At 41.9% G+C, this 71,862-nt stretch overlaps 2 protein-coding genes and 1 non-coding gene across 4 annotated transcripts; 1 reads left to right on the top strand and 2 right to left on the bottom strand.

Annotated features, from left to right (window-relative positions):
* Positions 1-13,407: 13,407 nt before the first annotated feature.
* Positions 13,408-13,567, bottom strand: LOC126024954 (U1 spliceosomal RNA). The gene has a single exon (XR_007501022.1). It is a non-coding gene; the product is annotated as a U1 spliceosomal RNA (small nuclear RNA).
* An 8,129-nt stretch (positions 13,568-21,696) lies between these two features.
* Positions 21,697-59,359, bottom strand: SH3YL1 (SH3 and SYLF domain containing 1). The gene is made up of 10 exons (XM_049784268.1): positions 59,252-59,359; positions 52,372-52,482; positions 48,652-48,765; positions 45,811-45,875; positions 34,735-34,847; positions 32,545-32,673; positions 31,031-31,199; positions 30,312-30,390; positions 25,819-25,875; positions 21,697-22,114 (listed from the first exon to the last, which is right to left on the bottom strand). Exons 1-10 carry the CDS (start codon positions 59,265-59,267, stop codon positions 21,924-21,926), a joined length of 1,044 nt encoding a protein of 347 aa, XP_049640225.1. The 5' UTR covers positions 59,268-59,359; the 3' UTR covers positions 21,697-21,923.
* Positions 59,360-60,757: 1,398 nt separating this feature from the next.
* On the top strand, positions 60,758-69,547 carry ACP1 (acid phosphatase 1). Of its 2 annotated transcripts, none has more exons than XM_049784276.1 (6): positions 60,758-60,817; positions 66,068-66,141; positions 66,385-66,498; positions 68,351-68,412; positions 69,051-69,156; positions 69,301-69,547. In XM_049784276.1, the coding sequence occupies exons 1-6, from the start codon at positions 60,775-60,777 to the stop codon at positions 69,376-69,378; spliced, it is 477 nt and encodes a 158-aa protein (XP_049640233.1). In that variant the 5' UTR covers positions 60,758-60,774; the 3' UTR covers positions 69,379-69,547. The 2 variants fall into 2 exon arrangements, with proteins under 2 accessions (XP_049640233.1, XP_049640234.1); XM_049784277.1 differs by lacking the exon at positions 66,385-66,498 and adding an exon at positions 66,226-66,339.
* Positions 69,548-71,862: the final 2,315 nt, after the last annotated feature.

Below are 71,862 nucleotides of genomic sequence, written 5' to 3'. Positions count from 1 at the left end.
GCAAAGGACCACGTGGCTTTCTTTGTTCATTCTTATATACCATAAGAAGGGGAGAGGGAGAGAGGGGGTAGGGATGATTTCCTTATAAAGGCATAACATCCGCTGAGGTAATACAAGTTATCACATGAGCTTAGGGTTGGTATAAACTTCCTTTTTAGGACAAAAAGGGTTAGATACAAAAAGCAGGTATAAGCATAGAAAATTACAGAATTCTGGTTACAAAACCTGACCTTTAAGTTCCATGAGCTACAGCAGTGGGGGTTGGTGTAACTAGTTGTTGACTTCCCTTTTCAGTAGAAGAGAGGCTGTGGGTCTTGGCCTCTGGAGGACTGCTCTAAGTTTTTAGCTCTGTCCCCTTCACTGCCTGCTTCTGTCCCGCATGAAGGGGTCTCCATCATTTTTCAGAACAGGCACCACGTGTGTCAACGTTCTGGGCTCTACATTATCAGTCCAGTTCAAGAAACCATGATTAGCCACCAGAGGGTCAAGGCACTCACCATCATTGAGGGTCTTCTCAGGTTCTCGAGTCCTGTGTCCGTGTTCAAGTGCCAGTTGAAGATTAAAATATCAAATATAAAGATCCATATGTTGGGTGAGACATCCCCAGGTACAGTGCTTCAAATCCCTCAGGTGGATGGGTCTGATGAAGTAGGGTAGTGGTGGAGAAATAATACATAGTAGTCAGTTAAGATATTCAGCTTGCTTTATTTCTCACACATTTTTTTTCTGCCATGAGTCTCTCTGCTATATGCTCATTTTTTGCCGAGTTCTCCTTGTGCTGCCTATTCTATCTCTCTTTTCCTGATGAGCTCTGTTCCTCCCATGTACTTCTCTGCTAAATTTTTGCTGCCCCTCTCTCTGTCTTTTGCTACTTCTCCTCTTGCCTCCCCCAGCCAGACTTTTTTTTATTTTTTTGGGGGGGGGGGCACACCTGGCGGTGCTCAGAAGTTACTCATGGCTATCTGCTCAGAAATAGCTCCTGGCAGGCACGGGGGACCATATGGGACACCGGGATTCGAACCAACGATCTTGGGTCCTGGATTGGCTGCTTGCAAGGCAAAACCGCTGTGCTATCTCTCCGGCTCCCAGACTTTTTTTTTATTCGTTATTTAAAACAGCCTGCCCATCCCAGGTGTGGGTGGATCTGATCATTCAGGTGGGATTAACATCTCAAAAGAAAGCTGAGGTAAAGGGCATTGGGGGAAGGGTTACACTGGAGAGAGGAAAGGCCAAAGATGGGGTACTCAAAGGGGTGGGGTCACCCCAAGAGAGGGGATTGTGGGATCTCCTAGAAGTACCACAAAGTGAGCCATGCACTGACCCATGTCTTCCTCCACTCCTCAGCTCTTGTTTCAGCCAGCATTTCAGCAACCTCGGGATGATGAGGCTATAGGAGATGGAATGGGCATCAGCAGCTCACTGCCCTTCATGGTGCCCCACTACCCCACTGTACTCCCGCCAAGGCCTGGAGCCCAGAAATCTTCACAGGGTGGGGTACACCTACTCTTCCCCATGCACACATGGCAATAGTGGGGGTCCCCTCTGAGGGTCAGTCTTTTGAGCAAAGGTTACAGGCCTGGGCTCAGATTTCTCATTCCTGCAAACTTTCATCTCGCCGGTAATCAGTTTTAGAGCTGTGAGCAACTTAGGTCAACTGACAATACAGATGCCCAAGAAAAGCCATTGGCTCCAGGAGTAAAAGGACATGGCATGGGCACTTGGGTGGTATGTAATATTAGGCAGTATGCATGTGATGTCACCCTACTGCAAAGTGACCGGGTTTGCAGATGAGAGACAGCACCTGAACAAGAGGGGTCAAGCAGCTTCCAGCTTGTGCAGTCACCCCAAAGTTCCAATGGTCTCTCCTTTATGTGACAAATGTGTTTGAATTTTATAGGCGTTTTTGCTTGACTTTATTATGTAAGCTTTATGTTCTCAACGGTCCTAATTAAAGATCTTTAAATGTTGAGTAAAGCATTCACCAGCTTAGTTTGTAATATATATAATAAACCTGTCACAGAATTGAGTTTCTTTAAAAACAGGCTTTTTATACAAATTGCCCCTGGAACTTTTATTTGGAATTTAAGGTCATTTGGGGCTTAGTGTCATGCAAACAAAATTCTCCAAATGGCTAGGGCCCTTTTTTGGGGTGTTGCATTCCTACAAGCCACCGTCAAAGACTTTGTCAGCTTTTGGAAAAACAAATCAATCCTTCTTGGGCCTGGAAGCCTAGTGCCTCGGGCTGGCCAGACCCAGTTCTCACACTGAGTCATAAATTCCTGAATGCAGGGCACTATAGAAAAACAGACACACCTTAACATCAACATTTTGAGCTGACAAAGGCCTCGAATATTTCTTTTGCAATAAAAACTGCCAAGGACAATCTTGCTGCTCAGAAGGAAGCTGGGGAGAGGGGTTCTGGGGGGATGTTGGTGGTCCTCATCCCATCAAGCAGCCTTCCAGTGGCCTCCAAGTGGCCTGGGCAGGAGGAGACAAAGTCAGTCAAGGAGACACTGGATTTGAACTGGCATCGACCGTAGACACCTGGCTACCCACTCACCAGGTGTCAGAGCCTGGAGATGTTTTTCCAGTATCTATTTCTCAGTGTATGGGCTGAGTCCTGCTGGTGCATGGCAAAAACAAAGTCTAGCCCCAAAAGAAGACACAGATGACTGGACTCTGGGGGCTTTGGGGGGGGGGGTAAAGGCCCAGGTGTTGGAGCCTCATAACTGGCTAGCAGGTGGCAGCACCTATAGCCCTGAAAGGGCTAACAAATGAGAGGGGTTGGGTCACAAATGTCACTCTTCTTATCCTAACTCCCAACAAAGCTGCTGTCCTCGGTGTGAATTTCCACCAACCATCTAGCCAGAGGTGACACCCTCTGATGTCACCTGCTGGGGGGAGGGCACAGCTGGTAGGCCAGGAACCCAGCACTGACCGCACACAGGGAAGGAGGGGAGAGGGGCAAAGAGTTCCCTGTGATGTTCATAGGGAAGCAAAAAGGATGCCGATGCTTGTAAAAACAAAAAGGGGAAAATTACTACACTATTTCTAAACACTCATTGTTTACAGTAAAGAGGGACATTTATGATACTATTTGCATTCCAACTCCTACAGGAAGCTGAAAGTGAACTATATTCTACTTAAATCAATAGAAATGAGTTTCTATTAAAAAGATTTGAAAAATCTTTGTAGCATACAACCCACACAATCACCTGATTTAGGAAGATGTCTCTTACAGTTCTTCAAATGTACTTGGCTTTTATTGGCAGTTCAGTCAGTGGAAGGCAGTGCCTGAGACCCATTCCCCATCCCTTATATGATCCTCTCCTGCCCAGCCCCTCCTTTTTTTTACTATCTTTCTTTAAACACCTTGATTACAAATATGATTGTAGTTGGGTTTGGTCGTGTAAAGAATACCCCCCTTCACCAGTGCAACATTCCCACCATCAATGTCCCAAGTCTCCCTCCTCCCCACACCACCCCCGCGCTGTACTCTAGACAGGCTTTCTACTTCCCTCATTTTTTCACATTGTTTTGATAGTTCTCAGTGTAGTTATTTCCCCAACTGCACTCATCACTCTTTGTGGTGAGCTTCATGTCGTGAGCTGGACCTTCCAGCCCTTCTCCCCGGTGACAGTCAAAGAAGACCACAGCAGAATCAGCCGGCCCCTCCTTCTGAGGCAAAGGAGAAGAGGATTTCGCCAGCGAGGCCCAGCTTGGTCCCGCTCAAACTTTCTCTGCTGCTCTGACCAGGCATCACCTACCACGTGAGGGCTCGGCAGGGCCTCTCTGGGGCTGCTGATAAATAGAAAGTGGCCAGTGGAACTAGTTAGGGAGAGCTGTGGACAGGACACCAGAGCAGATCTGTCCTTCTGACAACGCACGCCACTGTGGATTTATCTGTGCATATGCTCAGGCAGGCAGATGAATCCTCTCTGGATTCCAAAGGTTTTAATTCACTACTGAGGGTGGTAATTACTCTGTGGCATTTGACAACAAAATTCCTTTACCCTAAATTCATCCTTTTTAAAGAAATATGCACTGAAGTATTTAGGGATAAAGTCTCCAACTTGGTCTCAAATGGTTTAGAAAAAAAACAATATGCACATAGTTAAAACATATACAGATGCCTAAACACTAAGCAAATTGGGCAAAGCACAAACAAATATTTGTAATGGATCCAAGGTAAATGAGGGCTTCTTATTCTAGTCTTACATCATTCTAACTCATATCACAGTAGCCATATACTCAATGAAATAATAATCAGTACAAGAATGTTATTAGATATTAAAATGTGAAGGTGAGCAAAGTTGTGTGAATAAGCACAACAACAGAAGCAAGTGAGCATTTTGTAAAATTAGAGATGAATATGCTGTTACCATATTGAATTCCACAGCCAATATATAAAACATACAGGATTTTAAAAAAAGACTGTTCAGAGTATGGGCAGCTGCTAAGAAATCCAACTGCAAAGATGATTTTAGAAGACAAAGCTATTAATCAGTACCATTTCCTGAATTAGTTTAGTTAGAAAAATCCTCAAAAACCTGACTATGCTATTTTATTCTCTTTGTGTTACAGAAACTTTTTTATAATTAAAAATTTATCCACCCATAAAGTCATAGACTGATAAAATTCTGTAGGCAGCACATTTAAGTTTTTGGAAACAGTTCAACTGGGAGTGTTTACTTCTTCTGACGTTGGATAAAGATGTATGATTCATTGAATAAACAATTTGCTAAAACATTACCCACAATTTTAAAATATATTCTATGACTTTGTGCCTTAGATATGTCTCTGGGTATTTGGGACTCCACAAGGAAACTTAAATGCAAGGTGCACGTGACAGTGTGTACAGAACAGTAAGAACTTGGAAATAATCCACATGTACTATGATAAATATCTTAGCAAATGAAGAAAACTGGAATATTATGTAATAACTAAAATTATACTTGGGGTGATCTTTTAAAGCTAAGGGAAGGCTCGAAGTTAAAATGGTAATAATAGCAGTATCCAAGGTAGCCATAATTATCTAGTGACTTGGAGGAGGCTGCTTGAGCACCACTGGGTACTTCCCCGGTATGAGGCATCCCCGTCAACACTCCATTGTCTTGTGAATGACTCTTATGTTCCTTCAAAATTCAAGAAAATAAAGATGTATCAATTCCTGATATAGGACTGCTGGGAGTCCTTTGCAGCCTCCAGGTGGCCAAATCACAGACCAATACCTGGACTTAACACCCATCCACCCCTGACTATTTCTTTCTTTTTTTTTTTTTGTTTTGGTTTTTTGTTTTGGTTTTTGGGCCACCACCCATCATTGCTCAGGGGTTACTCCTGGCTGTTCTGCTCAAAAAATAACTCCTGGCAGGCACGGGGGACCATGTGGGACACCGGGATTCGAACCAACCACCTTTGGTCCTGGATCGGCTGCTTGCAAGGCAAACACTGCTGTGCTATCTCTCCGGGCCCCACCCCCGACTATTTCTAAAGACATAAAAGGGACATGTATATCTCCTTTTTATATCTTAGATGTATTCTCTTAACATCTATAACTTCTTGAATATCCTCTTATATAGTAACAATTTTGCCCACTGTTTTTTTTTTGTTTGTTTGTTTTTCCCTCATATGGGATCTGTTCAATAAGGAATTCTGGTAGAAGAGTCTCTCTTATAGAATTCATGTTAGAACCAAGTTATAGGGAATGTTGGACTTTTTCCCTCAACCCCCAGATTACCAATAATACCTTGTGGCATTGTTCCTCTTCTGCATGGGCACATTAAAATGGGAAAATATTAGATTATGCAAACAAGTTCTTATCTAATAGAGATGGGAACACAAATTTTGTAATACAGTTAGGCCTTATACCCTGAACATTGGCATAATAACTTGGCTCAGGTCTCAGGAGAATAGGCATTGCCTATACACCCCTGAATCATGGATACCATCTATGGAAACAACCATGATTTTCTATAACATTACTAGGAAGTAAACCTCTACCAGGGAAGACTCTACTGTAACTGCCTCTGCTCCTGTCCTTTACTGGGAGAGAATTCCGGCCAGCAGCTTTCTCTCAACCAGGACAGAAGGCAAAAGGCAACTACAAATAATTCGCGAGTGTTAAGCTCTTTTGTGAACACCTAAAAAATTAAGCTGCAGAAGTTAGTAAAACGCTCAGGGTGACGTGTGTGTGCCAGTCAAGAGGTTTATTGAGGGGAGAACAGGGTTTTTATGCCCTGCTTCAGTGGGAGGAGTAGTAACATAGGATTGAAACATAAACCAATCAGATTTGTACAAGTACAACAATTTTAACCAATGGGAGCATAAACACATTTTGATGGCGGGAAGGATAAAGAGGAACCTGGCAGGATGGGGGGAGGGGAAGCAAATCCTTAAACAAATAGCTAATTGATATTTACGCAAATACAATTTTTTGTTTAGCCTATTTTCCATTTAGATCTTTCTTTTGTGCAAGCAATAAGGATCACAGTTTAAACCTTACAAAAACCTATCGATAACTACATGCTTGAGAGCAGTTACAAAAACAGGTTCCATGGAAAGGTTAAGGAATCTGGTTAAGCCAGATTCTTTGTGCTGAGCTAAATTTATTTGCAGAGTTTTCTGTTGGTTCGGGGCTATGCAAACTTTATGGCTTGAATCAGGCAGGCGGTGGAAAATTCATTCAGAGTTCCTTTGATTTGTGGGGTGCTCGGTCTCCCACACTCTACCACTGCTCTGGCATTGCCTTACTCCAAAGAGTGCTCCTCTCTTATCACCCAGACGACTTAGCAACAGCAACAACCTGCTTTCAGGGTAGGTGTCTCCTCATCTAATGGTGAAGTGAAACTAGAGGATGCTCCACATCAACCTGGCTCGATGAAGGAAATGCGCAGAAACGAATCTTTAACTACAGTAACCTGACACCAACAACAGCTAATGTGCAAAAAAGTTTCACCGGAACCACGGAGAATGACTCTGGGGTTGGGCAGCCTGATATGTCTAGAGCCCAGAGACAGTCTTATGCCAGAAGACTTCAGGGGTGAGGCCTCCTTGCAATTAGCCAAGATGTGTAAAGGCTTTGGGGGCAAATTGTAGACTTTATTTGTTAAAATGAACACCAGAGAAAAATGAAAGCAGAGCTGTTTGTTGTCATTTTTAAAGAACATGTGTGTGCCAAAATTCAAGAAGCAATTACATGAAAACTTACTTTTAAAGAATGTCTAGAACTGATCTAGAAAGAGATGTTTTATTTCAATATTCTTAGACTACAGCGCTCATGTCAAATATAATTAAAATAACATTAAAGAGGGTGAGAGGAAAGCTCAAAGAGCTAGAGCACAGGCTGCATGCTGGAGCCCCAGAGAGAATCCCGAACACCTCAGGGTTTTTCAGTACCACAGGAAGTGACCACTTAGCACCAAACCAGGAGGGGTACCCAAGTGTTACTGAGAACCTCCCAAATAACAAATTGCTTTGCAAACCAATTGAGTCCCCCTAATGGCTTCAAACTATTTGCAGATAAGAATGTTTCAAAGTAAAAGAAAAATTAAATTCCTCTAAAATATCAACATTTTCCCTTAGAATCATTTATTTTCTCAAGTTTAACCAGTCATGAATCTCCCAACATGGAGTTCATGGAGATTCTTCCTTTCACACCTGTTGGCTCTTATGCAGACCTTGTCCCCACAGTGCACAGGGCTTCCTTTGCAAGAAAGAAACAAGAGTAGATTAGTGGGCTCCAAACTTATTGGTCCATAGCTCCCTTTCAGAAGAAAGCCATTTGGCCCCCACTTTGGTACCCACTAATTCTTTAATAAAAGAAACATAAAGCCCCTCCTCCAGTGGTGCAGGAGGCGATTCCCCACCCATCCCCCAAACTCCCAGTATCCCCGAGTACTCTGTCACCCACTCCAGGAGACACTGAGTCATCAGATGACTCCCATAAGGCCCCAGGTGGTGAGTCAAGAGTCTCAGCACCAAGATGGGCCCAGTGGGTATGGAGCAGGGGTGCTGCTAAGCACACAACAGCGTCCCAAAGGAACTGTCCATTCAAAGTCTGAGTGTGCTAGAGACACCCAGATTCAACAAAGCTTCAGGTTCAATGAAGTCTTAAGATGCTGTTTCCCGGGGCCAGAGAGATAGCATGGAGCTAAGGCATTTGCCTTTCAGGCAGAAGGGCATCGGTTCGAATCCAGGCACCCATATGGTCCCCCGAGCCTGCCAGGAGTGATTTCTGAGCATAGAGCCAGGAGTAACCCCTGAGCGCTGCCGGGTGTGACCCTAAAACAAAACAAAAACAAACAAACAAACAAAAAAGATGCTGTTTCCCTACGTTCTAGTTCACTGTATACCCTGCCTAGCAACAGCTGCTCACATCATCTGTATTATTGTGAGAAGACAATCTTCAGTTTTCTTCACTAAATCAAGATGACTCAATTTGAGCCAGGCGGGGAAAAAAAGAAAGCCAAGGCACTCTGTGCATGTACCATGCTATTCAGCTTTAAAAAAGAAGAAAATTGCAAGGCTGGGAAGGGAACTCAAAGGGCTGATTTGTATGCAGAAGCTCCAGATTCTATCCACAGCCTCCAGAGTACCACCAGGAACGACCCCTGAACACTGTATGGAAGGTTCATTTGGAGCTTAGCTGGGTCACAGGCCCCAGAGCTGAAAGAAGCTAGCAGTAAGAGATTCCAGAGTCCACACTGTTCAGGGTGTGGAACCAAGCCTTTCTGATCCTAAACCTGTGCTTCCTCGGGGCCTCTGGCTATACAGACATCCTTAGCAATTCTGCCTTGAGCGGGTGACAGAGGTCTCCCTCACACCCAGGCCCCATTGTCCTAGGAGTGTTGGCAGGTAGAGGCAGATTTGCTGCTTCTTGAAAGTTTCTGTGAACTGCTCTGGCTGGACTACACCGCCCACAGACCTACTCCACATCACTGGTTTTGGGCATGGCTCCTCAGCAGCATCCTAACTCCCTGCTCCAGAAGGCAGCCACCATGGAGTTGAGCCTCTTGCAGAGCAGAAGTCACCTATGGGAGCCTCTGGCTCATGCTGGAAGGTCATTCAGGTTGCCTCCTCTGCCCAAGGTTCTGCAGCCAGAAATGGGCCCCAGAACAGAACTGTTCCTCTCAAGAAGCCTTGGCCCTCCTGGATGGAGCTTGCAGAAGAGTCTTTGCCACTCATCAAGGTCTCTCATTTGGGAGAGGCAAAGACAGAGAGACTCTTTGCAAGTTTCTCTAACTTTCCAATTTGACAGCACCAGGTCCTTCTGTGACCTCTGTAGATATTTTCCCACAACAGGCATGAGTCGAGGACAGGGTTGACTTAGAAAGTCAAAAGTCTTAAGTATATCTTTGATTCCCAGCTCAGAACCTGGGTTTAGAGGATAAGAAAATAAATAGAAATCAATTCTTAACTGGGTCCCTGTGGCTGTTTGGGTTGGCTCTGGGCACAGAGGAGAGGGGCACAAAGAGGCCCAAGCCACCCTGACCTAGGTCTTGGAGTGGAAAATTGCTTTAAGGCAGAAAAGAGGCTCATTCCTGCAGGGACAGAGGCGGAGCCACAGGAGTGAGCTCCTGCCCGGCTTGAGCCTTGGCTGCCTTGGCAAGCCCTGTTGGTGCATGCACTCAGAAGGGCATTTCTGCCTATATCAAGAAGGCAGAGCCACACCTCCTGCTCACTTGCCTGCTTTCTCTTACTGACAGATCAGGCTGCCTGCTCACAAGCTCACAACTTTCTGCTCCTGTGTGCTGTTCACATTGCCTTGATGCATGGGAAAAATGCAGACTGTGGATTCTGTCACATGCACTCAGAGGTATTTTAGTGCACTTTTCAACATAGACCTTTTAATTGGGTCAGTGCCTATGTCCACAAGGCTCAGTGCCAGTGTTGGACATTGTGGGAGACTTAAGATAAGTGTTATCATCTTAGTTTTCCCTTCACACTGTTTCCTGAGACATCTTTTCTTATTCCCATGTATTTAAAAAGTATTGTGGGAAGACTCGCAGTGTAGTCACTAAAGCTTATTTGAAAGGTTTAAATGCATGATTTGTCCCCTTCTCAGGGTCAGAGAAATCAGGAATAAAGGCTATAGAGTGATTCAGACAGAACTAGATATCCAAGCTACAGTCAAAAATAATAGAATCAAGGGACCTAAACATTAACAATATAAACTTAAAGGGACCTGTTATACTGGCAGGCCAAGGGTCAAAGGGTGGTTGTATGGGATGCACTCTGGGGCTATGGGTTGAGGACTGGTGGTGGGAAGGGGCCTGACTCATTGTATATCTCAAATTTAACTATGAAGAATTCTGTTGACCACAATTGTTTCAATAAAATAAATTTAAAAATATATAGAGTGATTTAGACTAGTTTTGCTTCACATATTGTCATTTCAACCCTTAGGAAACCTATGGTGTTTGTGTATGTCAGTGTGTCCCTGGACATGTGTCTCTGTGTCTCTATGTATGTTGGTATGTGTCTATCTGTACATGAGGCTTGTGTATGTGTGCATGCCTGTTTCTTGGTGTGTAAGTCTATTTGTGTAAGTGTCTGTGCATGTATGCTTGTGTCTATGAGTCTATGTATGAATGTCTGTGTGTGCCTACATATTGGCTTGACTTCAGCCCCTCTTTTCTCAGAGTTTCTCTCACTAACATTTAGATTGTTCTCAATCTCTCCATAAATTCACCTCTAAACTGCTTTCAAGCAGAAACTGCAGGGAGAGTCATAGAACTTAGCAAATAATAAATCATAAGATCAGCTACAAACTGAACCAAGCAGGGGGATAACTTTTAAGTAAACAACTGAGCACTTTCCAGTGCCACTGCATAATTATCTAAAAAACTTTTGCTTGACCCTAGGTTGCTACCCATTTTTCTGGCAGCCTGACCCATTTGTGAGCCAGGCATATTCTCTTCATGTTGATGCTGTGCCTGGTCTGTCCACAGGCAGCTTTAAGTGGATGGAGCAATGGTCCTCAAACTACGGCCCGTGGGCCACATATTGTATTTATTCCCATTTTGTTTCTTCACTTCTAAATAAGATATATGCAGTGTGCATAAAAATTTAGGGCCCGGAGAGATAGCACAGCGGCATTTGCCTTGCAAGCAGCCAATCCAGGACCAAAGGTGGTTGGTTCGAATCCCGGTGTCCCATAGGGTCCCCCGTGCCTGCCAGGAGCTATTTCTGAGCAGACAGCCAGGAGTAACCCCTGAGCACCGCCGGGTGTGACCCAAAAAAAAATACAGAACATCTTAGGGCCCAGAGAGATAGCACAGCGGCATTTGCCTTGCAAGCAGCCAGGACCAAAGGTGGTTGGTTCGAATCCCGGTGTCCCATAGGGTCCCCCATGCCTACCAGGAGCTATTTCTGAGCAGACAGCCAGGAGTAACCCCTGAGCACCGCTGGGTGTGACCAAAAAAAATAGAGTTAAAAATAAATTTGTTCATAATTTTTGTTTTTACTATAATCTGGCCCTCCAACCATCTGAAGGACAGTGAACTGGCCCCCTGTTTAAAAAGTTTGAGGACCCCTGACAGGTAGTCCTGAGATCCCAGCACACACTTGTCACCAGACTCCACAATGCTGCCCAGAAATGCACCACATTTTCCTGAAACTGCCTTCAGGCTCTAGTGACTACCATGCCTTTTTTTTTCTCCATCTTCCCATCTCACAGATGTTCCATCTCTCACATGAAAATAAGAGCATGAGACAGGAAAGCTTGAGATCCTCAGCACCAACTCACCAGCCAGTCCTGCCCTGACTGGTGTTGCCTTACCTCCTAGTGTCCATTGAGGGGCCTCCATCATGTCAATACCTCTGGCTCCACAGAAGGAATATAATCTATAGCCCCTAGCCAGCCTCAGATACCAGACCCCTATCTCTCTTTTTCTCTGCTATCCTTCGAAATAACTACCTGATTTCTCTGTATCAGCCCGCATCATTTGTCCATGCTCTACCAACTCTCCACCCTCCATGACCCCCACCTTCCATGAGCCCATTCTCCATGTCCTCCATCCTTCATGACATTTTCTATGACCCCATCCTCCATGACCCTCATCCTCCATGACCCCTGTCCTCCATGACCATGCTAACCACTGCTGCAGCTCCAGGGTCCCTGGTCTGAGTGAAAGATTGGGTAGGATCTGTGATTCTAGTTTCTCTGAGGAGGATCCTCTTCCCTGTTCTGGAGGATGCAGAATTATTTCTGTGAGGATAGATTAAATGCTGAATCTTGGTCCCATTATAGCAGAGCACCTGACCATGGCACCCATAGTCCTCCTGTTGTGTGTGTGTGTGTGTGTGTGTGTGGTGTGTGTGTGTGTGTGTGTTTCTCTCTGGAGAATGAGATCCTCTTTATCTCTGAAGGGATAAGAACTCATCTTCATGGGGTTTTAAGTAAAAACACTGCCTCCCCCACACTGAATGATTTGGGAACCCAGGAAAACCTGGTAATGGTGAGAAAATAATTAGATGTTTAGAACTACTTTGGTTTAAAAACTGAGGAGCCAAAGCAATGTAACAGCAGGTAGGGCGTTTGCCTGAGCATATAGCCACTCAGGTCGATCTCCAACACCCCAGATGGTCCTTCTCAGACACACCATAAGTGATCCAGGAATAAGTCCTGAGCACATCCAGGTGGTGCAACACCCCAATAAAAGCAGTTCATGTTCACATACATGAACTCAATCCTTTTGAACACAAAACATTTCACTGCATTTTAAAGACCTGAGTTTCAGATTTCCTTGAAATATTGCTGAAAAGTAAAAATGAGGTCCATGTGTACCCCCCTTAATTACCAAACTTCCAGGCCCCTCCTGGGCAAAGTGATATTCCCATGAAGGATGACTTCTTTCATTTGTCTTACCCTCATCCCTCAGAACTAGTTCCAGGAAAGTATTTCTCCCAACTTCTCAAGGTTTTAAACAAGGGCCACCCAGGATTGAGCCCGGGAGTACCACTCCTGAGTTCTAGGCCGCTGCCTTTGGCCCAGTCCCAGGCCACTTTGTGGAGGCACTTAGCCTAGCAGGCAATCAGGTGTGATGTGTCTGCAGGTTCTGAGGAAAAGCCCTTTTCAGGATGTACATTATAATTAGAATCTCCTTGGGAGTTCAAGGAGAGTGTTACCTAGCTTGACAAAAATATGCAAGACCAGATCACAGTAAATTACTGTCTACAATAGGTTTATTTTTAACCCCTTGGAAAATAATTTCTACTTGATGTTTTCCACTTGTCATTATTTTATTTGAGGGGTTATTGCTGGTTCTGTGCTCAGAAATTGCGCCTGGCAGGCTCATCAGGGATTGAACCTGGGTCCATCCCAGGTTGGCCACATGCAAGGCAAACCCTCTACAGTTGTTATGTTGCTCCAACCCTCATTATTTTTTTTATTTTCATATAAAAATGGGGAGAGTGCAAAAGCAGCCCCCCACTACCACAAATGTGAGTTTCTCATATTGGGGAAATCACAAGTTTCGGTGGGCACATCCAAAGTACAACGAATGAGCCTCACCCTGGTGAAAACACCTTCTTGATCATGGTATCTCCCCTGCCAGATAAGTATCAGTTGTTATAGAGAAAATAAAATATACTAGAAAATGTTGAATATCTTGTTGCATAAGCAACATCCCAACACATGAAACTATTTTGGGTGGCCGAATCTAAACATGAACAAATTTTATTCAGCTTTGTCTATAGTCAAAATAATAAAGCATGTAAAATACTGTATATTTCATTTCATCTGAATAACATAGCAAAGTACTGCTGTACTAGAAGCATAATTCTAATGTCTGGGTCATCTTCCAATTTTTTCCAGTATTTATACAAAAAAAATGATGACTTTGAAGAACAATTTCTCAGTGGAAGAAATGCAATCTATGCATTAGGCCTTGAGAAAGGTAAATAATATTTATCAATATTTAACCCAACTGAGGCTGGTTTTTCCCAAAAGCTGACATACTTTAAACTTACATTAAGTATATTAGTACCAATCTGGTGGACGTCATTACCAAGCTTTTGCTCAGAGATACTCATCACAGTTTGGGGTCTCCATGGTCAGAACTCAAAACAGGCTCCATCATTCCCATCCTCCAGTTGGGTTCCCTGCATTTCCAGAGACTCAAGTTTATTTTCAGCTCTATCCTTTCCCACATTCTGTTTCTCTGAGATAATGTGCACATAATTATGAAAACAAATGCAAGCAAGGTTGCCTTTTGGAAGGACAGGCACATCGTACGGCAGCCCTGGTTTGTAGAGGGGTATTTCTCCTGTGTACAGTTGGTGTGAATGGAGCAATAGGACTGTATTGGAACAAAAATCAGTAATTGAAAATGGAACATAGAATAAAGCATTGCCTGGCCTATCTGAGGGTCCCTTCTGCTCCTCAATCACAAACCACGGGTGTGCATATCTTTCTCTGTGGACAGCACCTCTTGGCACATGGGAGAGAGCTGCAAGTTTGAGGGAGGCACTGTCACCCCATGCTGGGTGCATGCTGGGCTGTGGGATAAGGTGTCTCGTAGGTGAGTGGTCTGAGGGAGACTTGCTGAAACCCACTTCAGTCTCAGTTTTGTTTCTTGTTATGAGTCACAAGAAAATGCTTCACCAAGTGGTGTCTGCAGGACACTGTGCTGTCTCTGGCTTAACTTGTTCCCAGTTGCAGCAGCCTCTGACCTCAAGTCAAATTGGGCTCCCAAGATTCCTTGATGGCTCCCAAGCTAAGACATACAGGCAGAGAGAAGCAGCTCAATTGAGCTCAAGATGCAGCTCAACTCTTAGCTGTATCTCAGAGCCCAGAGTTGGTGCTGGCAGAGCAGCACATGTGCAACAGGAACAGTGCCCACACAGACTTTCACAACTCTTAGAGGAGGTGTCTCAAATGATGACAAGTGAATGTGAGGCTTCCTCAGCCTCAGGAGTGCAGGTGCCTCCTCAGGGCAGTTAGCAGGGAAGGCCCAGATAGCTCCCTCCATGGTGTTCATTTTCTGTCGTGGGGACAGACAGACATGGCAACAGGAAAACAGAGACCTTGAGAGGAGGAGCCACTTCAGTAGTCTTGAAAACTGAACATGTGGGGAAATTGAGAAATGAGCACAAAAACGATGGTGAGAAGGAGTTCTCCAGAAATATCTGGCACAGTGATCCCTGGGTTAATACACAGTGATCCAGAATTACTCACACAGTGATTCCTGGGTGATTCACCAAGTCAACATGGAGGACAGGCACAGTGATTGCTGGGTGATTCTTGCAGTGAGCACCAGGTGAACACATAGTGATCACTGGTTAACACCATGATCCCTGGACCTTGGGGTGATTCTTGGGTGAGCAGCCCTGTGAAGTTCTGGGCTTCCAGAATACAGGAAGCGAGGAAAGGTGGACAAATTGCCCTTGTTGGTAAGTCAGGGCTGAGCACAGTCATCACTGGGGAATACCACCTCAAGTAGAGACTCATGTGATGATCCCAATCGTAGCAGGACTTCAAGAACACACACAAGCATCCTCTGTGTGCCACACTTGGTGCATTATCCTATTTTATATTTACATTAAAGAGAAGAGACCTGGGCTCAAAGGTGGTTGTAAGGTAAGACTAGCTACAACCCTAAACAAAGGTGTTCCCCCAACTTCCCATGAAGTGTAAAGCAGACTGACTCCAATGACTCCTAACTGTTTGGTGTATTATTCCTCTGCCACTACCCTGCTTCATCAAACTGGCTGCATGGGGTTTGGAAACATGGCATCTGGGGCAGTCTCAGCATCCGTGTATTTTTATTTTACAGGTGGTAAGTTACCAATACAGACCACAGAGCATGGGCAGTGCAACCAGGCTCAAACCCAGACTCTTTGTCACAGTGCTCAACAGTAAAACATCGCAGCACAAGTTGAATATGCTGGTGAACAACTGACTACTTAGCACATCACCTGAAGGTTCTGATTCAGTGTTGCCAGAAGTTGAAGAAGACCAGGGTTGAAGAAGATCACAGCTGCCCTATGCCTCTCAGCTCATAGCTCCCCATGACTTGGAACCCCAGACCTCTTTGTGGGGGACTCTGGCAGCTCCATTTCTTCTCTGCTAACCTTGCACTGTATACTTGCACAAGTATACTACATACTTGTTCAGTACTGAGGTTTTTGAAAGCTCCTGGGAAACCATGAGGCTACTTACCATCTTAACTATTGTAAAATAACTAGGTTTAGTCTTTTGGCTTTATTAGTTTTGGGGGTTTTTTGTTTTTATTTTTAATTTTGATTTTTGGGTCATACCTGGCAGTACTCCAGGGTTATGCCTGGTTCAGAAACTGCTCCTGGCAGGCTCGGGGGACCAAATGGGATGCCAGGATTTGAACCATCATCCTTCTGTATGCAAGGCAAACACCCTACCTCCATGCTATCTTTCTGGCTCCTGGCTTTACTATTTTTTAATGTAATTTTTTCTTAGTCTTTGATATATTTGATATGTATATGTACTATATACATATTCCACTTCCACTTATCCTGTGACCAACATGATTCAGAGACATCTTATGGAGAAATCAGACTACAACTTCTAAATTGGCCTACAACCTGAGTATGGACCCCCAACCAAAGTGGGAAGTAGCTCTCCTGTGTGGAAATCACATGGCATCTGTGGTCCACAACAGTAAGACAGATATGGTTCATATCAACTAGTATCCTGGGAACAGAATGTCTGTCCTGATTCAGAAAAGAGTGTGGACTCACTCAAGACTAATTTATGCTCCAAACTTTGTATCACCATCTGGGTAGCTTTTCCAGTGAGCTCATTTAAAACGTGAGCAGGCAGCTAAGCATCACAGAACCATTTAGGCAACCAAGCTGAACTCAGCTAAAAAGTCTACTTTCTACATCATCAGGACTGAGAGCATCGCACAAGAACTAGTGTCTGCACAGACAGCTCTGTTTTCACTGTTTTGATAATAAAAATACAATTATGAAAGAACATAAACATGCATATTAAAAATACAGAGAAGCCAAACTCAATAGTCACCCTGCTAAGCTCAACAGCCTAGTCAAGAGCTCCAGAGTGCCAGAGACCCAGGCCTTGGAGGCACATCCAAGCAACACTCGAAGCAGCATGTGAATGCTTTTAAATATTTAAAAATATTTTATACCCTTACCACAGTAGCAATCACGTACTGATATATATATACATATGATTTGTTTGGATTTTTTATTTGGGCTCCATATCCAGGAATATGCTTTGTTGTTTTGGGGCCCAATACTGGGTATTACTCCCAGATTGGGGCCAAAGATTAAATTTTTTCTGACCTGTGAGTCATATATTTTAAATTTGCAAAAGTAATGCATAGACTTCTGACATGCCTTTATTTTACTGACCTCCTGGTATTCATTATCTCTGTAACCATGGTACAATAATTACAACCATGAATCAACGTTATTTCATTCTATGGACTGGTCTGGATTGCATGTCTCATTGGTCTAGAACTCCTCCAAGGCTCTGCATTGTTGCTGTTTCCTTGCTTTCCTTTCTTCTCTGGCAGTGACTTGTCCTGCACAAGGGAGCCCTGCAGACCCCTAAAAATGGGGGGATTTTAGCAGCAATCCTGACTGTTATAAAGTGAAGAATTCAGAGGACAAAAGCATGTGAGAGCAGAAATTATGGCAAGCAGTGCTGCCTGAATCAGACTGTACATAGATGAGGTCAGGGAGGCTGAGCTAGACACAAACAGCGGAAGAGCTAAGGCTGGTCCCCAGAGGAAAGGTTGATAGGAGACCCTGAAAGAGCTGGAAACACCACAATGTCAGGCACTGGTGTGAGAACAAGTGAAAGAAGAATCCTGCACATGGAAGGAGGAAGAGAAACACCCATGATCTGTTTTGATGGGGCTCACAAGGGGAGTCAGCACCTGGGTGGTCCTAAGTGGTTGGCTCAGCAGATGGGTTTTAAGCACCTCTGGATGACTAGCAGAATCTAATTTTCTCTGAAGGCTGTAACTCTAAACCAAAACATAAGTATAGTTCCCAGAAAATTGATCAATTTTCTATAAAAAAAAAAGAGAATCAATCTATTATGTGTGAGAAATAGCAGAAATGAGTAGACTACAAGAAATTGACTTACAAGTAATTACTAAACACTAGATATCAGTTATAAAATACTATAATTTCAGAAATCTAAAAAAATTCATAAAAAATAAGCAATGATAAATCAAGAAGCTCATGAAAATAATCAATAACAGAGTAAAAGAAGCACACTTATTAATAAAATGAGAACAACTACTATAAAAGAAAAATGTAGTCAATACATTAGGCATAATAATTATATACATTGTGACATATTAGACACAACTGAAGACAAATCAAAAAACTATATATGTTTAAATAATTCAAAATACAATTTGATGAGACAAAGATATAAATGAGTATAGAAAGTTCATGGTCTGAAGGTTTAACTTACATTTAATTAGTGCTCCAAATAAAAAATGCTATAGTACATCTATACAGTGAAATACTGCTCAGCTGTAAGAAATTATGTCATGCAATTTGCTGATAAATTGATAGGCATGGAGAATATCATGCTGAGTGAAATTAATCAGATGAAATGGATAGACGGAATGATTTCACTCATATGGGGATATAAAGAAACATAGTAGGGTAATAACTAATACACAAAGGCAACAGAAACAAGGATCAGGAGAATTGGTCCTTTTAGGAAGAATACCAGTTGGGAGTGAAGGTAGTTTCTAGGGAAGGGAAGAGATTATTATAACAGTAATAGAGGGAAGAGGTCACTCTGGACCACATCTAGGTGTTTAAAGGAGGTAAAGCAACATGTGTGATACCCTATCAGTATTGTAAACCACAGTGCCTAAAAAGGGGGAAAGGAGAAAAAGAAAAAAGTACCTGTCAGAGGCAGTCTAGGGAGTGGGAAAACTTGGGACATTGGTGGAGGAAAAGGAATACTTTTGGAAGAAGGGATTTGTGTTGAAACACTGATGCCTGCCTGATATTGCATTATGAATAGCTTTGTAAGTTATGGCGATTTAATAACAATATTTTAAATGAGTGTTTTAAGTGGAAAACGAGACAGAATAGGGCAGGGAAGATAGTGCAAGGGTAAGGTACTTGCCTTGCACATGGTTGACCCGGGTTCAATGGTCCTTCAGAATTTCCAGATGTGTGATCCCTGAGTCAGGAGTAAATCCTGAGCAAGTCTGTTACCCAAATCCTCCAACTTCCATAAAAGGATCCAGAATTGGAATATTAAAATATTTTAAGAAAGTTTGTTTAGAATTTTTAAGAGGTGTTGATAAGGCAGCTAGCAATTCCAATAAATTCCTATTATACTAATACATGAATTAACATCTACTCTCCAAACACAAAAAATATTAATTCGGCAAGATCTATGTACATTTGTGCTTATTGTAGCACTAAGTACAATAATCAGAATATGGAAAGAGTCCACAAGTGTCATAACATAAATGGATAAGGAAGTTGTGGCATATACACATGATGAAATATCACTGAGTTATAAGGAAAGATGAACGCTTTTTGTTTGCTGCAACAAGGATGAGCTGGAGGGCTTAGTGTTAAGTGAAATATGTTAGTGGGAGAAGGACAAATACAAGATGATCTCACTCATCTATGATACCTAGAGAAATAAAAACTGGGGACAGACAGTATTAAATAAGACAAACGCTTGGCCTTTGATTATAAAACCAGGAGGAAGGGAGAGGGAACGAAGTGGGGAACTAGAGGTGATGCTAGGACAGCAGTGGGGGTCCCGGGGCACTTTGGTGACTTTCAAGGTGTTGCAATTTTGTATATCAAAACCACAAATGCTGACAATCTTGTACTATGTTACCTAAACTGAAATAAATATCAAACAATAAAAAGAAAAATTTGATCCATCTTTCTAGTCATGTAAAAAATGATGGACTGTGGGACTTAATGTGTAAAATCTAAAGCTAGGAAACTAGAAAAAACTGGAGAAAATTATGACTCGGGGTTTAGTGAAGACTTATTTTTATTTGTTTGTTTGTTTGTTTGTTTTTGGTTTTTGGGTCACACCCGGCAGCACTCAGGAGTTCCTCCTGGCTCTATGCTCAGAAATCGCTCCTGGCAGGCTCAGGGGACCATATGGGATGCCGGGATTCAAACCACCAACCTTCTGCATGAAAGGCAAACACCTTACCTCCATGCTATCTTTCCAGCCCCTTAATGAAATATCAGAAACATAATTCACAAAAAGAAAACTTTATATATACACATCATCAAACTCAATAACAGATGTTATCCTAAATATACTGATGAGAGAATAAAACACAAAATAGGGCCAAATAATGCTTAACTACTTAAGAATCAACTTAGCAAAAGATTAGGAACAAACATGGATGTACACTCACCACTTCTAGCCACTGTGTCTCTGGAAGTCCCAGCCAGAGGAATAAGGCAAGAAAAAGGAATAAAGTTACTCAAATTGAATAGGAATAATCAAAATTATCTGTATTTGCAGGTGACATATTATATTTAGAAAATTTAGTGTATCAATGGCTGAAGAGATAAAGATATTCTATAAAATTAAGGAGATCATTTCTCACCCACACCCCTATATAGACACACACAACAGAGAAATATTTTCAGCCATAACAATGTAAGAAACACCACCATTTCTGACAACATGAATAAATTTTGTGGGCATATGCTAAGCGGGAAAAGTCAGAGAAAGATACTGTATGATCTCACATATATATACAATGTAAGAAATCCAAACTCATGGAAACAGTAAGTTGGTAATTGCCAGATGAGTAAAATTAAGAGATGTTGTCCAACGGTACGAATTTCAAATTACCAACAGGGCTGGAAAGGATAGTACAGTGGATATAGTGATATAGTGGTACAGCTTCCCCTGTGAGTAGTTGAACAAGGTTTGATCCTTGGCCTGGTCCTCCAGCAATGCCAGGCTCAAATACCTTTCTACTCCCAAATATATATGAAATATTTATATGTTATATACAGTACATTTAAATACTAAAATTTTATTAACATTTTACAAATTTATGTTATATAAATTATAGTAATTTATAGAACCATAATATTATGATGTTATATATTATACTATATCATATATAACAATTTGTTATTCATATTATAAAATATAAAATATAGATTAATTATGGCATATATATGTAAGTTCTGGAATCTATGTACAAGCTGATGACTATGTGGAATAGTATTGTTATAAGCTTAAAATTTGCCAAAGTAATATAAAAATATTTTCATCAAAAGACCTACTTGATACAAATTAAAAAAATCAAGACATTAACATCATTTTAAACACATTTATTTTTGGACAACTCAACAATAATGTCAACAGAAGTTGGTTTTACTGCTAGAAATGAGCAAATTTCTCCTTGTTCAAAGAAATAAGTTCATCTTCCATCCAGTGCATGGTGGCTAGCTTTTGTAATGGCATGTTTCTATTGTATACATGCACCCTGAAGACCTAAAGACTATTTTTAAGGGTTCACATACTTATCCAATAGTATTTTACTACCCTACTTAAGGTGATTTCTTCTTCTCAAGTCATATGAAAATAGAAGCCTGACCCCGAGAGATTCCAAGTCACAACAGTTAGCACCTAAATAATCCAATTAAGTTTAGTGAGTATACTTGAAATAGGACAATGACCACGTAAATCCGGAAGCTTGGAACTGTTAAATTGTACATATGATAAAATTAGTACAAAGTATTTAAAGATATCAAGACAGCCACTTATTTATATATAGAGAAAAATCTTATAGGCTGAGTTAAATTTTTGGAATAAGAAGCATTTCTACCCTTACATCAAAATCACATAATGGACAGGAAATACTTCCAGTGTAGAAATAATTCTTATGAAGTTCTCAAAAAATAAAATGTAAATGTGAAAGAAAATAATACAAACATTAATTCATGGTAACATAGTTGGCTGGAAAAATTCCACTTTGACCTCGAAGCTTTCCTTCCCACCAGTCAAAATTGGAATCTGTTTTTGATAGAACAGTGATCTTGTCTCCAGCTTGAAAATTCAAATCCCCTGGCTGTTGTCCTTGAAAAGAATACAGTGCTGTCACTTCTATGGGTTGATTTGAATAGCCTGAAAAAGAGGTAGATAGGTTGTCACTGTTTCGGGAGAAAGGAAGAAACATACCCAGTGAATCATTGGGGAGCAAATGCAAGACTCACTTCTGACACCAAGGGAGCAAAAAAACACCAGTAAAGGACCTGTGACTTCATCACATGCACAAACTTATTTTTCCCTTCTGTGAAAACAGCAAATGTTTGGCAGTAACTTTCATTCCCTAAGTCTACAGAACTCAGACGACCTAGTCTTATATTCTCAATGATGTATTTAGCAAATGTTTATGGTTATAGTGTTTGAATTTTAGGAAATATAAAGATTTTTTTACTTTTTCTCCATTTTTATAGCATGGCCAGGGGCTTCCAAGAATCACAGCTATTGGAGAAAGTCTGTTATTTATGCTCATGATTGTTATAAAATGTTTCATTTAAAAAACAAGTTCTGTAGTCTTGATTGTGCAGATTCCAGCCCAGATACATTCTGCTATTTTAACAGGAATTTCCCCAGAGCCTTTATGGTTATTTCCATTTCTGTGCTTACTTGATCCTTTCTCTCAAAACACAGATTAAATTCACATTAGCACATTAGAAGGTTGTCTACACATGTTTAACCATAATTTTAAAACAATGTCTTGAATTTAATATATTATTGGGAAAATAACTGAGAACTGAGTGATTAGATTAATAAAAGACAGTATAATATAGTCATGATAAATATAAAAATGCACTCAGTGTAGTCAACTACACAGAATTTAATATTTCTGACATTAAATGCTGTGCATAAATTAGACAATTGAGTGCTTGGTAACTTTAAGTACAGAAAATATATTAACAATATAATTAATTGATTTCTATGACCAGTGACTTAGTTGAACTCTTCATGATATAATAAATAAAGAAAACATGTTAATTTAGCTATACAGACTGAGCCACTGAATTTGTAGCTCATTAAAAATGGTGGCACAGCTCCTTCTATAAGCATGTGCTTATTCTCTCAAGGAAATAAGTCTCAATAACTGGTAATTTCATGAAGGATATAACTGGCATAATTCATTTTATGTAATACGGAAGTTCTGCCTATTTCTGCAGTTTGTTGGCTTGTCAATTTTAAGGAACTGGATTAAAATATGGGAATTTTTATATAGTCTGAACGTAAGCAATCAAAGCCTGCTATGTGACTACAGGCACATTTGGAAGTACATGAGCTCCAATCGCAGCATGAGCTGGGAGTTCACACTGAGCCCACAGCAGGCTTCACTGTCAATAGATTGGAATGTGAGCTGATGAAAATTCATCTTATAAGGCTATTATCAATGAGTCTACTTACCAATTTTTATACAAAATTCAATCTTAATAAACCAAAGTCTCTTCCATGTCTCTGATGCACTCTCATAATGATAAGAAGTGAAAGAGGGAACATTAGAGAAAAGTTCTAGAAGCCCAGCCATCTTAGCTGCCTTTCACACTTATGTCTGTGGCTCTATTTACAGAGATACACCAAGTTAAAAGCCACTGTCTATGTGCATCTCCCTTCTTCCCACTCTCAGTGGGGCAGCCACTGCTACCCTATATGTAAGAACCTGAAAGTGCACTGCATGTGGTCTTGATTCCATGTTTGTGGTGAGGGGAGAGCTCTTGATTCCATGTTAGATGAGGAAGGCCTCTTGACCACTCCTGAGAGTACATCCCAGGTGCTGAGCAACTGCTAAGAAGTAAATTGTGTTCAACAGGAATATTTAGATTTGTCTATGTGGTTCACTTTGTCATGTGAATTTTCAAGGAGAGCTAGGATGTTCTCTTCCATCACTGAGATATTTAAAACTTACATCAAATATTGAATGCTTATGATCCTGGGAATCACTGCTAACTGAAATGTTTTGTTTTTGCTACTGTTGTTGTCTTTGCCAATTTGAAGAATCTATTTTATCATGCGTAATTACAAGAAAGATGATGAACTAATAAAGACAATAAAAGAACACAGGCTTCAATTAAGTCTGAGTTGTAGGTTCCAGTTGAAGTTAGGATGAAGTACAGACAAAAAGGTGGGAAGGATGACACCACTGGATTAGGGGCATAGTAAGGAAGTGCTTGTAGGCTTGAGGGTGCTCCTCTTTCCACTCCAAATTCTGAAGAGTTGAATGAGAGGGGAAGTATGTCTGCCTGGTAGGTGTAAGCTATCAGACCCTTTGCAAACTGGTAGCAAAGGTATAAGCCCTCCCTGGAGATTGATGTATTTGGGGTGGCTGCCCATAACCAGGGACAGAGTTGCACCTTATGTTTATAGACTTCCTCTTCACTGTTTCTCTTTCCCCACAAAAACGCCCATTAAATGCCTGGAGAGATAGCTCACTGGGCTAGAATGTATGCTTTGTATACAGGAGGCCTGTTTTAGATTCTAGCAGCAGAAGGTCCTCCAAGCCCTGCCAAGAATGACGACCACACACTAAGTAGGAGTAGTCCCTGAGCACCTTCGGGTGCGACCTCAAAAGAAACAAAATGAGAAAAGCAGACACATAAAATTTTAGAGTAAAATGAATTTCTAAGCCCTTAAGATAAAGCTGGATGAGAGGGGAAAGATGTCTTTGGGTATGCCAATGCACTCAGCCAACGACCACTGCCTCCAGGGAAATATGTATGAGACCCCAAATTCTGCACTTTCTTAGAAACTGTATCCACCTAAGAGCAAAGGCGGAGATAGCCCAGGCTAAGCCACAGGTCAACAGAACATCTGCACACAAGTGCACACACTTGTCCTTCAGTTTTGTTCTCTGAGAGAAGAATCATCTGGAAAAAGAACAGAAACAGAAGTGTACAACAAACCATGAAAGCTAACCTGGAAACCAGAGAAAGCCTGAAACTTAAATCCAACAGAATAGGCTGAGTTCTCTTTAGGGGACTCTACTTAAGAAACATTTAAATATACTTTTATAAATAAAAAACAAAAACAATAAATAGCACCTTCTTTTCCTGATGTCCTATTTACACGAAGGCTAACTTGCTAGTTGTTATTTTCCTGCACTTGATGGGAAACCTAAGTCGCTGTTTTCCAACTGTGTAACCTTTGCCCTCATTTTGGATTCCACTTCCATTTCTAAGAAATCATTAATTCTATCAAAAAGCAGTTTTTAAAGAACACTGAACAGAAAGACTTTTTTCCCATAGGAAATCCTAGTAAGTTTTATGAATTAGGTCCAAAATATTAGAATATGGGAAAAAACTCCTTAAAAATTAAAGTTAAGGGGCCGGTGCGATGTGTTTGCCTTGCATGCAGAAGGACGGTGGTTCGAATCCTGGCATCCCATGTGGTCCCCCCTTCACCTGCCAGGAGCAATTTCTGAGCGTAGAGCCAGAAGTAGTCCCTGAGTGCCGCCACCAGGTGTGACCCAAAAAACAACAACACAACAAATTAAAGTTAATGGAATGAACACCTATAAAGAAAAAATGCTGTAAGTATGAAGTTGTTGGCTACAGTTTCCCTGTAATTAGCAGCAAAGGGTCTGGTAGCTAGCTAGCTAGTCCAGAAAGAGGAGCTTCTCCCAATGAGCAATATCTGGAAGCCCTCACTCCCAGGATCTCAAACAGAGAACAAGAGAGCAGCACAGTACTTGTAAGTAAAAATGGGCTATTGAAGTATTTCCTACTGATTTTTACAACCAATAGTTATAAACTTTGTGATTATGACATAAATAAGAATAACTTTTAACATATATTTTTACTTACTAACTCTTTCACCATAGCCAGAAAGTTCAGGATAGAGCTTATATTCATTTCTGGTATCTGTCCAAAAAAGAAGTAAAATTCAGAAAACTTATTAGCATGTGTATATGAAAAAAACTTATTAGCATGTTTTATATCCAAGAATGCCAAATTTGCCCATGTTATAAAAATATTTTAAATGATAATTTATAAAACATCATTAGTTGATGCATTTAATCAAAATGAATGCCTGCATATAACCAGGCAAGGATCAATATCTGCTCTTGGTATAATCTAAAAGCATACAAACTGGACCAGAGAAATAATTCAGATTCTGAACACATGCTTGCATTTGGGAATCCTAAGTTACTGTAGTTCCCTGTACCATATGGTTCCCTAAAGATTTCAGAGAATCTAGCTCTAGCATTGATGGGTGTATCCCCCAAACAAACAAACAGACAAATATCTCCAAGATATCAAATACCAATGACTTTTTAAATGATTTTACGTGCACATAATGATGACTTCTTATTGCTAGAAGCTCAAATTCCATTTTAGAATTCACTTTTTTTTTAGGATACTGGTGATTTAAAAGAGCTGGTTCTTATAAAAATTTAGAGGGCTCTAGCTGGAGAAATAGCACAGTGGTAGGGTGTTTTCCTTGCATGCAGCCTATCCAGGACACAATGGTTCGAATCCTGGCATCCCATATGGTCCCCCAAGCCTGCCAGGAGCAATTTCTGAGCACAGAACCAGGAGTAACCCCTGAGCACAGCCAATTGTGACCCAAAAACCAAAACAAACAAACAAACAAAAAAACTAGAGGGCTAGATTTTTGCAGCAGATGTAAGTGAAGTCTTTAAATGACTTTTGATATAGAAGTAAAAAAATTAGTTTTCTATTACAAAAATATTTATAAAATAATAAAACATTAGAGTCAACTTTTGGGGGGTGATAATAGCCATGGATATTTAATAATACTTAATGCCAGTATTATCATTGTTATAAATTCAGAGGACAATTTTGTTCCTTTGGTTGTGTTTGAAGAAAGGAAAATCATCTTATTACAAAATAGCTCATCAGAACCATTCCTTAACCATACCATCATTAAAGTCCATACTGAAAATGGGACCACTGCTCTTGTGTATGGTCATTATATCACAGTTGCACAGTGCAATGCAGGATGGTTTGGATTCACTTTCTGTAGTCAAATGAGCATAGCTGTGATAAGGTGATGCAGAATAAATGTTACCAGGTTGGCAATAAAAAAGAATATGTCTGGAGCTAGATATCTAGAACTTACCTCTTAATTCTGACTCTACATATCCTACATTATCCATGTAACCATAAAACCCACATACCTCATGACACTCTTCATGTATCCCCCCTAAGACACTCATACCCTTTGATGCTCTCCATGTATGCCAAAGGCATCCACATATCCTCTAATACTCTCCATGTACCTCCATAGTACCCACTTAACTTTTCTTTTTTGGTTTTTGGGTCACACCCAGCCACACTCAGGGGTTACTCCTGGCTCTATGCTCAGAAATCGCTCCTGGCAGGCTCAGGGGACCATGTATGTCGGGACTTGAACCACCGACCTTCTGCATGCAAGGCAAATGCCTTACCTCCCTGCTATCTATTCGGTCCACCTTCTGATGATCTCAATGTGCCCCCTAAGTTACCTATATACCTTGTTTACAATTTTAGAATATCCATAAGGCAAGATGACCACCACCTTAAAAATATTAGCCTGAGAACTTTTGTATACAAAATAATATTGAGATATAAATTGGCAGGTCAGAGAAGAGAGAACAAAAGATGTTTTCAAAATTGAGCAGAGGAACAATGATGTGGCTAGTCATAAAAGTACATGGCTGGTTTGCAGAAGACCCTTTTTGATCCCAGTAATACAAAACAAAAAACAAAACTCCTGAATATAAATTGTGAAGAAATTAAATTTTAAGTAGAAGACAATACAGAGCATATGTAAACAATGACTTTTTAACTATAAGAAAAAACCGGGGCCGGTGAGGTGGCGCTAGAGGTAAGGTAAGCCTTGCAAGCGCTAGCCAAGGAAGGACCGAGGTTTGATCCCCCCCTCGCCCCCCCTCCCATATGGTCCTCCCAAGCCAGGGGCAATTTCTGAGTGCTTAGCCAGGAGTAACCCCTGAGCATCAAATGAGTGTGGCCCAAAAAACCAAAAAAAAAAAAAAAAAAAAAAAATGAAAAGGAAAGAAAAGAAGAAACCTTTAAATATAAATTATAAAGTATATTATATGTAGTACAGCAAACCAAAATTACCAAGCATCTAGGAATGAATTTAATCAGAAAAGCACAGAAACAATAAAATCTTAAAAAAAAAACAACAATGAAATCTTCTGAAAACATAAAACAATCTCAAATGAGAAAAAATTGAAAAGATTATCCTACAAATGCCAAATTAACTAAAGTATGCATTATGCTATTTAATTAAAATCTAAAAAGCATAGAATTGGGACTGGAGAGATAGTACAGGAGTACTTACTTTGTATGCAAGCCTTGTATGCAACTGACCCAGGTTCAATCTCCAGCAATCAATATGGTCTCCTGAGCATGCCAGTAATAATCTTTGAGCTCAGAGCCAGGAGTAAGCCCTGAGTACAGCAAGGTGTGGTCCAAAACAAATGAAAAAAAAAATGGGGTGGGGGAAAGATAAATAGAAACTTTCTCAAAGAAGCCATACTGATGGTCAAAAGATATATGAAAAAATACTCTGCATCATGTACCATTGTGGAAACATAAAAACAGTAAGATGTAACTTCACTCCAATGACACTGGCACACATTACAAAGAACAAAAATAACCAGTGTTGGGGCCTGAGAGATAGCATGAAGGTAAGGTATTTGCCGTGCATGCAGAAGGATGGTGGTTCGAGTCCTGGCATCCCATATGGTCCTCTGAGCCTGCCAGGAGCAATTTCTGAGTGTAGCGCCAGGAGTAAACCCTGAGCGCTGCCAGGTATCCCCCCCCCAAAAAAAGACCAAAAATAAATAAATAACCAGTGTTGTGGTAGATATGGTAGAAAAGAGGAATCGTTATTCACTGATAGTAGGAATTTGGACTGGTAAAACTTTTTGGAAGACAATATGGACACTTGTCAAAACACTAGGAATTGAATTTCTATATGCTTCAGCAATTTCACTTCTTGGTATATATCCCAGGGGCTCAAAATTTCTATTCAGAAAAAAAATGTGCTCCTATGTTGATTACAGCACTATTTATAAGAGTCAAAATCTAGAAACAACCCAGTGTCCAAGAACAAATGACTAGATAAAGAAACTATGGCACATAAACACATATACATAAATAATGGCATATATACACTACTTGGCTGTAAGAAAAGGTAAAAACATAAAATTTGCTGCTACATAAATGGATCTGGAAAGTATCACTCTGAGTAAAGTCAGTCAGAAAAAGATGGACACATCACCTTTGGTTATGATCAATAGTAGAAGAAGATGGATAGATGTAGAATGATCTAATATGTGGGATATTAAGAAACAGAATAAGGGAATAACAAATGCCCAAAGGCAACAGAAATCAAGAACTGGATTTCAGTAGGAAGTTTACCAAGGCAGAGGGTAAGGTTAGTAGGATGGGGGGCAAGGGACAATGAGATAATGGTAAAGGGAATCAAACACTGGTAGAGGGTATTATTCTGGAATGGTTTATATATGAAACCCTAACAATTATAGTATAGTAAGTGCCTAGAATAAAATTAATTAAAATTCGGGGCCGGAGAGATAGCATGGGAGGTAAGGCGTTTGCCTTTCATGCAGGAGGTCATCGGTTCGAATCCCGGAGTCCCATATGGTTCCCCGTGCCTGCTAGGAGCAATTTCTGAGCCTGGAGCCAGGAATAACCCCTGAGCACTGCCGGGTGTGACTCAAAAAAATGCAAAAAAAATTTTAATAATAAAAATACATTAAATATGCTTATATGTTACTGCATTATAAAATATATTAATATTAGTTTAATTAAATAAATATATAAGGTAACATATTAAAGGGAGCTAAAATTAGTGGTTACTCTTGGGCTGTGCTTAAGGATCATTCCTGGCAGAAGTTGGAGGACCATATGTGGTGCCAAAGATTGAACCCAGATTGGCCACAAGTATTTCTGGCACCAAATTCTTTTTTTTTAATTCTAAAGGATAATAGCCTTGAGATAAATGAAAAAGAAATAAAGTCTCTACATATTTATTTCTATAATTTATAAAACTTAGATCTCTTACAAATTCCTTCTCTAAAAAAGCATCTTCTGAATCACCAGTTTTTTTTACAAACTATGAGACTGTGTCTCATTTAGAAGCGGCTTCTAAATACACAAGACATAATATTTTAAAACACATAGTTTTCTCTCACTTAAATATTAGTTCATCTATTAGATTCTAAAGTTTAACAAAGTGGCTTATTTGGAACAAAATTCATAATTAATTAGAACTGTATTTGAATTACAACAAAAATATTTACTTTGAGTATCAGAGTTTGGCTGGACCTGTGCTGAGGACTGCTGGGGTCTTGACAAAGGTTTTGGAGGTAACTCTTTAGCCTGGCAGGAACAAAAAAGAAAGAGAATTGAAAAGTCCCACGATTTGCTTAGGAGCAGTAAGGCCTTTCTTTCTAATAAATGAATATGACAGATTTAATCTAGCACTTCTTGCCCAAGGGTGACAGGTTAGATGATAAGAGGCATATGTCCAGTCTGCTATTCTGTGCCTGGAAGCTCCCCTCACCCTGGATCTCTGACAACCTATGCAAATACATAAACATGATGACTAGCTCAGTGACCAATGAACAGGGAGAAGTGGTGTTTATTCTGAAGTTTATTCTGAAGCTGAGTGTTTATTCTGTGCAAGGAAAAAGCCTGAAAAGCAATGGTGGAGTGAGTGGACTAATTGCACAAACCTTGCACCAAGCCTCATGACCTTCCAAGCAGCTTCTGTAGCACTACAAATAGCACTAAAGGTCTCTGTGGAGAAACCCAGCTACAGAAAACATTTCTCTTAAAATCTTTGAAAATGAAAGGTCAATGTTATGCAACATTTTCACAAGTACTTTTGTAATTTCACAAGTACTTTTGTAAATGAAATTACAAAAGAAATGTAACAGGGTATTAGGAATGAGACATCAAAGAAGGAATGTTCTAGCTTCCTGTCACTACTGAGGGAAACACAAACATAAAACATTACAGGAGGCTTCCTCTGCTCCTTTGCTGCTTTTCTTGCATTGATTCGCTGTCCTTCAAGTTCATACTTTTCAGTAAAGGAATCAAGAATTTCATAAAGATCTTCTGCTTGGGCAGGCCGTGGTACATCTCCAAATAAAATGTCATAAGCACGAATATCTTGGCAATAAAATCTAATAAAGAATAATAAATTAAGAACATTCTTTTAACAGAGATATGATTTTTCTTTTCTTTTCTTTTCTTTTCTTTTTTTTTTTTTTTTTGGTTTTTGGCTCACACCCGGCAGTGCTCAGGGGTTATTCCTGGCTCCATGCTCAGAAATCACTCCTGGCAGGCTTGGGGGACCATATGGGATGCCGGGATTTGAACCAATGACCTTCAGCATGAAAGGCAAATTCCTTACCTCCATGTATCTCTCCAGCCCCAAATACGGTTTTTCTAAAGTTTGATGTAGAACAAAGATCTATGTTTATGCATTTAAAAGAGAGTAGGATAGGGCTCTACATATAATTACTTTCAAATACCATCTACAAACTATGACCCACCTTATACCTCAGATTCACCCCCTCTCAAAATTCATTTTGAGAAGCAAATATCAGAGAGATATGAATATCCTTTAAATAATTATATAAAAATGTCATATAAATATCCATACAAATATAAACACAAAATATACATATATATACACACATGTAAATCCACACACATATTCATAAATGAGAAAAGCATACACATACTTACACATACATATACATATATACAAGCATCAATACTTATACAAACATACCAAAAATACACTGTCATAGGTTTTAAGTTTATTAGAAAAATGGTGCCAACACTTCTGGCAGTGCTCAGGGGACCACTGTATATGCCAAGGATCAAAACAGGGATGGCTGTATGCAAGGCAAACATCTTACCCTCTTTGGCCATCTTACATCCTATCTCTTTGGCCCTGGTTTTGTAACTTACTAAAATATTCATTTATATCAAAAATACATAATGATTTGCCTTGCATTGAAGCCCTGCACTGATTAAGAAGTATGTTTGTTTTGGCTTATCTAGGATTTAAGCGAACCAACCTTAGTTGAAAAGTCTTCTTAAGATCTAGAAAAAAAAGTTTCTAAAAGTTCCCTTAATTCATAAATTAGTAAGCCCAGAAGTAAAGATTTGGGGGGTTTTTCTGGGGGGGGCCCACACCCAGTGATGCTCAGGGGTTACTCCTGGCTATGCACTCAGAAATCACTCCTGGCTTGGGGGACCATATGGGACACCAGGAATAGGTCCATCCTAGGTCAGCCGCGTGCAAGGCAAACGCCCTACTGCTATGCTATTGCTCCGGCTTCAGAAGTAAGGATTTTTAAAGGTAAAGAGTTCTTCAAATGTATGTGTCCCCATTCCTTCTGTCTTCTAGTGCTTGCAATTGAATCTGCTGTCAGGTATACTAGGGAATGTAGATCTATGAAATGTTATTTTATTATCAGATGCTCTTAAGTCAATTAAAATTACGTTTGTACTTACTTTCGATTAGTTTCTTTCCTTTCAATCAAACAGCTACCTTCCAAAGATATGCCAGCAAAGAGTCCTCTTGATTTGCAATATGTAAAGACAGCTGCAGAGCTTCTCAGAGCAACATTTCCCTCTAAATTCCTGCAAAATCCAAGGCTTTGTATCAGACTCTAGGTGAAACACTGCTCAAAGCCCTGTCTGATCAACCCTCATTTAAAGACTCAGTTAAGGGGCCGGCAAGGTGGCGCTAGAGGTAAGGTGTCTGCCTTGCAAATGCTAGCCAAGGAAGGACCGCGGTTCGATCCCTGGCGTCCCATATGGTCCCCCCAAGCCAGGGCAATTCCTGAGCGCTTAGCCAGGAATAACCCCTGAGCATCAAATGGGTGTGGCCCAAAAAAACAAAAAACCAAAAAAAAAAAAAAAAAAAAAAAAAAAAAAGAAGACTCAGTTAAAAGCTTTCTACATACTTGGTATGTTTCACTTTGTGTAAGCCTCATTTGGGTGGCTAAGAGAAAGGACATATTACAGAAAAGTTTCCAAAAGGGTATGACCTACATAAGGACCAACGGCATCATAGTATACATAAGTGCTGACCATCCAACTTTGTCCTCTCATCCTAAAACAAGAGAATACAACTCAACAGCATTAACCATTTGTTTTACACTGTCTTTCTTCAGAACTTAAAAAACTTTTAATTAATTTATTTAATTTTGGTTTGGGGTCCATACCTAGAGGTACTTGGGGCTTACTCCTGGCTTGTCACACTAAGGAATCACTCTTGGCAGTGCTTAAGGGATCCCATGGGGAGCTGGGATCAAATACAGGTCACTAAATGAAAGGCAAGTGATAGTACCCTGCCCACTGTACTATCACTCCAACCCAAACTCAGAAATTTTTTAGATTCAAATATCTCTAAGTTAGGCTATTAACCAAAGTACTATTCTTCCTGAGCAGAGAAGAACTATTAGTATGCAAACATCAAGTAACACTTCATTTCCAATTTTTTAGTTTTGCTTAATTGAAAAAAAAATTTCCTTCCTGGTCAATGATGCCAATTTATTTATCAATTAATAAAAGTTAATAAAAATAGGGGCTAGAGAGATAGCATGGAGGTAAGGCATTTGCCTTGCATGCAGACGGACGGTGGTTCGAATCCTGGCATCCCATATGGTCCCTCGTGCCTGCCAGGAGTGATTTTCTGAGCAAAACAGGGGTCTCAAACTCAATTTACCTGGGGGCCGCAGGAGGCAAAGTCGGGGTGATCCTTGAGTGCAAAGTCAGTAGTAAGCCTTAAACATTGGGGGGTGTGACCCAAACAACTAAAACAAAGCAAAACAAAACAAAAAAAGATTCCTCTAGGGCAGGGCCACAAAATGTTGTACAGAGGGCCACAAACGGCCGCGGGCCTCGAGTTTGAGACCCCTGGCATAGAGCCAGGAGTAACCCCTGAGCACTGCCGGGTGTGGTCCCAAAAGAAAACAAAACAAAAAATCAAAATATTGATATTTTGAAGCTTAAAGGTGAATATTTGTCAAATTCCAATAGATATGTAGGACAAAGGTTTTTAAATATTGTTTGTTATATGCATACTTTCAAATACTGGTATTTTATCACAAAGGCTGTTTTAAATTTTTCTGATCTGTAAACAACATCAAACCCCCTAAAAAATATAGCATAATTTTTTATTTTAATTCAAGTTTTTGTTTTTCTTTTTTATTAATTATTTATTTATTTTATTTTTTGTTTTTTGTTTTTTGGGTCACACCCGGAAGTGCTGAGGGGCCACTCCTGGCTCTACGCTCAAAAATCGCCCCCGGCAGGCTTGGGGGACCATATGGGATGCTGGGATTCGAACCACTGTCCTTCTGCATGTAAGGCAAACACCTTATCTCCATGCTATCTCTCCAGCCCCTATTTTTTTTTTTATTTCTTTTTGGTTTTGTTTTTGGGCCACACCCGTTGACGTTCAGGGATTACTCCTGGCTAAGCGCTCAGAAATCACTCCTGGCTTGGGGGGACCGTATTAGTTGCTGGGGGATCAAACTGCCATCCATCCTAGGCTAGAGCTTGCAAGGCAGATAGACGCCTTACCTCTAGTGCACTATCACTAGATTCAAGTTTTCTATTAGTAAAAATAATATACCATTTTTAAACCTTTACTGTCCAACTGCTATTCAAAAGGAGCGTTACAATAAGTCTTACCTTCCTAAGGGACCAACAGCTACAGTGAAATTCCCTCCAAGAGTCAGGTTGCCACCTTTTGCAAAAGCTTCTACTGCTCTGTCATAATTCAAAATGATGACCAAATCTGACACCTAAAATATAGAAGCCCACTTATTTTAAAATAAGTATGTATAAATACTGTTTAACTATGTTGACAAAAACTCAGATTTGCTGTCTGCATGACAGCACGCTGATGAAGAAAGAGAGGGCACTCAAGAGGGAGTTTGTGCTCTAAATGAAGACCCTGAACATCCACATTTCACAGCAAATGTCAGCAGCAGCTTCTGGGATCTCTCTTGGCATCTTTTCCTACAGAACTCTCATGCAGGGTTGATATGAGATCCCTTCAGGTGACTAGTTATGGGGGTGTAGGAGAAATGGAAAACAGTCCTTCAAGTTAGACTCTCTAAGAAAGAAAATGAACCTGGAATAGGATCCTTGGGCCAAGCAACAGAGGACTATGCTTCAGGGATACTTTCTCCATTGGCAATTTGGGGAGATCACAGGCCTCTGCATAGGAAAGATGCATAGCAAACTTGGTTAAACTTATGAGGAAGAGGGGCTGGAGCAATAGCATAGTGGTACGGCATTCACCTTGCACACAGCTGACCCAGAACAGAACTGGGTTCAATCCCCGCTGTCCCATATGATCCCCTGAGTCAGGAGCGATTTCTGAGCACATAGCCAGGAGTAACCCGTGAGCATCACGGGTGTGGCCCAAAAAACAAACAAACCAAAAAGAAAACTTATCAGGAAAAAAATTAGTTGCCATTAGTGAAGGCTTAGAATGAACCATATGTTAACTTTCCAAGTAAAAGCAAAATAGGAAAGGCTGGCTGAGGGATGTCCAGCCCTATGCTAGTGACCTGGGAAGTAGCAGCCTGAGAAGCTGTGCACATGGGTTCAGTTCCTCTCCTCCTCTGGCTCCTGTGACATCTGGGGGAAATCACATCCTGGGAAGCAATACATGTGGGCTCAGTCCCTCTCCTCCTCTAACCCCTCCCCCAACGTCCTTGTCTATCTTACTGGATGGGTGGGGTCTGTTGTTGGTAACAATGGGGTTGCCTCACAAGGAAAAGGAGTAGGAAGAAGACACAGCATGGAGAGAAGAGAGACAGTTTGGGTTCACAGAGGCTGCTTAGCTTAAAAGCCATGTGAGATATGCACATGGCGGTTAGGGCCTTATTAAAACTTCATGTCTCCTGAAATCTGTCTCCTGCTGTGGATCATTTCTTCGCCATCACCCTGATACCTACAGACCCACCAGGCTAAAAGGGGCTGCAGGCGCCGAGTTGGGCTGAGAAAGGCTGCATCCTTCTATCCTCCATCCACCACTAGGACTCTATAACTAATATTTAATACAACACTCCTTTCCGACTCTGTGTCCCCAAGGATCATGTGACCAGCCTTGGCTCTCACATTTTCCAATGTCTGAAATCTACAGGATAGGACACACCTCCCATACTACTGCAAAGGCCAAGTGTATGTTCAATAGATCTGGAAAATGAAAACCAAGCTGCCATCCTGTCACAAGCAAGAAACCATTTTTGCATGGAAGTGCTTAAAGCTTTCAAGTCCAACATCAGTGTAAGAGAATAAGGCTCCCTTCTTCAGTTCAGCCCACTTATCCCTGCCCCACATCAAAGCTCAAAGAGGTCTCCATTCACATTCTGTCAGCCTTTCCGGGTTCTGCTTGAGAATCTCTTCCACTCTCCTCAGAAAGCCTCACTACAGAAAGAATCATCTTTTCAACCTCTATCCCACCTCATATCAATAGGTCCAACCTTTGCACATCAACTTAGAAGCTCAGAACTGAACTGTAATCCTGAGAATCGTCTCAACAGACGCCCTGATATCTTCCTTGTTAAGGTAAAATAGTTCATCCATAACTCCCTGAAAATATTAATCATTTTTCTCAATACCAAAATAAATAAAAAGTAAATGTGAGTCAGAATTTCCAGTTCAAGCCTTGTAATAATTTTTCTAAAATAAAAATACTATCAGTTTTAAGTGGTCTTTGTAGTATCTTTCCTTAGACCTGTGACTTCCAAATTTCACAATAATACCTCAATAGTAACTGTGGGAAGGGTACACTGCCTCCTTACAACTTGTTGTAGCCTGACCCTTATTCTGGATGTAAATGATTCACCCCAACCCCCACCCATGATTTTGAGAGTGATCATTCACATTTAAGCTATGAGGCAGCCAGGGCTGTGGCTCACAATTAGCAGATGGAGGGTAAAGATGGAGAATGACTGACATCCATCACCCTCAAACAGCCTAATGGCTATTGGGGGGTGGGACAATTGTACCCGAGGAAGGAGGAGTCTGACATTTCCTCTTTAGTGAATCCATGCCTAATGCAACAAGCCACTGGAACAGTCTCCAGAAGCTCTCAATGCAGTACACTCTCCTCCCCAATCAGGTCTCAGCAGAGAAGAAAGCAGATATCCTGTACAGAATGTGAGCTATCCATTCTCAGCAAGGAGGATAGCAGACATCCTATACTGAATGTGAATGACCCAGAGTTCAGGCTGCACACTCCCCACGAGTTTCTAAGAGAGTGACTCCCCTAGGCCTCTATGCCATCTATGCAAATAACAAATGAAAAACTCCCCTGACAGTCTAGGATAATAGAATAACTGAGTAACTAGTACTTCCGTGCTTTACATTCTGTTGATCAGGTGAGACCTACAAGTTTAGGGTTTTCACTGATTAGATACAATTACCTGGAGAACTGTTTGAAGGAAAACAGGAAGCTTGACCCAGCACTGAAAAGTAATCACAAAAAAAAAAAAAGAAAAGAAAAGTAATCACAAATAAGCCCAAAAGAAATAGGCACTCCAGTCATAAACACAGAGTATAGAGGAATACATTCAAATTATCCTGTGCAATATTTGTTTTTAGGGGCCAGAGATAGTATAGTAGGTAAGGGACTTGCCTTGTATACAGCTGCCCTAGGTTCAATGGCAGGCATCCCATATGGTTCCCAGAGCCCGCCAGGAATGATTCCTGAGTGCAGAGCCAGGAGTAAACCCTAAGCACTGTTAGTTGTGGACCAAAAGACAAAACAAAAAAATCATTTTTATAGACATGATTCAGGAAGACAACTGCTTTTTCCCCACTGTTACATGACTAATAAAAGAAGAGATAAATTTTCAAATTTAAAGTTGAATATTCATCCTCTGATCTATATATCTACAAATCGAAGTGTTGTTTTTGTTTTTGTTTTTTTTGGTTTTTGGGTCACACCTGGCAGTGCTCAGGGGTTACTCCTGGCTCTATGCTCAGAAATCGCTCCTGGCAGGCTCTGGGGACCATATGGAATGCCAGGATTCGAACCACCGTCCTTCTGCATCTAAGGCAAACACCTTACCGCTGTGCTATCTCTCTGGCCCCCAAATCGAAATTTTAATAATGTTGAAAACTCACATAAAGCTCATGTGGGGGAAAGTGGCTTATGCAAAAGCGGTATGAGAAGCTCTGGAGACCCTCTCCCATGCCAAATAATCCTAAGCATGGAAAATTATTTTCAACATTAAAAGCACTGAGCATGTCTGGAAACTGCCCTCTGAGCACACTGTCAGTGAAGAAACACTGACTCTGTGACAACTAACTTCTGACCATTACTGGTGAACCCCTCAGGTTATCTACATGGAAACTCCACTTTGGGGAGGGAGAGTGAGTACATGGGGCTTCCAGCTTAGGATGTCAGCTGCAGAGTGCCCTGCTGTCAGCTACTCTGAGCTGGAGCCCTGTCTGGCAGAGTCAGGGAGCAGTCTGAACATCCTCTATCCGTAAGCCTGTGTGTGAAAGCTCAACTTGAGGTAGGACAGTCCCAGAATGCTGGGTTCCCAACTCACGTCAAGACAAAAGTTCTACACTGGGAAAGACAAATTCAGAAGATTACTGACTAGGTCTCCACCAAACACTGTAGCTGAAATGCATACCTGTCTCAGTCTCTCTAGCTCTCTAGAAAAGGCAATGAGAAAAAATTTTAAGAGAGGGGAACTACTAGAATAGAGAGATTCAAGATTCTCCCCCAAGGGAAGGGACTTCATTTGGAACAGAGTTTGGAAGTTCAATCTTAAGTGTGCTGTTTAAAAAAAAAAGAAAAGAAAAGAAAAAAGAAGATGATTATCTTTTTGGTGGCGAGCTCCATGATACAAATTAAGCCGGATAAAATGCAAAAAATTAGACAAGGACCAGGGAAAGATAAATCAAAGAGGAGTTTCTAGATTGGAACAATCTCAAAAACCACCCTGTGAAGAGGACCCAGGGAGTGAATCAGACTTTGAAGCAACTGAGGCAGCAGTAGGCAATCAAGAGACTGGATGTTCACAGCTGGGGAGAAAGCTGACAGTTCTCAGGGAACACTCAGAGTACCCTGCTGAAGCTGGTATCTTTTAATGTGCCACTACTTGTGTGCTGGCTGCAACCTGTGAGGACAAGATCTGTACCAAAAGTAACAATACAATCTGCACTCAGCCAGACAAGTCACTAAAGAGACATCCCAGCAAAACAATAGCAGCTCCTGAGAAAAGGACAGGAGTTTAGCATCCAGAATGGTCAAAGAAATTATCTAAAATGTAGGGTTTTGAGCAAGATATAAAGAGACAAGAAACAGGAATGTATGACCCCAAAGAGAAGTAAAAAAAAGCATAATCATATTTGCTTTTGGAGGCTAGGTAGTACAGCAGGTAGAGCACTTGCCTTCTGTGCAATCAACCTGCGTTTAATTCTTGGCACCCTGCAGGGACTACTGAGATTACATGGCCCCAAAACAAAACAAAAAAAGGAAAGGAGGCCATTGTCAATTTTAGCAAATCCTTTAAGAATATGGTAATGGGGGTCCCAGAGATAGAATAGTGGTTGGGCGTTTGCCTTGCATACGGCCAACCTAGGATGGACCTCTGTTTGATTCCCAGCATCTCATATTGTCCCGTAAGCCTCCCAGGAGCTATTTCTGAGTGCATAGCCAGGAGTAACTTCTGAGCATCACCGGGTGTGACCCCAAAACCAAAACAAACAAACAAATAAATAAATAAATAAATAAATAAAAATGTAAAATACAGTAATGGGAGAAAGGTCAATGTCTTGCAGATGCTAGGCCTGGAGTCTGATCCCCAGCACTACATGGGCCCCTGCATGTGTCGTTATGTATATCCAGCATTGCTACATCATGAGAATGGCTCCTTAGTCCCCTTAGCACTGTTTTGAAGCTTCCCCATGAACAAAAGAAAACTGAAGGAGACCATGCTTCAGTAATAAGACATATGGATGTTTCATCATATAGATATTAATAAAGAGATAAAAACAGATATAAAGTAGGTAACAAACATAAAAATTCACTAGAGAGTTTCAGCAGAGATAAGAACAAACTGAAGTAGCTTAAAGACAGAGCAATAGTGATTGTGGGATCTTAAAAACTAGGAGAAAAAATATGAAGAAAAATAAACCAGGCACAGAGAAATGTGGGACTTTGCTGAGCTACTCAGCACACATGAAATGTGTAGACCAGAAGGTGATAAACATAAATAAAATTTCAAAGAAATAATGCTGAAAACTTCCCATAATTTGCATTGAAGTAGATCAACAGAATCTGAGGAGAAATGGAGAGCAATCCAACCCAATAAAGAGCTAATTTCTTACCAGAAACCATGGAGACTAGAAAGCAGAAAATTCAAAGCAAGTAAAGTCAAATGCTAAAAGAAAAGAACTGCTTTTATATGCAGTAAAATAATTTTTCAAAATGAAAAAAATAAGACACTCCCAGATTGAAATAAATTATACTAAGATAATTTGTGGTTAGTAGATCCACTTTGCAAAAAATACTGGGTATAATAAAAGAAGTTGTTCAAACTAAAAGCAAATAGCTCCAGACAGTAACAATAAACCAAAGAGCGTAAGTAAAGATAATTGTGTGATTACACATAACAGTATAATACACATTCCATCTTCTTTCTCTTCTTTATTTAAAAAGTAATTGTATAAAACAGTTTGTATATAATTGCACTATTAGGTGTATAGTACATGAAAATGTAATTTTTCAAAAATAATAGTACAAAGGAGTCAGGAATAGGGAGGTGTTTGCACAAAGTTGTGTTGTAGCAAGAAAATGAACCCAGGTGGTGAATCACAGGAAAGGACTTACTTGAATTCAGAGGAAAAAGATAAAAGAAACCAAAAATGGTACATATGAAGATTAGTATAACATAATCAATAAACATTTGATCTCATTCTTCCCTTAATTTATTTAAAAGCTATATAACACTAATTATGATGTATTGTTATATTTACAATACATTATACAGTATATAGTCTTTAACATATAGAAATGACATACAATAGAATGGGACAAAAATATTAAAAGGGAAACAGTCTAAGAGTAACACTGCTGTATCATACTAAGTATAATTCCAAAAAAGATCCTGATAAATTATGAAAAATATTGTAATCTCTAGTGCAATCACTATGAAGTGACTTAAGAATAATAAAAAGCAAAACTTGCTAAAATAAAATGCTATAAAACATTCTTAGCATGAGACAGTAACAATATACAACACACATAGGAAAAGGCACAACTGAGAACATAGGTCAACCATATTAAAGATGAGGCTAGATCAATTGAGTGAATGCATTAAACATATCAAATTAAAAATTATCAAACAAGGTAAATAATAATCTACAATTACGTTACTGTGTTTTGAATACATTCAAAGATTAATATATGGAAAGGATGAAAAACTATATCATGCAGGCAGTTTATAGTGAAAAAAGATGGCTAGATTTGTGTCAGACAAAAATGCCTTAAAATTTTTTACTGGTAATAAAACAGCCATAATGATAAAAGGTCAACCCTAACAGAAATATACAACAATTAAACACATAATTTATTTATGAATACTTATATATGCATATAAATAAGAGAGCTCTAAACATCTGAGCAAAAATTATATACATAAAAGAGAGCAGATTCAATACTAGTTAGAGACATCAAAGATCACTGTATCGTATCAAAAACAGAACATATAAGGATGAGATCATCTGGAAAATAAAGCAACTGAACAACAGTTTACACCAATATGATCTGTGATATACCAATACAACTTAGATGAAATGAACAAATAGAGGGCTATAAGACAAAATATGAACACTGAAAAAATAAGAAAAACTTGGACAAATGGCAAATAAATTTGGTCATTGTAAAACTTCCCACCAACCCCAAATCTAGATGGTATTCTACCACACTTTTAAGCACATACCCATCAGCACTCAGGAGTTACTCCTGGCTCTGCACTCAGTAATTGCTCCTGGCAGGCTCAGGGGACCATATGGGATGCTGAGAATCGAACCCAAGTCTGTCCCAGGTCAGCCGCATGCAAGGCAAACACCCTACCACTGTACTATCTCTCTGGCCCCCATAGCAAATTCTTTTTTTTTTTTTTTTTTTGGTTTTTAGGCTACACCCGGCGTTGCTCAGGGGTTACTCCTGGCTGTCTGCTCAGAAATAGCTCCTGGCAGGCACGGGGGACCATATGGGACACCGGGATTCGAACCAACCATCTTTAGTCCTGGATCGGCTGCTTGCGAGGCAAACGCTGCTGTGCTATCTCTCCGGGCCCCCATAGCAAATTCTTAACCAACTACCTCAACAAAGAAGTTAAAGGAAGACTTTCCATATTATTATGAGGTTAGTATTCCCATACCAAACAAACCTGCACAAGAGTGAGACATCCAGTATGACTAGATGTATAAAAATCCATATTTAAAAAGTCAAATACAGGAATATATGAAAATGACTGTATAGGGGCCGGGCGGTGGCGCTGGAGGTAAGGTGCCTGCCTTGCCTGCGCTAGCCTAGGACGGACCTCGGTTCGATCCCCCGGCGTCCCATATGGTCCCCCAAGAAGCCAGGAGCAACTTCTGAGCGCATAGCCAGGAGTAACCCCTGAGCGTCACAGGGTGTGGCCCAAAAACCAAAAAAAAAAAAAAAAAAAAGAAAATGACTGTATACTATAATTAGGTAGTTATCCCAGAAATGCAAAATTAGCATACATTCACAAATCAATGCAATATTCCATGTTGTCCAAAACACAATTTTAGAAATAAATGCAAAAAATAAATTGGCAAAATTTAGTAGCTTTTATTTAAAAATACTAAACAAATAGGCAGAAAAAAAATCCTCCACCCAACAAAAGACATCTAAGAAAAACCAACAGGGAAGATGATACTAAGGACTAAATCAAACTAGGAGATCCACTAAGCACATAGAACTTGACAGGAGTCTTGTCAAAGCAATTAGAAAAGTAACCAGGTATTAGAGATATCTAGTTTAAAAAACTCTCTCTACCAATAGATGAAATAACCTTGTATATAAGAGATTTAAAGACTTCTACTAAAACCTACTAGGACTTGATTCATGGCATAGGGAGATATCTTCAGTGGAATAGAGCACATGCCTCACATAATGGTGACCCCTAGTTCTATCCCAGGCAATGTTTGGTCTTCAGGTCACTGCTAGGTATGTCCTTGGGGCCCCATCACTACTAAACCAACATACAAACAGTGGGGTAGAGCACTGGCAGGAGAGGGCCCATGTCTCCACACTGCTGGGGAGGTCTCTAAAAAATACTAGATTGTAAGACTACAGGTTACAAGAACAAACAAAGCTCAGCTGTTTCTATATATCAGCAATGAACAGTCCAAAAAATAAGATTATAAATGGGTATACTTTGCAGCAGTAGCAAAAAAGAATAGCATGTCTAGAAATAAAGAATAACATCTAGGAATAATCTTTATTTTTTTATTTCTTTTTGTTTTGGGCCCACATCCATTGACACTCAGGAGTTACTCCTGGCTAAGCACTCAGAAATCGCTCCTGGCTTGTGGGGACCATATGGGATGTCGGGGGATTGAACCGCGGTCCACCCTAGGCTAGTACTTACAAGACAGACGTCTTACCTCTAGCGCCACTGCGCCGGCCCCTAGGAATAATTTTTAAAACAAAGATCTAGGAATAATTTTTAAAACAAAAAATTTTAAAACAAAAATTTTAAAACAAAGCTTTTAAAAAAAAAACTTAAAACTACGAAATACCTTGAAATAAATTAAAGACTATACAGAGACCATATTCATGAACCATAAAATTAAAAATAGTTAAAATTACATTAATCCCACATTATACAAATCCAGCCTATAAGAGGCACAATAGTTTGTATCATCCAAGTACTATCATGTATGCAAATATTACTGTACTAAGCCCAGAGTACAGGTGGTTTCCAACTCAATGACAGGTGAAGTACTGCTGAGAACAAGAATGAGCCAGGCAAGTGGTGTGTGTTGGGGGCTGGGATCAGAAAGTCCCAAATGCAGTGTAAAGATTATTGCTCATATCATGGAATAAACTGTTGATTTAAAAATCTCATTTACTGGTTGATAAACGTCTGACTTGTGCTATTTTTTCAAGGTTTACTGTGCACAATGACCGCAGAAGCAATTTTCCAACTGACCCTCCTTTAGCACAGTCAAAGGAATACAGTTATTACTCAGCCACTCATCATTTCTGAAAGAAGTGTGACTTGGAGGAGGCCAAAGCACCTACAGCTAGCTCAGGATTTCAGGACTGCAAACAGCAGAACCAGCTCCTGCAGACACTCCCTGCAGAGGCGCAGGGATCTAGACTTTCCACCAGAGGGCGTCTCAGGGGACATAAAGCAAAGGCATCTTTTTTTTTTTTTTTTTTTTTTTTTGGTTCACACCCGGCGGTGCTCAGGGGTTACTCCTGGCTGTCTGCTCAGAAATAGCTCTTGGCAGGCACAGGGGACCATATGGGACACCAGAATTCGAACCAACCACTTTTGGTCCAGGATCGGCTGCTTGCAAGGCAAACGCCGCTGTGCTATCTCTCCAGGCCCCGAAAAGGCATCTTGATAAGTAGTTTTAATGTCTGTTCTCTTCCTACTACAGATTTAGGCATCAGGGGTAAATCAGGTCAAATCAGATGAAAGAAGAAATGGAAAGATAAAGTGGAAATACTTCCTTCTGATAAGGCCAAGGGAATTTAATTCTATGGCAACAGAGCAAACTCATAAAAGAAGAGCTTAGGAAGAAATTGACTGAAATTTGAGAAGAAAATTATTTGAGAATATGATGAGATTGAATTTACCAATCACTTAGCAATAAAGCACCAGATGAAAGATTAATATCATACTAATAATGATCCCAATGTAACAGAGCCCTGTTAAAAGATATATTCTAGTGAAACTTTAAGTTCATTTGATAAAAGCTAGTCATTAGTAAGTAGCAAAGTTATAACATGAAACAATTTGCTTGTTTTGGGGCCACAGTGAGTGGTGCTCAGGGGCTACTCCTGGCCTGGTGCTTAGTAGGTCCATGTGGTGCTGGGAATTGAACCCAGAGCCTTGAACATTCAAGGCAGGTGCTTGACCCTTGCTTGAGTCACATCTTAACTGTAGGAAGCCAATCTTAACTTCAGGAATTTGAAGTAATTTGAATGCCAGGTCTAACAAAACTGAATTCTGTCATAAATGATGATTGGCTTCAGGATTAAGCAGTTATTCTCACTGTCTGCACTCTGGCTATTGTGCAGCCCAGGAAGAGAAGCAGCTAGCATCTGTAAATCCTGTATCACCATCATAGCAAATCAGACAGTAGAGAGGGGAGCTCTAGAGAAGTACAAAACAAGCAACTAAGAAACAGTGGGTGAGAGGGCTGCTTCCCTCCTGAAAGAAGAAGATGAAAATGGGGTCATCAGACTGAGGAAGATTCATGAAGAATATAAAAGAAAATAGCTTACAAAGGACAAATAAGAGCAGCAAGAAATCTCTCAAATTTCTTGCAGCAACTCTGTTGAACAACTCTTATTGAACTCATGCACCTATGAGGGTCCATGTGGATGAGTCCATCACTCAGGTCTAGAGAGGATCACTATGGGTGTGTCCATCATTCATGGACCTAGAAGGTCACTGTGGGTGTTTCCATCACTCACACATCTATAATGATCCAGTGTGGATATGCACATCACTCACTTACCTCAATTCCTAGTTCAAATCCTCCACCAAGCCCAGCAATCCCAATGGCTGAGGGTGCAGACCACTCTAATAAAAACAAAGAGATATACATAAATACAGTGAAAAAAATGCTAAAATATAAATGACAGTAATGAGACAGCCCCATCAGGAGTGATCCTTGAGATAATATCTTGAAGCAGAAGCAATAGTACAGTAGTCAGTGTATTTGCCTTGCATGTTGCTGGCCCAGATTCAACCTAGCATCTCAAATGTACTCAGAGCACTGCCAGGAGTAATTCTTGAGAGCAGATACAGGAGTAATCCTTGAGCATGCCAGGTATGGCCCAAAAACTAAAATAATGAGACAAGTATATGCCCTATTATTTTAAAATGCTCTTAATAAATATATCATTTTGAAAGGTATTATAAATGAGACTCAAAAACTCATAAATCCATATATCTATATTAGAACATGTCAAAACTCAAATACTAAATTTCCCCTAGCTATATCAAAAGCACAGCATTTGATCATTTCAACTTTTAACAGTAAATGATATCCCACAAAGTTTTAAGCAATAAATATTGTTTTTCATTAAACTACAGGGAGAAACAGGATTTAGATGAGTTTGTGTGATTAGTTCTAATGGTAATACACTACTAAATTGTTCCTAGCTGTAAATTTCTGAGGACAAAACCTATTTTAATACCTTTTATCCCTAAGAGAATCATACAAAGTAGGCTACAAATTCAAGATTATTACAATTCTAACAATATCATTGTCTTTACATTTAGAAACAAAGCACATAATACCATTTACTATGATATTATACATTTGGGATTATGTGTGTTCATATTTCCTAATATAGAAACGACTGTTAAATAAGTCTAGGAAGGAAAAAATGTTCTAATTTGGCCAGAGTGTAATAGTACTAATAAAAAAAACTTCTGGAGTATCTATTGCCTTCCAAAACCTAATTTTCCTAGATACCATGTGTTTTAGGTAACAAGATATTGCTTTATATACCCAAAACTAAGCTCTTTTAGCTCAAGAGGTTTGATTACAGAATTTAGTTTCTATAATCCCAAAATTGTTCTCCATTTCCTATATTAGGTACTGTCCTTGTTTAAAGACTGCTCATCTGGCTAGGATTCCGGGGAATCTGCTGGACCCCATTCAGGCAGTTTTTGAATCATTCTCTATAGAGTGAGCAGCTGCTACCAGGAGATGAGGAGAAAAATTTGAGAATTTCCCCACCTGTAAGACAAGCACCTCCAAAAGTGCCCAGTTACTCCAGCCAGACTTGGTCCATCTGAAGGACCTGCCCCTGGCTAGTTGTACTACCATGAAGTCACAGGGAAAAGTGGGAATACTGCACAGATGACCATACCCGCTAGCACATTCAGAGCTCGAGTTGAGCTGTAAATGTTGGTTCATAACTTGAGGATAGACTCTTGTTTGCAGTAAGGATGTGCACAGTGAAGTACTCTAGCCAACAGCCCAGATGTTTCTTTTTTAAAATTCTTCTAGCTTCCAGAACTGGAGTGAAAGTACAGTGATAGGGTACTTGCCTTGCACATAGCCCGTATGACCCAAAAACAAATAAAAAATTCTTCTAGTATTTTGTTGTTTTGTTGTTTATATTTGGGGCGGAGTCACATAAAACAAAAATCTCAGGGTTTAATTCTGGCTCTGTGCTCTGATTCTCACTGGTGGTGCCAGTAAAGGGATGAAATGGAGTCAGCCACATGCAAGGTAAGTCCTAATACCCACATGTGTCTATGCCACTCGATGTTCCAATTTCTCCCTCCAAAAATAGTAGATAATAGTAAAATTTGTTCAATTATTATTATCAGATAAAATTATCAGATAAAATATTATTAGATATTGGGGCCGGGCGGTGGCGCTCGAGGTAAGGTGCCTGCCTTACCTGCGCTAGCCTAGGAGACAGACCGCGGTTCGATCCCCCGGCGTCCCATATGGTCCCCCAAGCCAGGAGCGACTTCTGAGCGCATAGCCAGGAGTAACCCCTGAGCGTCACCGGGTGTGGCCCAAAAAAACCAAAAAAAAAAAAAAAAAAAAAAAATATTATTAGATATTATCAGATAAAAATCCATGGTATTACATACTATATATATATATCTTAACACGTTACTATAAATGTTAGGTTTGAAGATTCAAATCAATATACTTTTATTTCCTTTGATAAATCATGTATTAGACTTTATACCAGAAGTAAAATCAAATTACATATTCATGGCATGAGAATTCTTCAGTTTCTTGCTCTTTTTCATCGATAGATTAGAAAATAAAAACTAAACTGTCTCTTATTTTCTTATCAACTTCCAAAAATCAAAACAGCTATACTATGAAACTGAAAATTAAGAATCAATCTACAGCAATAGAAATGTACAGTGCGATATTAAAACATCTGTGAAAAAAATGGCAAAAGGTCCACAGAACAAAGTGAGATTTCTCTTGGGAGCTTCATATTTTAGAAGTTTGGGAGTTTGCCCACTCAATCCATTGTACCCACAGTGCTTATTCAGTGAGTTAGGTCTAAGGATGACAACTTGAGGAGGTATAGGGAAACCTTTCATGCTTCTTATTAACTGTGTTAAAAATGGAAACAACAGGGGCCGGTGAGGTGGCGCTAGAGGTAAGGTGTCTGCCTTGCAAGCGCTAGCCAAGGAAAGGACCACGGTCCTTTGATCCCAGATGGTCCCTCCAAGCCAGGGGCAATTTCTGAGCGCGTAGCCAGGAATAACCCCTGAGCATCAAATGGGTGTGGCCCGAAAAAAAAAATGGAAACAACAAAAAAGAACAAAGATTGTTAAGTCCTTAAATGAAGAAAAATCAACTTACTTCCATCTGGAAGGCGTGCCAATACAATCCCACTGCCTCCTCTGGCAGTTACTAGAAATCCAGCTTTAATCACAGATAGAATTGCAAGGCCCTTCGCTTTGGCAATTACATGGGCTGTAGATATTAAAGACAACAATTAGAAAAGAGAGAGTCAATGTATGTGTCTCAATAGATGGACTGATGAGAGTCAATGTACAGGCCTCGATACAGGTGAAAATGTCAATGTACATATTTCAATAGGTGGGAGGAAAAAATGTTAATGTACATGTCTCAATATATGAGCCAGCAACGAGCAATTCAATATACTCCGAGGCTGGCATGACAGGATTCCTGATCGCTTATTACAACTCTCAATGGCACATGTGAGCCATCAATACAATTTCATCATGAAACAGCAAAGTATAAAGTGTCTCTCTATTTTTAAATGCTATTATTTTTCTAGCTAAATGCTAAAACACAAATGCTCAAAAATCCTTCAATTTTCATCATAAATACTTGAATAAAATTTTATTACCTCAAATTAGGATTAATAATTATGAGTTAAGTTAACTTAAACAATTTATCATTTAGAAGCAAAAATATTAAGTTTCATTAACCAGAAACAAAAAAAATGACCACACTGGGCTGGAAGAGATAGTATGGAGATTGGGTGTTTGCCTTTCATGCAGAAGGTCATTGGTTTGAATCCTGGCATCCCATATGGTTCCCAAGCTTGCCAGGAGCGATTTCAGACCGTGGAGTCAGGATTAACCCCTGAGCGCTGCTGGGTGTGATCCAAAAACAAAACAAAACAAAACAAAAAAATGACCACACAGGTAGTATGTGGCAGAATTTTGATTCAAAAGCAATATCATCAATCAATATGAAACCTGGATTCAAAGTCAGAAACAGTGACTCTCCACCTTAAATTTTTTTTCAGTGAGTAAGGCTCTTTCTTACCTTTCATGTAGCAGACCCAGGTTTGAGCCCCTGGCATTCCATATGGTTCCCTGAGCACTACCAGGAGTAATTCCTGAGTGTAGAACCAGGAATAACTCCTGAGCATTATCAGGTGTGGACCAAAAACATAACATTTTTTTTCAACTTCGTGGAGTGAATCATCCTCATTTTATGCAATAAGCTTCCTTGGATGTGAATAACCTAGAATCTGCTAACATGAATTATTCTCAGTACACTAGTGGCGAAGTGTCCTTAATGTTATATTTGTTTGTATGGTGGGTGGTTTTGGTTTTGGGGCCACACCCAGTGATGCTCAGGTGTTACATCTAATTATGTGCTCAAAAATCACTCCTAGCTTGGGGGACTATATGGGATGTCGGGATAGAACTCGGGTCTGTCCTGGGTCAGCTGCGTGCAAGGCAAATGCCCAACCGCTGTGCTATCACTCTGGCTCCCTTAATGTTATATTTAAGGTTGTATCTGACCCTTAATGTTATATTTAAAGACATTTAGCCACTAGTGTACTGAAAATATAATTCATGTTTCCAGATTCTGAGTTATTCACATCCAAGGAAGCTTATTACATAAAATGAGGATTATGAATACATATCCCCACTAAACGCAGTATCCCTCCATCCTGAGGCATTTTGGACAAAACAGTACAACTTCCACTTTCAAGTGACTCCCAAACACTGGAAATTACTTTTAAATTTCAGTACTATTTTTAAGGTAGCCTATTTGTCATCACTTTAGTCAAATGTTTTCTTGATGTTTTATTTAGATTTTTGAGCCCACTCAGTGATGCTCAGGGTTTACTCAAGGCTCTACTCTCAGGAATCATTCCTGGTGGACTCTGGGAACCATATGGGGTGGTAGGAATTTAACCTGGTGGGTCTGCTGTGTCTAAGACAAGTGCACTAGGGGCCGGGCGGTGGCGCTAGAGGTAAGGTGCCTGCCTTGCCTGCGCTAGCCTTGGATGGACCTCGGTTCGATCCCCCGGTGTCCCATATGGTCCCCCAAGCCAGGAGCGACTTCTGAGCGCATAGCCAGGAGTAACCCCTGAGCGTCACTGGGTGTGGCTCAAAAACCAAAAAAAAAAAAAAAAAAGACAAGTGCACTACCCATTATACTATTACTCTGACCCCTAATCAAATATTCACTTAAAGAAGTCAAACAAGTCTACAAAATACAAAAAAAGGATTGTGTTGTATCCCTAGAAAAACATTAAATGTCTAAAATAGTTATGCAAACCATTTAAAATTTAATAACAGACTCTCAGAGATAAGATAACAGGAAGAACACTGTGGAGTAGCCTGTAATTAAAGTGCTTAAGAGTAGTCTGACATCTCAGACAGTGGCCTAAGTGTACCTTAGCTTTGTCTCTTAAAACAGTATAAACAGAATACATTTCAAGAAAAATAAACAGTAAAACTATATTGCAGAGTTCAAAAGCAGTATTACATATCACATAGGCTTATTCTGTAATCAGAAGTTGACAGGAAATACATCTCAGAAATTTATATTTAATATTGCCTCTATTTAGAAACATTAGATATAACAAAAGAATGTTTTAAAATAAACATATTTTGAATGTCAACCATGCGTTTACAGATTATCCAACCAAATTCAGGAATATAGCATGGGCCCTAACTAATTTTCCAATTTGCTTTTTAGTGATAACAAAATGTGGGTCTCATGAGGGCAGCCTATAGTACAGTGGATGGAATGCTTGCCTCGAATGCAGACAGTTCAAGTTTGATGGAGGCCCCACACATGGCTCCTTTCTATCTCCCCAGCACTTCCAGCCTGTCAAGAGTGATGCCTGAGTGTGAAGACATGTCAGGTGTGGCCAAGAAAAAAAAATCAAACAAAAATTACCTGAGAATTCAATAGAGTCCAAGCGTTAAAGCCTTTGCCCTGAATGCAGGTGGCCCTGTGTAATACCCCAAACACAACTGGGAATGATCCCTGAGCATACAGTGAAGAGTATGCCCTGAGTACTTTGATTGTTACCTGAAAGACAAAACCAAACTAAAAAAAAAATAATAATTACCTGAGAAGGGGCCAAGGAAACAGTAGAACACATGTGCTGAGCATATACTGTGCATGAAGGAGGCTTGTCTTCAAAACCCAGCACCACTTGGTCCACTGGGCACTACCAGGAGAAACTCCCAAGTACAGAGGTGGTAGTAAAGCCAGAGTACATCTTAGTGCTCACATCACAAAAAAAAAAAAAAAAAAAGTACCCAAGGGCTAGGTATGTAACTCACTGGGAGGACATATGCCTTACATGTATGAGACCCTGGGTTCATTGCCTAGAGTAAAAAAAAAAAAAATCCCCTGAAACATGGGTTAGAAATCTCTACTCCTGAACACACTGTTCCCAGGGTCTAATGCAGCAGCTCTTGGGATTGTGTTTATAAACCAGAAAATACATCATCATGTTGGAAATTACAAAATAAACCTACCTCGAAAAAGAAAGCACAAAATTAAATTTTATTTATGAATTAGCTGCTGAGTTTACAAAACAAGCATAGAAAACCCTCATACACTGAGGACAAGGGCATGGGATTGGGGAAAGTCATTTTCTGTTAAGGAGAGGAAGAAGTCACGCTAGGAGAGGAAGAACAGGAAGTGTCCAGGAGACACTGGGAGACTGTTGACAAGGAAGCAAGCTGGAGAATTTGCTTGGCCACGGTGCTGACTAAAGATAGGAGTGAGAAGAGAAACTGGCAACCCAAAGCAAGTCAGAGATAAATGGTGTGTCTTCCTTTTACCTACCAGGGATGAGCTTATCAGGGCCATTTCTGGACGTTATTTCTGTGAATTCTCTTAGAATCTTAGCTGCCTTTTTTGCTTCTGATTTCAAATTGGAAGGTATAGGATTATTCACTGAAAGATTAAAAATTATTTTAATTCAAGAGCTAGAAAATATAAACTAGAAATGCATTATGATTTCATTTTTCTCAAATACAAATAGGCATTAACACATATTCAACCAAAAGAAATTAATGAATTGGAACTCCTTGGTTATTGATCATCTCATCTCTCTCCCTAATAAATTAAAATCATTCTGAGATTGGACTGGAGCTATAATACAGTAGATAGGACACTTGCTTTATATGAGGCCAACCAGGTTAGATTCCCAGCATCCCAGATGGTCTCCTGAGGGACTCAAGCAGTAACACTGAGGGTAGGGCACTTTTCTTGCATGCAGCCAACCCAGGTTCAATTCCTGGCATCACTATCCCTCAAAACAAAACAAAACAAAACAAAACAAAACAAAACAAAACAAAAAACAGATGGTCCCTGAGCGCACCAGGAATGATCCCTGAATGCAGAGCCAGGAGGAAGACCTAAGTAAGCACAGCAGTGTGGCCCAAAATACAAACAAAATTACTCTGAGATTGAAGAACCCTCAATTCTCAAAATCCCAATAATTATAAAATCATGGACCTAAATGATCATAAAATGGATCATAAAATCAGGGGTAGACCCACTTGTGTTTAGTCTTCTTGTAATAATCTCTCTTCAATACCAATAATTAAAATTTCAAAATTAGTGGAAGTTGTTTTTTTATAACTGCCAAAGTTACATAATACAAAATTTAACACATCTACATGTTTGGAAAAGGATATGAGCTGTGTGTATAAATTTTCCTTATTAGTAAAATTCTTGGAGATTAGGAATTGAATTGGTTATTGTCACTCCAGTAAGGAAGGCTTACATTTGTATGGATTTTACATTTTTATTTCTGATTATTTTTTATTTATCTTTTTTTGGTTTTTCGGGCCACACCCTTTTGATGCTCAGGGGTTACTCCTGGCTAAGCACTCAGAAATCGCCCCTGGCGTGGGGGTACCATTTGGGACGCCAAGGGATAGAACCTCGGTCCTTCCTTGTCTAGCACTTGCAAGGCAGACACCTTACCTCTAGTGCCACCTCGCCAGCCCCATTTCTGATTATTCATGAACCCACAATATTTCTCATAAAATGCTCGTATAATCCTTGCTAGAAAAGTGTGAGGGATGGCTTCTTTCCTTATCATAGGTCCAGAAATCAGAACAAATAAGAGGTTTTAAATTAAATTGTCTGCCATTCGGACCATCTTTTATGTGCCACAGTTTCTTTACTCCAGAAGTTCCATGTAACTGCTTTCCATACCTCTTCCCATTTCTGACTTCACTAAATTTCTGGGTCCTATAAATCTGTGAGTATACCCTAAAGATGTTTTTACATAGTTAAAAGTTAACATAGAGATGATAGTTAACATAAAAGAGATGATCTCTCTCCTTCCTGTTTTGTTATTGTTTTTTTCTTTGGTTTGGGGGCCACATCCAGTGAGTTTAGGGAAGTAGATGAACCCCAGGTGCTGGAGATGGAATCTGGGGTCCCACATCTAAAGCACACACACTATTTGAGCCATCTTCTGGCTCTCTGTCTCAATTGTAACATTTTTCCCTACTGTAAGCATATGTTTTTGTTTCTGCAAATTTGACAGTTGGTTGATACAGTGATTATACTATATTAAGTGCTCATATCCTGTTCTTCCATAGTAATGATGCCAGTGCTAGCTGGAAGTGGTTATTCAGTTTTCAGCTCTGGGGTTCACTTTGGTGTGTGGGAAGTGGCTCCAAGGAGGACAGTAGCCTACAATTAAGGAGTGACTCTGAGTTCAGGCCTGCCCACCATCTGCAGTATGGGTTTTCATTACAATGACTGCACCTGGTGTAACCCTGAGAGTTCTTTCACAGTTCCTGGCGGCTGCTCTCTCCCTTGTCTCAGGACTGTGCTTTATCCACACACCATCTTGTTAACCCCCAGAGGTACCTCCAGAGGTACCAGTCTTCTTAGGTTCTTTCTCTCCTTGAATCCCTCTCTCCCAGCATTTGATCTGCAGTCTCACCTGACTGCCTCTCCAAAATCAAACTTCACAGACAACTCACTTCAGCCCCATGTCTACCATATTGTCTTCAAATTTCTTGTCCCTAAATATGGTTATTTATGGGGAATATTTGTTTCCTATTGATTTATATATTAAGGGAATAAACCATTTTTTCTGGAAGATGGCTTAGAAGTAGTAATGCCCTGTTTATCATTTGTGTTCTGAATTTCCTGTGACAATTTTTCTATTTTTCTTAATACAATATTTTTGAATATTTAAGTCTCTTATAGCTAAGCAAAGTAATTCTCCAGTTTATATAGAAACAAATTTAAAATGGGGGAAATATTAAAAAGAATAATGGGAGGGGATCCTGTTTGAAAGTCTGTTTACTTTGTAGTATATATAGTATGTTGACAGAAGAAAATTGACTTTATAAAACAAAAACTCAGAAATTAATAGGAATATATAAATGTGTTTAGTATATGATTAAGACAGAATCGAAAACCAATGTGAAAATTCTGTATCACACAATAAATAATAGTGTTTTAGAAAAATATTCATAGCTTCATGTTATAGAATAAAAAACTGAGGCTGGAGAAATAGTACAGTGGATACGGCATTTGTCTTCCATGCAGTTGACCTGAGTTTTATCCCCAGTACCTTATATGGTAGCCTAAGCACTTCTAGGAGTGATGCCTGATCACAGAGCCAGAAATAAGCCCTGAAGATAGCCAGGTGTGGCCCAAAATGAATTTAAAAAAAAATCAACAAAAAAGACAAATTTCAAACTCATGAATACCTTAAAATGCTAAAACTACAGCTATTATCACATCTTTCTTCCAGAGACTTTATTACATAGAATATTTGATCCACCTAAAATTTATCGTATGTGAAGAAAACCTACAACACAATTGACTAATTGACAGCATTCAAATATACATCTTCATAAATGAGCAAGAAAAAAAATCCTCATTTAAAAACATAAGACAGGGGCTGGAGAGATAGCATGGAGATAAGGTGTTTGCCTTTCATGCAGAAGGTCGGTGGTTCGAATCCTGGCATCCCACATGGTCCCCTGAGCCTTCCAGGAGAGATTTCTGAGCACAGAGCCAGGAGTAACCCCTGAGCACTGCCGGGTGTGACCCAAAAACCAAAAAAAAAAAAAAAAACCCATAAGACAAAACATCTATCCATCTACTCATCCCTGATCTCCATGCAAGCATCATGGACATAGGACAGTGTTTATTGGGCTGGAGCGATAGGACAGTGGGTAGGGGATTTGCCTTGCATTCGGCTGACCTGGGTTCAATCCCTGTCATCCCATATAGTCCCCTGTGAGTGTCCAGGAGCAATTTCTGAGTGCAGACCCGAGAGCAGCCAGGTGTGGCTGGCCCAAAAACAAAACAAACAATAATAACAGTGGTTATTTATTAACTGTAGTATCTCCAACACATGATAAAATTACCTAGAGAAGTGTTCAATTTTTTGTTCAAGTATTTGTTAAATGAGAAAAGTAGTTGTGGTTTTTGGGAACTAATTATCTAATCCCTGTGAGGACTGGAAAAATCTCATTTACATAGAAATCCCAATGGTTTTAGAATTAACCTTAGAATACTCAACTTCCCGTAAGTCTCAGCTCTTTTCTAGCTCTTGAGAGGATGTGGGGAGTGAAGCAGCAGCTATGGTGAAATTCCCTAAACTAGTCCCTTCCAAGTCAGGAAGAAAAGGCAAAGCAATCCTCAAGGACATGGGCAAAGCCTGCCCATGCCAAGTACTTTTCTCCACAGACTATTCACAGTCTGAGTTTAGGAGGACTCCTGCTAATGAACCTAGGATCTTTGGGGATCATGATAGTGTAAAAAAAAAAAAAAAAAAACCAGGAAACCTGAGTGGGAACATCTCTTGTGAAGCTTAGCTAGATGTGAATGAGATGTGAAAGATGAGAAGAGATGGTCAGTGGGCACAGAAGGCATTCCAGAAAATCCACTGCATTCCAGGCACTTGGTATTGGTTACTGCAGACGAAACCTGTGCTTGAGCATCTTCGTTTTTACCCCTTTCCCCTGACACCAAACTGGAAACCCCCAAGTCAGAAAAGTGCCTCTTTGTTCCCTAAAGAGCTTTGTTCAGACTCATCGCTCGCTCAACATCCTGAGCTGAATTACAAACTGCCCTGGGAATTTGTCCCTTCTACTGTTGAGTATTAGTGTCCAAGGTGTCACACCCAACTGGGGAGGTGCCAATGCCTGCAAAATAGAGCAACAGAGCTTTCTAGCCCAAGTAGGGGTCAGCAAACATTCCATGAGGCTCCTTTCAGGTGCCTTTAAGGGGACTTGCTACAGGATTCTGTCACCAGAAAGGAACAATGACCTGAGAGCAAAGCCCAGAAGGGTGACGTGTGACTCAGTAGTGTCTGTCTGGTTCGGCCATCTATTATTAAAGCAGCCCACAATATTCCTTTCTGTAAAAGCCAACATAGGTATTTTCTACTGTGTATTAAAGCATAGTAATACATAAATCTTACCCACCCCAACAAAATTATTTCTACTTTAGACTTTAACAACCAGTAAAATAATGGTCAAAGTAAAAAATCCCACAGCTGAGTGCTGTTAAAATGCCTGACTGCTGTAGGGGAAGGAAGTTGCTGCTTGAACACTCAGAAGCAGCCAATACTCACAGAGCGGGAGTGGGTCAGAGATTGGGCTTCACTCTAGACACAGCCCTGTGTCCTGTGCACCAAGTCTTTGAGGAGACCTGTCTCCATCTTGTCCGTCTACAGAAGAGCCTGGCAAACTGACTTCAATAGTATAGATGTAATACAATGTGTCATATATTGTGAGTTTCTGGCAGATTTAACAAAACTACCAACTTAGCATCGTCTCATGCTATGGATTGACCCCTCGTCTGTACCATAAAACAGGATAAGAATTCCAGTATCATATTTGAAGTTAGGGAGATATGCATTATTATTAATCATTACTCATATACAAACCATGGTTGGCATTTGAATAATTTTATGTCAAGTCTCTTGAATTCCAAGGGAAAGTAAATACTCTATAAATACTTGAGTATTTCCTTAAGAGAAGAGTGAGAGCCAAATCTCAAGTTTAAAAACTTGGATGTAACATTCTCTTTAAAAAAAGAATTAAATTGGGGCCAGAGAGATAGCATGAAGATAGGCGATGTCCTTGCATGCAGGACAGTGGTTCGAATCCCAGCATGTCATATGGTCCCCCAACCCTGCCATTACCTGATTACCAGGTTTGAGTGTAAATTTACACTCAATTACACTCTGAGTGTAAAATTACCATTACCTGATTTCTGAGTGTAGAGCCAGGAGTAACCCCTGAGCACTCCCGGGTGTGACCCAAAAACCAAAAATGAATTAAAATATTTGGAGCCAGAGTGATAGCACAGAAGGAAACCAATTCGGGTTCAATTCCTGGCATCCCATATGGTTCCTCGAACCTGCCAGGAGCCAGGACTAACCCCTGAGCACTGCTGGGTGTGGGCCCCTCCCACCAAGGAAATTTTCCACACAAAGGTATTTTTTCATTATGAAGTTTGTAAAATACTAAGTAGAAATTGTACTTTGGAAACTTTAAAAGCTTAAAATGAGCTGAATATGTGAAAAAAATTACATATTATTTCATACTGATCATAGAACAATAAGTTTGGAGCTTTGGGCACAGACTCTTATTGGAGTCAGCTGCTAGTTTGGCAGGTCCAGATCTTTCAGTTCAAACTTGTCTTCATGACCTGGATCAATGAAGGAGACAAAGCCCTACCCACTAGGGGACTAAATCGTCCATTAGGAATTCAGGAGTTCCTAACTTTCATCAGCATTTTGTTTGTTTTTGTTTTTTTGTTTTTGGGCCACACCCGGTGATACTCAGGGGTTACTCCTGGCTATGTGCTCAGAAATTGCTCCTGGCTTGGAGAGCCATATGGGGCGCCAGGCATAGAACCGTGGTCCGTCCTGGGTCAGCCATGTGCAAGGCAAACGCTCTACCGCTTCGCCATGGCTCCGGCCCCTCATCAGCAATTTTATTATTGTGATGGACAGTCAATTGAGAGGCACATACAGGAAATAGAAATTTAGAGATGGCTCTCCCAATTTCTGGCTACTAACCAAATTATTAAGTCTTTTGACTTTTGTGAGGAGTGGGCCATATCCAGTCGTGCTCAGAGGACACTATGTGGTCCCGGGGGTTGTTGCCACGTTAGGCAAGTGCCTTACACACACTGTATAATCTCTCCAGAGGTCAATCCTCAAAACTGATAAAGCCACCAACCAAAAGTTAAAGAAACTAGAATGCTTCTAATTTAATCACTTAAAATTACCTGATTAAAATCTAATGAGAAGAGACTTCTCATAGTGCGTACTATCTTCAAATGAGCGGACTTTTTTTTTTTTTTTAAGGCCACACCCGGTGACGCTCAGGGGTTACTCCTGGCTAAGCGCCCAGAAGTCGCTCCTGGCTTGGGGGACCATATGGGATGCCGGGGGATCGAACTGCGGTCCGTCCAAGGCTAGCACAGGCAAGGCAGGCACCTTACCTCTAGCGCCACCGCCCGGCCCCAAATGAGCGGACTTTTGAGTCTTCTGAAGAATGGCCTTCAGCTCGAGTCTGGCCAGACACCCTGTGGAATATCACCACCTTCCTGTTCTCAGACTAAGTCCTGCCTTTGGTGAAACCATGTTGTTCTAGGGTACAAGGCCCGTCTCTCTGGTCAGATCTCTACACCGCATAAACTGGACTTAAACCTGACTGACCTGGGACCTGAAACATTGAGCGTGACCTGAACGTCCTTTCTCATCAGCCCTACCTCAGGCTGCTGGAGAGGCCAGAGCAGAGGGAAGAAAGAGGGCCAGACCTTTTCTCCCCTACCCCCAAATAAAGAGTGCGGAATGCTCGGACTTTCCTCGGTCTAGGTCCACTCGTTCGTATTCAGACGCATTTGCAACTCTGCAAAGGATGGGATGGGCGAGGGAGCAGCCAGATGACCAACCTAGGAGCTTAGTCATGCAGACCGCCTTCTAGTTCCAAATGGCGACTGACTCTGAGGACGAGACTTTGTAATGGGATAAAAGCCATTGACTCGAGTCACTCTTGGAGAGCAAAACTTTCTTCGGAACTATGTCTAATGTCACCCATACGTGTGAGATGTGCGAACTCTCTAGTAGCTTTCGAAAGAGAAATCTGGGGAACCAAGTTGGAGCGCGAGCTCCAGAGCCGGTGGAGCCACCGAGGGGAGCTGCGCGTGGCCAGTGTCCCGAGTGGGCGGGCCCCGGGGCGCAGCGTGTCCGTGGGGGGCGAGGGCCTTGGGATCTGGGTCGCCGGGTCAGGAGCGCGGGTGCCCGGTGGAGAATCGGGGTTCTCTGCGCGGGGCTCGTCGACGCACCCCCCGGCGAGCCCGACCCGGAAAGGCGGGCCGGGCCGCGCCGCACGCAGAGCGGCCAAGGCGGGCTCCGGGGTCGGCCGGCCGGCCAGAGCGGCGGCCTGCGTGCCGGGCGCGCGCCAGAGCCCGCGAAGAGCCCTCGGCCCGGCCCACCGCCGGGCCCAGCCTCGGGCAGGGTGTCGGGGTCCCGCCCGCGGCCCGGTACTCACTGGTCGCCCCGAGCCGCTCCCGGCGCCGCGCCCCGGCTCGCTCCCAGGAAGAAGGCGGCGGGGCGGGGCGGGCTCACCTGGGCGGGCCGCGAGCAGGTGGACGGAGGAGGGAGGGAGGGAGGCAGGGAGGGAGGGACCGAGCGAGGGACGGACGGACGGACGGACGGAAGGAGGGAGGGAGGGACCGAGGGACGGGCGGCCTCCCGCGCCCCCGCCCCCTTCGGACCCCGGCCCGGACCCCGAGGGGCCTCGGATCCCCAGCTCCCCAATGGAGACCCTGAGGGGACGCGCGCCCCTGGCCCCGGGCGAAGACCCCCGGCGAGGACCCGGAGGGAAGGGGCCGCCCCGCTGCCCGTCCAGGCCCGCGGCCCCGAGGCACGGGCCCCCAGTCGCGCGCCCGCCGGGAGGGACCGGAGAGCGGGACCGAGACCCGGACTGGGACCAGGACCGGGACCGGGACCGGGACCAAGACCGGCCCCGCCCCGCGCCCGACTGCGCAGACGCAACACTCGCGCGCTTCCCGCCTAGGCGGCGGCGGCGGCGGCGGCGGCGGCGGCGGCGGCGGCGGGCCCGGCTGCGCAGGCGCGGGGGTCGGGCCGTGCGGGGTGCGCAGGCGCAGAGCCGGCCCGGCCCGGCGCCTCGGGTTGGGCGGCGCGGCGCGGCGCGGCGCGGCGGGGCGCGCGGGAAGATGGCCGAGCCGGCGTCCAAGTCCGTGCTGTTCGTGTGCCTCGGTAGGCCTTTGGGCTTCCCGCTCTGCCCCTTCCTTCTTGGCGCTGCCGCGGCCCAGGTGCGGCCTCGGCGGAGCGGCCGGGCCGGCGACGGTGCCGGCGAGCCGCGGCCCTGCTCCCCGACTGGCAGGCGGAGCCGCGAGCGGCGGCCGAGGTCCGGGTCCCGCTGGCGGAAACCGAGCCTCCGCCCGCGCCCTCGGAGCCCTGGGCCGCGCGCCGTTGCGAGTGTCGGGCTCCCGCGGCCTCACTCGGCCTAGAGCCTCCCTGCCCCTCCTCCGGCTCTAGGGCGAAGGCCCGGCTCTCGGGGCGGCCTGTCCCTCCCGCCGGCCCCTCCGACCCCCCTCGCTTCACGCCGCCGCCGCGTCCACGTCGCTTCCCCGGCCACTGCTCGAGGGGGCCTACCAGGCGCGTTGACGACCGGCTCGGGGCTTCGAAGCGCCCGCGCCTCCTCGGGAGCTAGCTCTAGCGGACTTGCCTTCTAGGCCACTTGTGCGGACACCCTTGCTCATGTCTTGCACTGGCTGATACCAGAACTTTCTTTAGGGGAGTACGGGGGCTTGCTTTCTTTTCACAGTCCAGTTACATAGGTGTGTGTATGTGTATACGACTTACACGCACAATGAAACAGTGGGCACTTGGAACCGAAAGAGTGAAAGGTCACCTTTTCCAGCTGATGACCTTTATTTCTAAGCTTGCCTGGGAGGATTGAGTCGTGGGACCAAACGGTGGTTCAGTTCAGGTTGGATGTCTTACGAGAATCTTCTTGCTTGTATATTAGAAGTCCATGGTGTGGATACAGTGCACCCTGGGGCTGTGATTAAAGCCGCTTAGATACATTTATCTTTGGTACAGTGCTTCTTGTTTTCCTCCTGGAAATTACCAGGTGCTCCTCCAGTGTTAGGGTTAGAGTAACGAAACAGACCGACGAAAGCCATCACAGTTGTCAGTCAGCAGATGTTGTCTGGGGAGAGTGGAGTGAGGCTTTTTAAATAGGGCTCTCAAGAAGGCCTCCCTCTCAGGTGACATTCCTGTCAAAACCTGAAAGAGGGGAAGAAGCAGGCCCAGAGGAGGGCAGGTAAAGGGTTTGGCATGGAGTGCTGGCTATGGGATCAAGAAATGGCGGAGGCCACAGTGGCTGGATGGTGCTAGTATCCCAGCAGCCCTTTTGTCTGAGCCTGGACGATTTAGAGACGACATGAAAAGCTGCCTTGGTGTCCTTTGGTACTTCTTAATCTCCTGTCCTGGGGCAGGCGTCAGCACAGGTTTTACTCAGAGCTGTTGAGAAAGAATTTGTGTCTTGAAATCACCCTGAACATGGATGTCAAGCAGGTCTGGACATACAGGCGGTGTGGCTGTACCCAATGGCCGGGTTGGTTGCTGTGCATTCTTCTCTGGCGTCTACTTAGCCATTAAGGTTATTCTTAGCTCTGTGGGCTGTTCAGGGAAGTCGTGGCCCAAATGGCTTTGTCGTAAATTTTGCTTTTGTGCTGAAGGAGGTCAGGGCTCCGAGCAACATGAGTTGTTGTGTTGAGATAAAATAAAAGGCCAAGATTGGCGACAGAGATGGGGATTGGTAAATCCTCGAGTTCTGAAGAGATCTGAGAGTTCCTCATAGAATGCGTGGCCAGTGACTGGTACTTGGGGCAGTAAGAACTGTGTATTTCCATGATGTAGACATTTTGTCCTTCAGAGTGTTTCTTTGAACCCTCTTCAGGCTGAAGCACAGTGGAGTGTGATTGTTTCCCATCAGTGAGGCCAGTGGTAGGAAGCCGCCAGACTGCTTGCAGCATCGTTTGTTCACTACTTTTATGGTTCTTGTAAGATAGAAGCCAGCTGGGGGATGTTCAGTTAATCCAAATTCCATAGCCAGCAGCTTGAAGATGATAACATGCTAATGATGTCTGGTTGCCCTTTCCTTATGATAAATTTGTATTTATTGATGCTATGTACCACATTCTGGACTGGAGGTTGATGCTGTCACACAGCGTAAGATAGACAGAGGAGTTCCATTATTTCATTATCCTTGATACCGGTGTTAAGTCTGGGTGTATGGTTTTTTTGCCTAGTTTTTTGGGGAAAAAATGCTTGATACTTAACAGAATGAAATTTGTTCTAAAGAGATTTGAAGGTGACTTTTTTAAGTTCTTAGAACTTTTATGTAGGGGAAAGCTGAAGTTTCACAAGTGTGCCCCATTTTTAAACAACACATTAATTCAGCGGTGTCAATGTTTGTAATAAATAAGGCAAGTTTCATGCCAGCAGAATTTCTTATTGTTGGTCTTGTAGGTAGTGTGATTTTTAATTTTTGTAGTAGTAAACTAATTTTCCCATTCTTACACACGCTGTCTTACTGTAAATAAGGGTTATCGGGGAAATGTAAATATAGGTGGAGATGCCTGAATTTTAAGGCATATTTAAGTTCAAGTTTTAGTCTTGCTTTGGAAAACTGAACTGTTATTTTATGGTTAATTATAATTATCAAGAGGTAAGACAAATGTTTTTCATGAAGAACAGCTTTTTAATGTAATATTAAATTGAAGCTATTTTTCTAGGCTGATGACAGTGAGTGTTCGCTGACGTTTTCATGTTAAACTTAATAGCTTTGTATCCTGAATGAGTTTCTTCACTTGCCAGATAAATTTCTTTGGGTTATATAAATGAATTATGTAGGTCTGCTCCTCAAAAATAAGGGTCTAAGTAGAAGAAAGTACTGATAGCCAGCTGTTTTTCCCAAAACTCAACTTCTAAAAACTCAGTTCTTTTCACTTGAAAATCCTGTTACCCTTGAACTCATATTGCCTGTGATGGGGAGACAAAGTGAAGATGCAGTTAGAGGTTGGTCATATAGATTTATTCTCAGATGTAATTCACAGAGTATGTGTCTTGGCTGCAGAGCCACAATGCATGCTTCAGTATTTGTGCCTTTTCAGAATCTGGCTGACACCCATCAGTGGGCCAGTGCTTCTCTCTAACAGAACCTGAGCCACACTGCGTCCTTGAACCTTAGAATTGACCTGGTGACCATGGATTGCTGGGCATTGCCCTCTGAATCCTTTGAGTCCTGCTGGGGAGCCTCCCAAATATTTTTTATTTTTTTACTTAGGGTAAGAACTTTTTAGATTTTCCCTCAGTGACTTTCAGATGCTCACCACTGTATTAACCATGATCACAGTGATGTATATTTTATCCCTGGGACTTTATAAGAGATTTTACTTTTTAACCGCCTTTACTTCACCCATTTTGCCCACCCCCACCTCTGGAAGCCACCAACCTGTTCTTTGTATTTATGAAGTTTTTTTTTTTAAGATTCCACACCTAATGGTATTTGTCTTTTTCTGTTGGGTTTCTTTGGGGGTGGCGGGGAAGGTGGCCATTGTTTTGGTTTGGGTCCATACCTAGCGATGATCAGGGCTGACTCCTACTAGCTCTGCAATCATTCCTGTTAGACTTGGGACTCTACCAAACCCTGGTTAGCCATGGATAAAGCACGTGCCTTCCCAACTATACAACTATATACTAGCTCTCTGTTTATCCTTTCTGTTTATTTCACTCATGTCTCACGTGAGAGGAATTACTTCATCTGCTGAGAATCTTTGTGTATATGGCATGCCTTTTTTCATCACAGCATTCCTGAGATATACATTCTTTTTTTTTTTTTTTTTTGGTTTTTGGTTTTTGGTTTTTGGGCCACACCCGGCGGTGCTCAGGGGTTACTCCTGGCTGTCTGCTCAGAAATAGCTCCTGGCAGGCACGGGGGACCATATGGGACACCGGGATTCAAACCAACCACCTTTGGTCCTGGATCGGCTGTTTGCAAGGCAAACGCTGCTGTGCTATCTCTCCCGGGCCCCAAGATATACATTCTTAACACTTTCTCAATTGTGCAAGCATTGTGGCACGTACTTATATCAGCTTACACAGTTCTATGGGTACCAGCAGGAGTGACCTCCCCAAGCACTGGGTCAGGAATGACCCCTGAGCACCGCAAGCTATGGTCCAAAATAAACCAACAAAAAGAATAGTGTATGTTGCTAAGGCTACAGAAAAATCTGTAGGAGCATATACACAACACACACACACAGACACCTGGATACTTGTTTTTGATGTTGTTTGTTGTTTCTGCCTTCCCTATACACACAAACACACACACCCTCTGAATACTCTTGCTATTGATGATGTTTGCACTACTGATCCAGCCTTCTGCTGTGTCTGGGATGGTTATTGGAGGAAACCTGGTCCTTTCGACTATATGTACACATCTTTGCACCCTACACGTAAGGGTGCTGCAGGTCTTGACTCTTGTGAATAAGGCTCACTGGATAGAGATGGGCATGTGAATCTATCAGTGTTTTCTCTTTCAATGGTGAGTAGCAAGGCTGGATTATGAACCTTCATGCTGAGTATGGAACTCCTTTGAATTCCTGTCAGCAGTGCTTGGATTCCCTTTTCTCTTCCCCACCTTTAATAAATAGCCCCCAGAGGTGAGGATCCTTCATTGTGGTTTTGATTTGCATTTCCTTGTATGTAAATGCTTGGAATTGTACATTTTTTGTTGTTTTTGGGGCCATACCCATTGACTCTCAGGTTTCTCCTGGCTACGCATTCAGAAATTGCTCCTGGCTTGGGGATGGGGGGAGGGGCGTTCAAACCAAGGTTTGTCCTAAGCTAGTGCGCAAGGCAGACACCTTACAGCTTGTGCCACTGCTTCGGCTCCAGAAATGTACATTTTTAACTCTAGTCTTTTGTATTTCATTTTTAAGTAGGTTATTTACAACCCATTTCCTTGATAGGATTTCTAGACCAGGGGCCGGCAAGGTGGCGCTAGAGGTAAGCCTTGCAAGCGCTAGCAAAGGAAGGATCTCCGGTGTCCCAAATGGTCCCCCCAAGCCAGGAGCAATTTCTGAGTGCTTAGCCAGGAGTAACCCCTGAGCATCCATTTGGGTGTGGCCCGAAAAACCAAACCAAACCAAAACAAAACAAAACAAAAGGCTTTCTAGACCATTGGTCACAGTTGGGAAACAATGACTTTTTCTCATTTCTTTGCTGTCTTTGTCCTTTGTGCTTTTGAGTCCTTGGACAGTGGTGTCTGATGCCCACTCTCAAAGCTGCCCCGTCTTCCTCTTCTGTATGCCTAGTGACCCCTGGGTAACCAGTCTGTGGGGCCTGGGAGGCCCCATGTATGAGGGCAGTGTAAGTCATGACGTGCCCTTTCAACTCATCTGAAACTCCTTTTCTGCCTCTCCTTCTTTTAAGGTAACATTTGTCGATCACCTATTGCGGAAGCAGTTTTCAGAAAACTTGTGAATGATCAAAATGTTTCCAATAACGTAAGTACTGTTCGCTATGTTCAAGAGGCCAACATGGATCACTTTGGGGCAGGAAAATGTGAAAATTTTTCTTTTCTCCTGCAGTGGAGAATAGACAGTGCTGCGACCTCCACATACGAAATAGGAAACCCTCCTGATTATCGAGGGCAGAATTGCATGAGGAAGCATGGCGTGTCCATGAATCACGTTGCCCGACAGGTACTGTATTTGACCTTGAAGGTGAATGTGTGTTTTATGTTGCAGTGGGTCATTGATAGCTGCGCTGTTTCTGACTGGAACGTGGGCCGGTCCCCAGACTCCAGAGCTGTGAGCTGCCTGAGAGATAATGGCATTACCACAGCCCATAAAGCAAGACAGGTAGAAGAGACCTTGTTGAATTTCTCATCTGTGCATTTCCAGCTTGAAAAGTTACGTGGCTGCGCTGACCATAGTGCTCCCTTCCATCTCACTTCTCGTTCTGTCATTCTGGAAGACTTGCATGGAATTCACTTAATTAAATGCATGTGTAATTATGTAATATGTAATGGAGAGAACCTAGGCTAAGGAGGCCCTAGTTTCGTCTCCTTTTTGTTCGTGTTGATTGTTAGAAATTTAAGCCATAGTGACTAATCTGCTTGTATTGTACGTTTGCTGTCAAGAGAATCAAGTTCTATGCTAGCTACAAACCATTTTTTCGGCTGTGAAGTACCATAGAAGGCCAGGGCAATGTGGGCTCTGGAGAGCGCCCCTGCATGCCAGCCATCCTGCCTTGAGGTTGGATCCAAGTCATGGCCCAATGGAACATTCAGATTAGGTGTGTTGCATCTGCTGAGCCTCCATCCTAGAGGTTATTAACTGCACGCCAGGAAGTTGGACTTGAAGTTTAACTTAAACATCCAGTTGGAACTTGGTGCCTTATTGGGCCATTAGGGTCTGGATTGTTAATGAGCCACAGGGAAAGAGAGCTCAGGGTCCATGGCAGACATGTACATTCCACCTCTTTTTAACCTCACTTGCTTAGTAACCACAGGGACCAGCTTTTAAAAAGTCCTGGCTTTGGGGCTGGGAAGTTGTTCAGCAGTGGACCACTTGGCTTTGCATGTTTTAGGCCCTGCGTTCAATCCCCACTACTGGGAGAAAAAAGGAAGTGGCTTCTTTTCTAATAGAAAATGCTTTCTGTATTCTGCAGAAAGGTACTTTATTTTCTTTTTTTTTTTTTTTTTTTTTTTTTTTGGTACTTTTTCTTACTACATTTATTTTATGAAGATTCTAATGTGTTTTTTAAAAAGGACTAAAATTTCTACCTTTTGTATCTAACCTAATGGAGCCCATGTCCAGAGATGGGCTTCAGAACTTTGGGCACAAAATGTTTTGAGACTTAGTTGTCAGATACATTGCATTTATAAGTCTAGATGGCAGTGTGAAAACTATAATTTATTATCAGAAGTTTTGACACTAAACTTGAATCAGACATTCTTTTAAGCTTGGATAAAGATTCTCTTATTCTTATTTTTGAGGGGGTTGGGTTTTGAATCACACCCGGCAGTGACTCCTGGCTCTACATTTAGAAATCACTCCTGGCAGGCTTGGGGACCATATGGGATGCTGGAATATCTAACCACCACCTGTCTGCGTGCAAGGCAAATGCCCTACCTCCGTGCTATCTCTCCGGCCCCAATATTCTCTAATTCTTGATATAAAAGCTTTGTCTTTGCTGGAAAGCTTTTTCAGTTCTTCGCCGTACAGTGTCTAATTAGCTAAGAGCTTTCGATATACTTGTGGAATGAAAAGCAGGGGGAAGGGGACGAAGTACATGGTGGTTTGGTTTGCTCATCTGGAAGGGACTATGGCGATGGCTAGACTGTAGCATCTTCTATTACTGGTTATCCTAAAGAACTTTGGAGTATAAGACTGCTATGCAGTACAATTTTGGAAAGCAAGTTAACTTTTAAGTCAAAGTATCCCAAATCTTAATGAGTAACAGATTCAAACACAAAAGTATTTTGGGGGGGGGGGGTCACACCCGGCGGCGCTCAGTGGTACTCCTGGCAGGCACAGGGGACCATATGGGATTCGGGGGATTGTACCCGGGTCCTTCCAGGGTTGGCATGCAAGGCAATTGCCCTGCCACTGTGCTCTCTCTCCAGCCCCACAAAAGTGTTTCTTAAGCACTGCTTTGTACCCCCAAGACTTGATGAGTATAAAATCAATGCTATGTTTCTGACTTTAGATTACCAAGGAAGACTTTGCCACATTTGACTATATACTATGTATGGATGAGAGCAATCTGAGGTAAGCCCATTTTTAAAGTATTTTCTGGTCATCTCTTAAATCATACCAGGCTTTCATTTTTATTATCTTCAAATTGTAATAGATACTGTTCTTCAAGTTGTAGTAGATATCGTCACAATTTAAAGAATTACGTTTTCAGCAGAGTGAGGATTCAGGACTGTAGTGAGAATTGTCCTAGGGGTGTATTTACAGGGCTGGCTTCAGTCACGAGCACCATGGGGAAGGCCCTACACAAGACTGAGCTGTGCTTGGCAGGAGGAAGTGTGCCACAGCTTTGCTGGTTCACGACCATTTCTGGTGCATTCCTGCATTTTTTTACCCCTGTCAAAAATAGTACTCTCCCATTCCTAAAACTGAAGTTTTTCCCTCCAGTTAAAGTCATTCAGATGCCTTATAGAGCCAACCACGCTGACACTAAGGGGCTGCTAGGCCACACCCCTGACCTTAGGGCAGCCTGGACAATGGAGAATCTGCTGTGTTTGTGCAGGAAGATCTTGGATCACCGGGTGTTCGGTTATCTCTCAAATCAGGTCACTTGTACTGGACTTTCATGAGGACATTTCATAAATCCGAGCAGATGTTCCTGTTTAACTTGAAACCCTAGATCAGAAAACTAAGTTCATGTTTCACCTTTACAGAGATTTGAATAGAAAAAGCAATCAAGTTAAAAACTGCAAAGCTAAAATTGAGCTACTGGGGAGCTATGACCCACAAAAGCAGGTCATCATTGAAGACCCCTATTACGTAAGTATGGGTCTCCATCCCATTTGCCCTTGTGGGGCTGCCGAACTGTGTCTGCTGTCCCTTCATCCTGCCGTGCTGGACCACAGTCGGCGCTCTGTCCTGTCTGTACCCTTTCTGCTCATTTCCTCATCCCTGTCCTTCCAGGGGAATGACTCTGACTTTGAGACTGTCTACCAGCAGTGTCTGAGATGCTGCAAAGCCTTCCTGGAGAGGACTGGCTGACCTGCAGCCACTAGGACCAGTTCCACAACCTCCATACCTCTTTCCACGTGGTCAAGACTGCAGTTTCCACCCTCGAGCCCCACAGCATGTCTGCAGTGATCTCATCTTCATAATTGTAGGCAGAAACCAGCTACTGTGTTTGGCAGAAGAATAAACCTGTTTGATTCCGCTTGGGGTACAATAAGTGTTCTTAGGCTGGGGGAAACCTCCCACTCAGCCCCAGTTACAAAGGTGGTGGAGCTGCTGAATCAGTACAACAGCAAATAGAGTGAAACAAAGTAGCCTTCATTTTCACACTGTGGTCGTGCTAGTGTGTACATGTGTAGAACACACACGTTCCAGGATCACAGTCTGGAGGAGTGCCAGAGGCCACCATCTGCCAGAAGCCAAGCAGACAGTACTCTGACGTGAAGTTTTTCTAGAGACCGGTTTAATGGGGGAACAGGCGGGGTAGGGAAGCCCGGGGCCTTACAGCCACGCCCTAGGCAGAGAGAGGGAGAGCGGAGGGAGCTGGGTTTGGACCAAGGCAAGGATTCAATCAGAGGAGCAGAGAAGAGGGTTAGGCAGGAGAAGCCAACAGGGCAGTCCAACCAATAGTTTTTTCAGCAAAGCCTTCTGGGAAATGTAGCCTGTGTCTGGGAGATACAGCCAGCACCAGCCATGCACACACACCCCCCCCTGAGCTGGGGGTTTATAAACTGACACTATATATGGTTACCAGGGGGGCATTTAAAAGGGACAGACTCCTTTTATGGCAGTGTAACCCAAGAGAGGAGGAGTGATTGCACACTGCTTGAGTCTCCAACAGGAAAGACTGGGATGGGCCCCTCGGATCTTGGCTGTCTCCCGTTGAACCACTGTGCTCTGAAAGTTTTTACCTTCAGGGAGGATTTTGCTGCCTTGTCTGAGGGTCACTTGTCTATTTGTATGTGCACATATAACTCAAATGTCAACACAAATTGGGGTGAGGGGGAATACCAAAGATTTTATCACAGTTCTTAAAATTGGTACAGTTATTGTTTTTTTTATCAGTGCTCCAGTGGGATGCAAATCTAGGGAGCTTCTGTGCACTTTGAGGTAACATCTTAAGTTTATCTGGACATGTTAGAAAAGGTGGTCTTAAAATTAGAAAGTTTTAAAATGACAAGAAGGAAGTCTAGTGCCTCCCTGCTCTCTGGTGGCGAGGCGGGAGCAGTAGTGGACACTACTTGTCTCATTCCTCTCAGATGAACTCAGGAATCAGAGAAAAGATGTCAGTCACATCTGTTCAGAAGAAAGGCTCTAGGCCCCTTCGAACAGGCAGGCAGGCAGTCCCGCAGTCTCTGCTTTTCAGGCCCCAGAGGTCAGTCAGGCAGTTTCTGCTCCTCAGTACTGCAGCACATCAATACTGGCTTCTCCCTACTCAGATATATGTTCTGAGAAGACTCATGCACACCTGTCCATCTCCCAGGAGTCTGGCATGGCCGAAATCAGGCCAGAAGAGTGGCTGCCTGTCTAGGTGTCCTTTCAGCATCTGAAGGCCTGGGTAAGCAGGACAGCTGTCTGCTAAAAGGGAATCACTGGGGAAGATTCTCATCTGAAACTCTTCCAGGCATCCCTAGGGAAAACAGTGAGGAAAGGTACAGCACTTAGCCTAGCATGTCAAATGTATAGGTTAGCAGTTGCTTAGTAATGAAAATAGGGAAAGTGCCTTTTCTGTTCCTGTAAGTTCATAATTGGACCCAGCAGTTTTACTGCTGTAGTTTTCCCAGTGTAGTTTTCCTACACTGTATGCAGGGGTCCTCAAACTTTTTAAACGGGGCCTGTTCAATGTCCCTCAGACCACTGGAGGGTCTGACTATAGTAAAATCAAAACTTATGAACGAATTCTTATGCACACTGCATATATCTTATTTTGCAATGAAGAAACAAAACAGATACAATATGTGGCCCGCGGGCCATAGTTGGAGGACCACTGCTGTATAGCAACGGCAGTGTCCCTGGGGGTCGGGTTTTTTTTTTTTTTTCCTTTTGTTTGTAATTGGGTTGGTGGTAGGTACAACTCAGTAGTGTTCAGGGCTTCATTAGGGAAAGAGAAGTGCGCTGTGTATGGAGACTTGTCCTTCTAAAATTGGATTCAACCAGATTTCTTCAAAATGTATTGACAAGTACAAATCTGAGGCTGCTTAGAAATGCTCCTCCAGTGTTCCTTGAAGAGACTTGTTCAGGTCCAGAGCAAAGCAAGTGAAAGGCTACTAAGTCAACTTTGTGTTAAGAAATTACGTTGCAGTATAAGGAATCTCAAAAGGAAAAGAATTGTGCATTTTATAGTTCCAATTCTTTGCCCTCCTATTTTCCTTATCCCTTTTATTGTGTTGATAATCTGTTACTTCATAAATGTAAAACGTAAGTGATGGATTTCCAACTATAACTTGTTAGGAAATGAGATTCACTATGAAAACTTTTGTTTTCATTGTCGTGGGGTGTGGTCCCCAGGGATTATTC

Source organism: Suncus etruscus, chromosome 12, assembly GCF_024139225.1.
Source record: "Suncus etruscus isolate mSunEtr1 chromosome 12, mSunEtr1.pri.cur, whole genome shotgun sequence".
NCBI classification, from domain to species: domain Eukaryota; kingdom Metazoa; phylum Chordata; class Mammalia; order Eulipotyphla; family Soricidae; genus Suncus; species Suncus etruscus.
Note: the sequence above shows the minus strand (reverse complement) of the source record. Positions and strands in the feature narration are given on the sequence as shown.

What these genes read in the sequence shown, in the direction of transcription:
- SH3YL1 (XM_049784268.1), bottom strand. An exon ending in GATTTGAACTAGGAATTGAG is followed by an intron (nt 34,848 to 45,810) that starts GTAAGTGAGTGA and finishes TCTATATTTTAG; the next exon opens with GTGTCAGATTTGGTCATCAT. An exon ending in AGGAGCAGAGGAAGCCTCCT is followed by an intron (nt 30,391 to 31,030) that starts GTAATGTTTTAT and finishes TGTTCCTGCCAG; the next exon opens with GCTAAAGAGTTACCTCCAAA.
- ACP1 (XM_049784276.1), top strand. Translation starts at nt 60,775, where the DNA reads ATGGCCGAGCCGGCGTCCAAGTCCGTGCTGTTCGTGTGCCTCG. An exon ending in CAGCCCATAAAGCAAGACAG is followed by an intron (nt 66,499 to 68,350) that starts GTAGAAGAGACC and finishes TTCTGACTTTAG; the next exon opens with ATTACCAAGGAAGACTTTGC. An exon ending in TCATTGAAGACCCCTATTAC is followed by an intron (nt 69,157 to 69,300) that starts GTAAGTATGGGT and finishes CTGTCCTTCCAG; the next exon opens with GGGAATGACTCTGACTTTGA.